General features: G+C 43.2%; 1 long non-coding RNA gene across 2 annotated transcripts; it reads right to left on the reverse strand.

The window, feature by feature from the left end:
* Positions 1–10965: 10965 nt before the first annotated feature.
* On the reverse strand, positions 10966–37917 carry LOC137154063 (uncharacterized). 2 transcript variants are annotated; one of them, XR_010920056.1, is made up of 3 exons: positions 37813–37917; positions 35660–35758; positions 10966–11057 (listed from the first exon to the last, which is right to left on the reverse strand). It is a non-coding gene; the product is annotated as an uncharacterized lncRNA (long non-coding RNA). The 2 variants fall into 2 exon arrangements; XR_010920055.1 differs by lacking the exon at positions 10966–11057 and adding an exon at positions 11979–12072.
* Positions 37918–67650: the final 29733 nt, after the last annotated feature.

Raw genomic sequence — 67650 nt, forward strand, 5'->3', positions numbered from 1 at the left:
CTCTTTAGCTTACTCCATTTCTAAGTGTTGCAACGGATTCTCCATCACTGGCAATTTTTAAATTGAGATTGGATGTTTTCCCCTACTTGAGGTGCTCTAGTGCAAACAGGAATTAATTCAGGGATGACCTATGGCCTGTGTCAGACTATGATCACAATGGTCCCTTCTGGCCTTAGAGTTTCTTAATCTCTCCTGGAATAAGGCTGCCCGCACAGGCAGCTGCTGTGGAATAGCTATTGCAGTCAATTTCCCTGTGTAACAAGTCTTAAAAACCCTTTTCCTTTTAGAAAGGTATCGAGGAAGATTTTACGAAAAAGTCACTGGGAGTTGGGGTGAACACCCCATACTTGCCCCCCGTGGGATTAAAGGAGGGGCAGATGGTTCGGCTAACCTAATAGGCAGCAAGCTGGGAGAATTAAAGATGAGAGGAAAACCCGAAACAAGTGATGCTCCCCTGGGCAGGAACAGGTGGGATTTATAAAGCCAGAAAGTTGGAGAAGAGAGGAGGCTGCAGGGAAGTAGGCTGGAGAAGGGAATTGTGAGGCTGGCAAACCCAGAGAAAGGGGCAGAAACACAAGGTAAGGAAAGGGCTCCGTGAAAAGGAAGCAGAGTACAGGAAGGAAATGATCTTAGCTGCTGACTAGAGGGTCCCTGAGCTGGAACCCGGAGCAGAGGGCAGGCCCAGATTGCCCTGTCAGCCACTGGGGAAGTGGCACCATAGGAACAGCGAATGGGAAAACTGCCTCAGAGTGCTAGCAAGTGAAGACTGACACTCCAGAAGGTGGGGAGGGGGGAGGAAACACCAATAAACCCCCCAAAAAACACACATCGTGACCTGGATGAAGGGCCAACTCCTGAAGAAGGAGCACCCAGAGTTGCAGAGACAGAGAGAAAGAAAGAGCGGCATTAGGGCCTTAATCCCTGGAAAGAGTTAATCCCCAAAGAGGCCAGGAGGAGGTACCATCTGTGGTGAATGGACTCTGCGACACCTCCCCACCATCATCGTATGGTGCAGGTCACACTCCACTGTTGAAAGAGTTTTTGAATAATCCTTCCCCCCCTCCACCTTTACTTCTCATTATTGCAGCAGATCCATGCCAGTCCGAAACATGCGCAGCAAACTGCTGACTGTGTATTCAGTGGAGGTTGCATATAACAAAGAGGCAAAACTTATCTAACTCGTCAAGCTCATGAAACTGCCCTGCCACTCCACCATGCTGGGACACCGTAGGTGGATGATTTCCCATATACCCTCTTCAACATGAGCCCCAATGTGTGAAACCTACTTCCTCAAGCCACATAGAGAGGGCAGGCTTATTCTAACTGCCAACTATCTTTCAAAGGAAGCCTGTCTGTAAAGAGGCTGGATTTCCAGAGGCTTAGACTGCTAGATCCAGTACAAGTGAAGCATACTCTCGTCAGCACAAAGGGTTGGTTCACCATGAACCACACTCTTGCTGTCTGGAGGAATTTTAGGACTGAAAATATTGTTCTGTGCGATGACCAGAACCAAATCAGAACAAGCTATTTCCCATTATGTTTAAAAATATCAGTGCCTTTTGCAGAACGTTGTCTTGTCTGCAGCTCTTTTTAGTACCCACGAAGGAGTCACACTGGGAACCAAATACAAAGGGCAGATAAATAGCACTTTACAAGATTATAACTGTACTCCCTAACAAATAGCTACACTGGAATCTTTCTTCTCTGTAATTAACCAAAAGGACCCAAGAGAAATATAGACATACTATCACTGGGCAAAACCCTGGTTCGTTCCATCAATTATGGTCCTTTAGAACATCAGAAGAAAAAAAAAAAAAGGGATGTCAGACATATTGGAGAATGAACAGAAGAGCTTTCTTTTCTTAGTTATCCTGAATATTTTAATTATGATCATACTTAGATAATTAAGCCTCCTAATTAGGATATTGCAAGACTAATTTGCACAGTGATTTTTAAATGACTTCTTGAATGCATCTCACTGATTAATGCTCTGTGTTCCGTATTTATGTATTCTAAATGCCTCCATTTTTACTCTGAACAAGGGATCTTCCCCCCCCCCTCCCACCCCCTCTTCAAAGCTTCTCTAAGGCATGTGCCAGGGAGACTCACAAGGTTACTGAACAAGACTACACAGTACAGGCACCTTGATTCTAAAAAGCATTGTTGGCACTGGGAAGCAACCACTAATAGCAGGGCTTCTGCGTCAGATCTGAAGGAATATTAGCAAGAAGTGAAACTGACCTTGTAAGTCATCAATAAATATCTCCTGCTCAGTAACTGTCTGTGTGACTGGGGAGCAGGCAATTGTGACTGGGCCCTTCAAGGTCCACAAGCCATTTATTGAAATTACAAATATTAATGGACCACAACCTGAGCCTGATTTCAATGGCGCTCCATTGGTTTACATGAGCGGAGACTCTGGCCCATTATTTCTTGCTCTAAGCCTAGCCCCAAGATCCACGGACCCAGCAGCTAAAGCTCAGAAAAGGCTGACACTGCTTGGAGCACTTCACTGGGAAAGGAACAGAATTAAAAAAGACCCCGTTATTTCCAGGGCAGGTACCCTCCGGGTCAAATGGTTACATCAGTCGATTAGTCAAGAGACCAACAGAAATCTGCACCATGAACCAAGATGATCAACATCTACAGTACATGCTGCTGTTTTAGCTGGTGCTTTAACACGTTGCAAGACGCCCAACGGTGTTCCGGGTGATTATCAGCAGTCCCCACCCGCAAGAGCAGTAAGTTTTTAAACTACTCATGCTGTTCAAAAGGTGCAATAATTTGGAAAAACCCTAAGGCAGACCCTGAACTGCGATGGACATGACAGGGAGAGGCAGGCAAAGAACCGCTCCCTCACCCCTTCATTCCAAACAGCATGGCAATGGAAAAGGGAGACTGGTTATTTTGTAGCCAGCCATGACCTAGGGGCAGCTTTAAAAAAAAGAGAACCATCAGCTGAGGGCTCCATCTACCCCACAGGGAAAATACCCTGACTAATAAGCCACCTAGGTGGGGCAGCAGTGAGCTAAAGAGGAAAGGACTCTGGCTTGGGAGGCAGGGGACCCAGGTTCTGTTCCCAGCTCTGCTGCTAAGCTTGAACAAACAATTTTCCCTCTTTGCCCTCCCCAGCCTTTGTCTTCTCAAGACTTGCCTCTTTGGGGCAGGGATCATGTGTCTTCCCATGTGTTTGCACAGTGCCTAGCACCCTGAAACCTCCAACTGTGACTTTATACTGAATGCTAAGTTGTTTAATTCCTCTGTCTGGAGCACTGAGGGAGTCTCTGCTCTCTCCCCAGAATAGCAGAGAGGTCATCTTACAACTCTTGCAGATATCCAGCAATCCAAAAGCAAGCAACTGCTCACAGGCACTGAGGCCCCAAAGGCCGCTCACTTCCACCCCTGCACACTCCTACTTATCCCTGGGACTGCTCCTCCCAGAAAAGTTGCTGCTCCCATACCTGGAGAAGGATACTGCATATCCACTCCTGGAGCTGGAATGTGGCCTGAAGTGCTGATCACAGCCCGTACACCCTCAGCCAAAATCTGTGGGTACATATGCCCCCTTCTTCTCCCCTACCCCAATTTGGTTACAGAAGGAGTTCAGTTTCTCAAACTAATCATTGACAAGCAGCACCTTGGACCCCTAGTCATGGCCCCCAGTGTGCTAGGTGCTGTACAAACAGAACAAAAAAATAAAAATAAAAAAAAATAAAAATAAAGTCAGTCCCTGCAAGAAGCGTTCTTTAACTACACTTCAGAGCAGCTGCAAAATTTTCAAGCAACATCTATTTTTTATCCTCTAATCCAAGGTAAATCATATGGTGGCCACAGTAACCAGGACAAAATTGTCTTGAACCTGATTTATAGCAATCACCACATTGGGTTAGATCTAGCTAGTTAGTGGTCTGACAGTGGCCAGAACCACATGACTGAGTAGAAAATACAAGCTACCTAGCAGCGGCAGTTCTAGGTTAGCTGCCTTCAAAGAGTCTCAACCTAAATTCTAACTTCCAGGGGTTAGGAAATCACCCAAAGCTTGAGGGTTTAGGCCCAATCCAACACTTGTCCAGATTGACAGTAGCAAGAATTGGTATTTAAAAAAAAAAAAAAAAAAAAAAAAAAAAAAAAAACACACCTATGTGGAAAGGGAGAACATCCAATCTTCCTTGAAAACTGCCCTTTTTCAATCTTGGCTTCAATGTTACCTTGTGGCAAGGAGTTCTGCAAGCTAGTTCTGCATTATGAGAACAGGAACCACTGATCTTTAGTATGACAGGCAGCATATTTAAATGTTGCTGAATGTGCCTTTGTTTCTGTTTTATGAGGAAGGGTGAGTAAGTGCCTGATTTGCATTCCTACAGTTGTTCATTTTGCGTTTATATCAACTTTCTTTGGCACGTGAAAAAAAAAAAAAAAGCCTGCATACACACAACTATATGAAAAATGCCATCATTTCTTGGCCCAAGTCATTGTCTTTGTTAAAAGCTTCTTTTCCCCTCCTGATTTAATTCAAAGAAGTGGGGGAAATGAAGAGATTTTCATTTGTGAGCAAAATGAAATACAGATTGAAAGACTCTTTAAGGGGAGCTACACTCACACTCCCAGATTAAATTCAAGTGCCTCACTTGTTGAAATGAGCATTTCATCCAGCAACTGGGAAGAGCTCCTGACAGAAAGCAGTGCATCAAGCTCATTACTCCTGAGCTGCTGAAGTTGTCCTGTCACTGTACAAAACCCTGATGACCTGTGACACATGGACTAGAGCATGCAGATCTTTGTATGAATGAAGGCCAGGTTTGTACTGGGACATGTGGGGTTACATTCTCAGCAGCTGTTAATCAGTAGCACTGTAATGAGGAAGCAGCTCTTGGAGCTGTGACTACAGAGAAACTCACACCTACAGTCACTGCTGGTCAGAGTTGGTCCTCCCCTTAGACATCTTCTGAGGTCTACAAACAAATATGGAACCTCTAAACATCAATAGCAAAAAGTAGCTCAAGCGAGAAAAATCAGATCTGAATCACAGACCCTGCAAGTTTGGAGACTCCGAGTTTTTGGCTCACCCAATAATAAAGGTGGGTGTGGATTTCCAACCCAGATCAGAATTTTGCAGTGATCCACCAACTTACTCTCAGTCCTGTATTAAAAAACAAACCATCTGACTTGGAATATTCATTGACCAGATTCATGTGTCAATTAATGCCACTTTATCACCCCCCTCCAGCAAATGCTCAGGACAAAACCAGAGCCAATCAAGCCATTTGTTTATCCCATTTGTTGGTCAAGACCGTTTTTAAACCAGAACATATTTAGTTTGTTAAAAAGACTCAGCCAGTTTCAGGAACTGAGTTGTGCATAAAGCGGGTTATTTCAAAAACTAAGTTATTAAATAACCAATCATATGAGTAGCTAAATCACATGATGGTACAGCTTCGCCCTGCCACACTTTATGAAACAACAACCAGCAGACTAATGCTCTGTTTAGAATAATCATTCCTGCAGAACATACTTCTTCCACATGCAACTGAGTAACCTGTGTGTTTAAAAAACCACACACACACACACACACACTCTTGAGCAGTGAATAACGACAAGCACAATGCAAACAAGCAGCTATTTCGAACCGCAATGCTGTTCTGCAGTATTCACCCATCTGTAGGAAGATGGTCTCTCTCTATACATGTAAATATAAATCCTTGCCACCTTATCTAATTGAATGCCTCCCAATATTAATGGCATTGTCAAAGACAATGTTAATGGAGTATCCATCCCAAGCAAAAAGGTGCCTGGCTATCTAGTGCACACCATTGACTTTCAAATAGAGAATATTGAATGCCAAGAGCTGCTGACTGTTCATGCTGAATAGTATGTGACAGTAGCCTTGTTTTCCAAAGCCTGGGGTGAAATGCACTGTGGGATCAATGCTAAGCACGTTCTCTTCCTGAAGCCATAAATGTGAATCATTCCTCCATTATCATAGGCCAAGGGAAGTGAATGTGCTACATAGGATTTATGTCCACAAATCTCTGCACCAGGAAAGCCCCTGAACAGTGAGCTGACAGAACAGAGGCTGGGAAGAAGTGGTATTTGTTTTCAAACCTTCTGAAGGGAATTGGTATATGTTCGGATTTTGTGTGTATCCAGCCTCTTCAAGCTGCGACATCAGGACAAAGATTTGGAAAGGGCAGGGGAGAGCTCTAGGGAAAACCCAGATACCGAAGAAAGGTATATTGGCAATTCAGTAGGATTTCAATTCTATCCCCATGATGGATGCAAGATTATAGTTCTGGTTTCATTATGGATTTATTAGGCATTGCCTCATTCCCACAGGCTGTGAGCTGTTGCCATGGGTGATATGGAGAAGGGGGCTAGGTTAACTCCATTCATGCCTTTAGGATGCAGGCAGCCATTTTAGCTGCTTGAAAAAGGATTCTCTGTCCACGCATGTGTGTTCATTCAGTACTGCCCAGAAGCTCACCTTGGTTAAGATGGTTTTAAACACATTTACTGCATAGGGGATTCCACCCAAATAGCAAGTGCAGCAAAAATGGGGTAATAGTATTACTGGCAAATACCCAAATTTTTAAGTTTCGTCTTCTCCACCTGCTGCCTCCCCACCAAATGCAACAAAATGAGTCTCTAGGGACCCATAAATACACTTTCCTTTCCCCCACTCAATAACTGGAACACATTGGGAAAAAATAATCCCAACTCTACATACAAAATGTAGGGGTCTAAATTAGCAGTTCCCACTCAAGAAAGATCTTGGAGTCATTATGGATAGTTCTCTGAAAACAGCCGCTCAATGTGCAGCAGCAGTCAAAAAAAGCTAACAACGATATGAACCAGTAGGAAAGGGATAGATAATAAGACAGAAAATAGCATAATGCGGTTATATAAATCCATGGTACACCCTCACCTTGAATAGAGCATGCAGTTCTGGTTGCCCCCTCTCAAAAAAGGAATATTAGAATTGGTAAAGGCACAGAGAAGGGCAACAAAAACGATTAGGGATATAGAACAGCTTCCATACAAGGAAACATTAAAAAGAAGACTGGAACTATTAATTTTAGAAAAGAGATGACCAATGGGGGAAATAATAGAAGTCTATAAAAATCATGAATGGTGTGGAGAAAAATGAATAAGGAAGTATCATTTACCCTTTCACATAACATAAGAACCATGGGTCACCCTATGAGATTAGTAGGCAGCAGATTTAAAAAAAAACAAAAACAAAAGGAAGTACTTCTTACAGAGGTTGACTCTGTTTCTGAAGTTGTTGCCAAGGGATGCTGTGAAGGTCAAAAGCATAACCAGTTTAAAAAAATATATAAATGGACCCATCCCACATAACAGTATCTATCAAAGGCTATTAGCCAAGATGGTCAGGGATGCAACCCCATGCTCTGTATCTTCCTAAACCTCCAACTGCCAGAGCCTGGGATTTGACAACAGGGAATGAATCATTCAAAATTGCCCTGTTCTGTTCATTCCCTCTGAAGCACATGTCTCTGGCCACTGTTGGAAGACAGGATACTGGTCTAGATAGACCTTTGGTCTGACCCCATATGGCCATTCTTATATACTTCTCCAGCAGTCAAAGGGTTACAGAGTGGCAGATGTACAGAATTTCAGTTCCCCTTTTGCCACCAGCTTCTCCTCAAATTGGAGGAGTTTTGAAGTATTAGAGTTAGTAAAAAAAGAAAAACAGCCATAGTGATCCATTCTATTGCACCAGTAGCAAACAAAATAGAAAAAGGGGAGGGGGGACTAAATGAAAAAAACGAAGATTTTTCTCTAACAATTTTTACTTTGTTGTATTTCTGAAAATTCCCATACAAAAAAAAATGCCAAGCTATGTTTTCCTGCATAAAGTCACCTTCAAGTAAATGCTCTTTTCAGTGGAAAAAAATTTGAAAAATTCCATCCAGCTCTAATTGCAAGATAATCTTTTTGGTATGTGCTGCCTGTAATATCATGTATGTGGTGCACCCTATAGTGAGAGAAGCAAACCAGTGCTTTTATTATGCAAATGAAGAAACTCTTCAATGCCAAAGAAGGGTTTGAAGAAGATTCTGCCATCTGCCTATTGAGAAAGTTTGCCAGCAACTTGGCACTGGCACTAAAGATAGGGGAATAAAATGGGAATTAAAAACACTTATGCTATCTAGGGGTCTTCTCAAACCCACCAAAGAGGAGCAACTGGTTTAAAAGTCTGGGCAGATTTTTTGACTGGTAACATCCAAATACTAGATTAGAATGCTCCAAAGGCAGGTTTTTCTGGTTTTTTGCCTAGTCCTCAAATTTCACATCTGCTTTGCCACATTTCCAGATACTTCTGCAAGGGAAGTCAATGTCAACTCTTCCCTATACAATTCTATAATAAAACTTTATATTATCCTCAATGTTATTACTGCATGGATTGTTTTGAAGACAATGGTTACATGAAAGAATGGGACTGGGAGAGCCATATAACTGACACAGTTAGAAGACATCTCCAAACTTGTAGTTCTCCACTTGGCAATTTAACTACTCCCCTTTTCTCCCAGAAACACCCCTTGTTCAGCATTCCCCCTCCCCCCAAAAAAAATTGTACTGGAGATGGTTTGCAACACACTAGCTACCAGTGTTCTTTATGCACCTTTAAAAGGCCTGTAGATTGTCAGCCAGCACACACGGGGAGTTATTTTCTCATGAATAAGTTTTGGGTTCAGTACGTGAGTCACTTTTCAAAGCTCTCATCTGTCACTAGCTACTGGGCTGACAGCAATTGATGCTATTTGTTGATTGCAGTGATTATACTAAGGAAATAACCTTAATTTCAGATCATGTCTTCTATTTCAGGAGTAGCTTTTCTTGCAGCACAGGAGACTATAATACAGTTAGGTTTCACATGTCAATTATGAAACCTGATATAAAACCAAGTACTCAGCAGTAAAACTGATGTGTTGAAATTTGCATTTGCAGCACTGTAGAAATCAGTTCAAGAGGGGTCTATATTTATTGGGTGCAAATTTGTGTCTGAAATTTACATCCAGCTGTTGAATTCCCCAGGGCAGTTGACAAGCCTTGTATTAGCTTAGGACTTATGTGCACCATTTGTCAAAGTCAGTAAGGGAGAAAAGTGACTTTTCTACCTTCAGCTGAAGAATGCTTGGGTTTGATTTCCTTTATTTGTCTGCTCTGGCTGAATTAGTTTTGCATGAGTGAAAAATGCATAGCTACCAGCAGAAGAAAGAACACAAATTGAGCGATTACATACCCTTAATATCTACAGAAAGGAACACTGATTGTCAGGTTTTTCAAAGCTTCTGTTCAGTATAGATATTGCTGTTTAGAAATGAGTGAACCACTTCAGAAAATAGCCAGTTAGAACCTTTGGCAGAAGTTCCCTCAGCCACCTTTTTTCAAACCAAAAAAAAGCCAAACAAATATTCACCCTCTTAGTTTTCATTTTCTTGTTCGTCTGCATGTCCAGATTCTGAATGCGACTGAAAGCTGAGATACCAGGAGAAAGGGTGTTGTGATATGAAAGGATGGATGGTATGGAAGTGAGACTCAAAAGAGAAAACTGGGAACAGCCGGAGAACCTGGTCTTCTGCGGTCTGTGGGACTAATAGTTACCTACCTCCCAGAAATGTTGTGAGGATTATTTCAATAATGGGTGAGATTTACCCCTTGGCTGCAGGCCTCCACAACGTCCATGCACTATTGGGCTAAAAAGAGGGACTTATGTGACACATTGTAGGCCTTGTTCAAGGCTTCTGCGCAAGGGTTAAATTTGCCTCTGAAGTCTGTGGACATTGAGAACCTTGGATGAAAAGCGTACAAGAATATGTAGATTTATACTATTTGCAGTTCAACTAGAAGATGTGGGGTTGGAAGGTTTTTCCTGCCCTATTCAGGCAAGATTAGTGGAAAGTCACAATTTCATTTCACATCTCAAGTGTCTCAGCATTCCTCTATTATTTGTCTCTCTAATATCCTGGGACTGACATAGCTACAGCAACACTGCATTCAGCATTCCTTCAGTTCCTGCAAGACCTATTTCCCACAAAGACTGTGTTAACCTCCACAAACCATGGCAACTAGTCATCAACAAACCTCTGGAAGTTGGGCTGACCAACTTACACTAGCATACGCAAGTTTTAAGTGTAGTCGAAGCCTCACAATGGGAGCTGGTGCCTAGTTCATCACGTATAGTCTTTAAATCAAGACTTGAGGTCATTCTAAAAGATGCACTGTTATGAAAACAGAAGTTATGGGTTGACACAGAAGTTACTGAGGGAGGGAGGAACTCTGACCTGTGTCTGGCAAGCAATCAGACTAGATCATAATGATCCCTTCTGGCCCTGAAATCTATTAATTAAATACCCATTGGGGCCTTTGAAAAATCTCCCCTGTGGAATGTCAACAAGAATTGAATGAAAAATCAAACTCTTCTCATGTCTTACTTTAATTCCATCCAAACCAAAACTCATTATGCTCTCATGTTGCAGCTACTAGCAAAAGTCTCATTTTTATCTCGAGAGAGACTACATACTATCTTTACATAAAAAATGATAAAGGAAGTCTATTATTTTAATGACTTGTTGAAAAAACAGTTATACATGCCCTTGACTACCCAACGGATGTATTATGCAAGTTGTCTACCAGTTTGAGCATTACTTTTATCTTATCTCCTCCACTACATATTGTTTTTAATTCCACTTCAGTAATATTGCTGAAGAAGTTTGTGTGAAGAGAAAGCTTAGCAAGGGCTTTCCCAAGACAACACAGTTCTCATTCTATTTTCAGTAATGTTCATTCATTTAAGAAAGAAATGAGGGTGCAGCTAGTCCCTCATGGGATCTGCAGTACTGTTATATTTTATATATGACTAAATCTTTCAGGGTGAAGTCCACCCCTCCACAGAAGGTTCACACAATGGCTTTGCACCATTTAAATCTCATTTAAGTCCTTGCAATTTTGAGGAAACTGAAACACCCCCTCTCCGTGGTCTTCACATCCTCCATGGTCACAAAATTCCTTTTTTGTTGAAGCTGTCCTTTTGGCTGCATAGTGCAAGACAACATGTTACGGGTACAAATATGACAGGAAGAATATATCAAGAGACCTGCATTTCATGATTCATCATAGAAACCCAGTAGCACAGTAACACTGACAGGAAGACAGCATACAAGAGTAAGGTGGTGACCCTTGGGAACTATTTCAAGTGATGTGGTATGGAAACACATGGTCACTAGTGGTGATGTACTGGGATGCAATGAATAGTCACTGGATGGCACTTTTTCAAATGGGTCATGGCAAACCATGATTAAAGGGGTCAGGAATAAGACAATAAGGTCCACTTCACATGTGCTTGCTGTAGGATGTTGGGGAGAGAATTTAAAGCAGTGTTTGTCAAGTTCTCAGATTTTGGAAGCAAAGCTAACAAAATGCATGTATAATTGAAAGTAAAATAGAAGTAACAAATAAGAGTTTCAAGACGGAATTAGGCAGATGTAAATCCTCTTCTTTTTATGTCTGAGAGCCTGAAAGATATGAGCTTTCTTCAAGATTGATGAAATATTTAAAAAACCTGGAGCATTTCCAAATTCAGTCTTCTCTTGGGAAGAGAGAAATATTTTGTGCTTCCATCTCCCCCACACCTCCCATTTCCTTCAGAAAGAAAGCCAGCATCACCAAGAGGACAAAAAGAATGGTATTGTATGTATTCAAAAGAAAAAAAAAGCTAATGTAGCCATATACATGATACTAGGAAATTGCTATTTTCTTCACAGGAAGAAACAAACCTTTTCTTAGGAGACACTTTCAACTGCTGCTCGGTAAAGAGAAAGATAAGGGAAAATTGAGCAAAAACAAACAGTTAGTATTAGGAATAGGTGAACTAGTTAAGATAAAATGAGAACTGTGAAGAACTGTTTTTTTTTTGTTTGTTTTTTTTTTAAAAAAAAAAAAAAAAAAAAAAAAAAAAAAAGAGGTTCAGGTCACTTTGGCCCAAACCTGGAAATGGAAACAGCAAAAATACTACAGAAGAAGCTCACAGCATCTCCACCCCGGTCAAACCTGTCAAATACAAGAACAGTGTAACATTTTCTGATTAGCATCTCTATTAGGATTTCTCAGGAAAGCACTTTAATTGCTCTACCTTCTGAAGTTCACTCAGCACTACTGGTAGTTATGACACCAACCTATTCACGAAGAAGTATGTCTGTCATCTAGGGTTAGGCTAGGACTGCACTGCTGTAGTGTCCGAGCACCTCACAATCTAATGCATCTGCCTGCACCACACCCTTGTGAAGCAGGGAAGTGCCATTATCTCCATCTTGCAGATGGAAATGAGGGATGGAGAGACTTGCCCAAAGTAGACCCCCATTCAATCCCCTGATCTACTACAGGCTTCTTAAGAACCAGTCGAGTCCCCTCATCACTGGAACAACCTTCCCTTCAGGTCTTCTCAGAGTAACTAGTCATTGGGCACTTCTGTGGGCAAAAGAAGAAAGCCACTGAGGAACAGGGGTAGCTCTGCAGTCATTGCCACACTAACAGCTGAAGCAGCAGCTTGGGATCATTCAGCTCCCATCCCCTCTCCAGGTGGGAGGACTCAACCTGCCCAACCATAAACCCCAGTGAAGAAATAGTGAGAGTTGGGTGCAGAGACCTTGGGCATCAGAACCACCAGTAGTCCGGCTTCAAATCAAACCCTCTGCAACCATGAAGGATTTTCCTTCTTGAATATAACTTCCATTGTCATCGATTTCTTTAAGTCTGTCTTATTGAACAACAGCCTTGATTTGAGTACATGCACCCAATATCTCAATCCATTGGCTTAACTATGCACCAGAAATGGAGGTGTTGTTCACCAGCACCAAGGCAGTGATTGATTAGACTTAGCCAGTTGTTATTTGCTGATGATCATGAGCCACACACACACAGTCAAGGCATTCATATGCAGTGTATTTACCAGCAAGTAAATGATTAACTCATCTATAAATCAAGAGTTACGGTTTCCAATACTTGGAATGATTTGTATATATCATGCAAGTCCAATCAAGACTATGCTGGGGGGGAAAAAAAAGTTCTGCTCATCCATTCAGGAAACGAAGTTCCACAAGTCAAGCTGCTAAACTCACATTTGCAAATTCATAGTTTACTGCCCACAAATACTCCTTAGTATTTGCTTAAAGATTTGCCATTTCCACAGACAGACATGGGCTGACAGTAAACTCATTTGCAAGAATGATGATTCTAGGACATGAACCGACCCCAGCTGGATTTATTTTATTTCAGCAATTATTACAGGGGGAGGGTAGAGGGGAACAGGGGTTCCAGGACTCTCTTTCAGCTCTATTAAGTGAGCTAATTCAAAGGGTGGCTAGCTGGACAGTGCTGAATAACTTATGCAGGAGGGAAGGTTCCCTTATGTTTATGGGTATCTGGACAACTAAGGCCATGAACAACATTAGTAGGACAGAGCATCTGTCAAAAGGTGATCTGTCAATGAGTTTGACGTGACAGCTTTCACAGGCTAATTAGCACATCTCTTGGACCATTGAAACCATTTAAATATGTACAGAGCTCTGTCCCTTACTAATTGTAGTGGCTCTCCAGTGGATTCAGTAACTACATATCAAGTGTCTTACACAAATCTCTTCCATTTAAAGCTGTCAGGCAATCTGAGAACACCAGTCTTTTAACAGACTGAAATAGTTTCCATCAGAGGGTAAAAAAGGTGGGGGGAGGGGAACCGATCTTGGTAAAGGGAGTTGAAGCAGGCAAAAAAAATGATAATGGTGAGAGGAGGTAGCAAGCCTTGGCTCTGCTGTCAAGCCCTTCTGCCTCAAAAATTGTAGCTCCTCATCCAAGCCAGTTAAGTGAATCGATGAAAACCTTTACCAAATTGGAAGGAGCAGTACAGTTGCAAGAATACAAGTGTAGCAGACAGGCTTGGTGGGCTAGGTCCCAATAGCCATCCAATAGAAATGAATCTCCCAAGGAGTTTTCCTATCATTCTGTCTGTTCCAGACTGACAAGGTGTGTGTGAACCCGTAATACCCATCCCCTCCTACCCTCATGGAATGCTGCATCCCAGCATGGTGGGTTCCAGAATCATGATGCCTAGGTACCACTTTCATTCTTATAGCTACTGCCTCCGCCAATGTACTACCACCATATGGGCAAGGCGGGCTACCTTATCACTAGAGTCTGTTTTTACATTGCAAGTCAAATTCAACTCCAGTGGGAGTAGGTGAAACTTACACCAGGACTAGAGTTGACCCCATAATTGTTTCTTCACTCCGGCAATGCAGGCCTTCACTGTTTCACTTTATGTAACATATGTTGTAATTCTCCACCAGGGCATTACTGCTCTTTATTCTCTCTGCTGTGGAGTTTTACAGGGCAATTGAATTGAGCTATAGCATTGCAAACCCAACAAGTTTAGCTAGCACAGATCTCAACTGGCAGAGTCCTTTAGGGTAGTTCAACTGATCTTCCAAGTCCTTTGTTTTAACTTTCATATTTAAATTATTTAACCTTCATATTTAATTAAAAGCAATAAACATTACTGCAATGTTAATTTTGCACAGATCAGCACTTGTGGCTCATAAAAACCCATGTCCCTGGGAGATGTAGCTATGCTGAACTAACCCCGGGTGCAAACTGTGCTAAGATGATGGAAGAATTCTTCCGTTGATTTAGCTACCACCTTTCAGGAAGTGGATGACCTACAGTGAATGACAGAAGAATTCCTCTCATTGGTGTAGGTAGTGTCTGTACTGAAATGGTACAATTGCACAGCTGCAACGCTATACCTGTTACCCCAAGTAATTCCTCAGTTCTTTCCCCCATATCCAGACTCAAGATTGCTATTTGAATTACACTAGTCCAAAACCCAAATTAGGCAAGGTTTTGTTTTATACTAACGGTGGCCTTTCTAGAACAGCAAAGTCAAGTATCTCGTGACCCTGCAGGCCTGGAAGTAGCAGTTTTATTCCAATGGAGGAAAAATTGACTCCCAGATTCCTACAGGTATATGCAACATTAGCTCCTAGCCTGGTAACGTCCAGAGACGTCTGTATAAATGACATATATGAGGCACATGGTGTGCTGTAAAGATTTCATCTGCATCTACTTGAGATACCCTGCTTGAATCATTTTAATTGCTCTGGGGGTTGGATTGTTAGAATTCTCCATTGAGCTCCCTGAGCCTGCACAATGTCAGGTGTCAGATGTAGGACTTGATTTTTGCAGACAGCCCATTTCAAAGAGGCCCTTCTGACTCAAATTCAATTACTCTGAACCAGGCGGTGCCCATCACCTGGAGGATGAAATCAGCAAAGGTTTAAACTAAGGGGCATTAGAAATTCCTAAGATTTATCAGGAAGCCCCATTAAGCTCATTATTCTCTGTCAAAGTCTTCAGGCAGCTTGCAACCCATTCTAAATATAGAGCCACTTAATGCTTTTCAAAAATCCAAGGAATTCAGAACAGGAAATGGAAATGAGACAGACCTACAATAGCAACGAAAAACTTCATCAAGGCCATTCTAAAACGTAGCCTCTGCGCCTGAATGCACAGAGTAGCCAAGATTCTATAGGGAAGGGATGTTTAATCAATGGAGAGGAAGGGCTACAGTATTTTATTGCAGGAATGTTCAACATTGCAACAAGATCAGCAATTCTTCTGTTTGGCTCTGGAAGACCCCTGACAAGATGTGTTCTCAGGAGGGTCCTGCATTTGTACTGTATTTATATTAGCTATACTGCAGGTTGCGGTCATCGGGAATGTCAATATGACTTATGGCCCAAATGGAACAGGAGTTTCTAAATTCCCTGTCAAGGTCCCTTGTCTGATTGTCTCAAGGGCTGGGAAGTCAATAAGAGACGCAGCAGTTCTATCTCCCTGGTTATTACAGGTCAAGGTGTGGCCTATTTTATATATACACTTCATTTTTCCTGACAAGTGGCAAGCACAGTGCAATCTCTAGTAGCTGTATACTTGCCTTTCCCTGACTCCCTATAGCCCTGTATTGAAAAGGCCTTCAGCTGTATCTGTTAGAATTAATCAGTTAAAGTAACCATTAGAGGCTTGGTAAGATCAGATATAAGAGATTCATAGAAGCTACCATACTGGATCAGACCAGTTGTTCATCTAGTCTAGAATCCTGTCACCACCAAAGATGTGTACCAGATATATACCAGGAGTTAGAAGCAATGGAATTTTTTGCCCCTCCTAAGCCCCTATAGCTATGTGATTTAAGTCCCACACACGTAGATTTATATCCCTTCCAAAACCCTGATTTTTTAATATTTACCATAATGGGATACTTTAGTTATCCACACAGCTAATCCCTTTCTGAATCCAGCTAAGCTCTTGCTGTCAAAGATCATTTGTAGCAATAAGTTCCCCGTGATAGTTATGTTGTGTGAAAAAAAGGCTCATCAGTATTGAATTTACCATGTTTTCAATTTCATTTCATGTCACCTTAACCTTGCAATATGAGAAAAGGTCATCAGAAACTCCCTATTCACCCTTTCTGTACCATTCATTATTTTGTAGGGTTTATCCACCTCTTCCCCTAGCACATAAGGTAAAAAATCCCACTCTGTAATTGGAAGCATGGAATAAGCTCACAATACAATCAGTGATTAGCTGATTTTTCACTTCACTGGCTGAATCAGAAAAGTTTAGGGGAAGTATTTTCATGTCAACCTGAAATTTTTCTTCTGTTTCTCACTGAAAAAAAATTCATTTCAGGTCAAACAAAGCAATGCATTTGAACTGGAAAAAAAAAATTGGGGGTGGAGGGATGGGGGGGGGCAGGGCATTTCCCCTTTTAAAAAAAAAATTAAATATACCTCAATTTTGAAATGTAACGTCATTTCAAGACAACAATTTGAAACATTTTATTTAGACATTCAAAATCATTTTGCTTTTTTGGCCAAAGCTATTTGTTGAACGCATGAATAGCTTCAATCAACCAGAAGCTGCACAGTTTGGCAAATAAATTATTTGTCCAAAATTTTGGACTGCTCTACTCTCAACTTAGCATTCTCACCACGTCTCTGAACGCTGCTGTATCTTTCTGACATTGGGTGACCAGAGTTTATAGGACTCCAGGCGAGGGTGAGAGAATTGATTTAACAGAAATATAAAGTATCCTCTACATTATTCTCCATCCCACTCTTTAATGCATCATAATAGCTTGTTTACACAGGGCAATTGACCAGAATAGTTGTTGCAAAATGAATTATTCAAGAATAGCTCCCTATGTGGGCATACTATTCTGGTATAAAAAGTGACTATTTCAGAATAATTACTGCATTTTAGAAGTAAATTTAGCTAACCCAAATTAAGGCCACTTTTATTCCAAATGAGTCCCCTCACGAGAGATTAATCTATTTTAACTAAACTAGTTTAAATCCACATTTTTAGTTAATCTGGATTAATTTTCCAGAGTAGACAAGGCCTAATATTCTTGACTCAATATGCAGCAGTGGTCAAGAAACAGAAGCCTTCCTTGAGCTGTTAAACAGTGACACCCAGGTTTTTTTGGCTATCCTCATATAGGCCATTTAGAACTCATTAAGGTACATGAGTAGTTTAAATTATTCCTTCCAATGGGCGTTACATTTGCCCTCATTGAATTTCATCTGCCATCATGTTATCCATTTACATAGCTTACATTGAAACTGAATCCTTCTCAAGTCTTGGATATGGCAAAACTGAGAAAACACACTTTTATTGCATGCAATTTATTTTCCAGTTATTAAAAAAAAAAAACCAACAAGTTCTTATTAAGAGTAACTGCTTTAAAACAGGGGTTTTTGGGGTGGGAGATTGGTAACTAAACAAACACTTCATCTTCAGGTTCAGCACTTACCAGGGTTCTATTTCCACTATAAAGTTTGAAAGGGGCAGTTGATTCCTGAGCTCCTGTTCCTTGGTGAAATTATCTGTGCAATCCTTGCAACAGTAGATTATGATTTACCACAAAATTAGTTCCATTAAAGCTAGAAAATCTATCTGGTTAAGTAAGTGCTCCTTGACTCCTGCCCCGAACAGGAGTAGGAAAATAATTAAGTTCCCAAAAAAAGCAGAAGAGCATTCACTGGCCCAAAGAACAAAACAGTTACCAAAACAGAAGCAAGGCCCATCTAAAAAGACATAGGTGTTGATGTAAAGGGCAAGAAACAGAGGCCATGGTATTAAAATTAGAAGCTTGCAAAAGACAACCCCAGTTCAGTCTCAGGTAACTGCTAGGGAAAAAATTCCTTTTCAACTTTTTCATATGAAAAAGTTTCAAAAAACCTTGCATGGTTTTTCTGTATGCAAATGGCTGTCTACACAAACCAAACAAACAAAAAAAAAACAAAAAAAAAGAGCCCCTCCCACCGAAAACCATTTTGTGAAAGCAAAATATGACCACAGATATAAAAATAAAGCTAGATACCATAGCACTAACAAAAGATAGTCACAGCCCCTCTGGAAGTCAACTGGGTTGCAAGCATGCAGACACCGATAAACCAGAAATACTGCAATTTCTAGAATAGTTACACATTTAAAGAGAAGGCTCAGTCTGCTGTAAGAGCTTCTCCACCCATCAGAACAACTCCTGCTGTCAAGTTATAAGCAATGCCTTTTCATCCTCTCCCCATCAAAGCAGCACATCATACCCTATCTATTTCCAAATTCAGCATAAATCAAGACCCTTTAAACCATCTTTTAAAGTGTGTCTACAGTCCCAAAAGAGAAAGCACAGAAAGCAACCCAATCAAGATTAGCTAGGTTGGGACGTAAAACCTATTTCCTACGGAAGGATAGAGGTTCTTATTAAAACACTGCCTTGTGGTCCCTTTGCATCAGCTAAGCTGGCTCAAGTTGAGTCAAGCCTACACGAAGCCCCCCATAGGGGAAATTCCCCCAGTTCACAGAGCCTCTGTGCCCAGCCCAGAGCTATCATCACCAGTTTTGTTCCCGTTCCAGCCCAGGAGGAGACAGACAGTGTTCAGGGCAACTCTGTACTCCAGCCATGAACTTCTGCAGGGTCGCGTGTCTGACTCCGTCCATCATCGGGGCGGCCAGTACTGCAGGGACCCGCCTCACTGACAGGGTGGTTTGACCTTCTGGCTAAGCCAATGCACTTCTCCCCTTCCAGGGAAGCAGGAGTCTACAGTAACAAGTCCAGCAAACCAGACTGGGTAGTTCACTTGTACTCTGTCTTCCTGGGGTCATGTCGTAAGAGCAACTGAAGCAAATGAAATGCAGAGTAAATGACCCCAAAAAGCTAACAAACTGCATAGACAAGTGATGAGAGAGAGAGAAATCACCCCCTATTTACAGAAAGGGAATTGAGGCACAGAGAGGTTAAGTGACCTGCACAAGGTTACACAAGAAGTCTGTGCCAGAGCTGGGCAGCACCACTTAGGCCACAAGACCATCTTCCCTCCCATCTCATTACCCCCCAACTGTGAGCTTTCATTTGTACATGGCAGATTTTTTCCATGTAGAAAATGCTCCGTGGAACAGATCGTCACAATTCTGCATCTTGGATTGGCCAGTCAAGCGATTCAGAGAAAAAGAGCTATCAAATTGCACGGTGCACAACGGGTAAAGGGGAATACCTTTCAGCATGGAAAAGTTAAGAAAGTGCTGAAAGAAGGATTTCAGGCATTCCTGAGATGTACAAGTTAGTCATGTGAGAGGAACGATTAACAGAAGTGGGCACATGATACAGTAAATTATGCCTGTCCAAATCTACTGGGCTTCTTTCCTCTTTAAATAAAAATTGCAAAGTCTTTGACGGACAAGCTTTTAAAGGAACATTTGAACACCGATATTAGCTGCAACGAAGGAAGCCACACAAGGCATGCTTCAAGCCCAAATGACCTTCCTATACAGCATTGCAATTTCAACATAATCTGTCTTGTATCAGACATGTGTAAGTTAGAGTAAAGACTGCTCTCTCCTGAGAGCTAGAAGAAAGCCTGGACTGCAACCATCTTTCTCTCTCAATTTATTAGTGATATTCCATCTTTATGACCACCATGCAGACCCACTGCACTTACAGTACCGTCCTGAAGGATATTCTAGCACCAGAAGAGTCGCTTTCTTGGCATCTTAGCATCTTTTTATACAAGAAAACTGAAGAGAATGAGATTTATCCTGGAGACTCCCATAGGCTTAGGCTATGTGTTTGAGTGAGAGAGATGTCCCATTGACTGCATGCTCATGGAATAAAGACACGGGACCGGTTTTGCAACTAAGGACCATGTTTGAAGGGAAAGCAAATGCCTGCCAACAGAATCCAGAGAAGAGTCACTTGTTGTCCTCACTACTTCCTGTGCCCTTCTGAGTGGCCCAGGGTCATAAATTGCTTGTAGGGAGTGTCCGAGCCCAGGGCTAATATTGGAAGGCTGCCTCTATGGTTTATGACTACAGCCCACTACCACCAAAGAGATGGTTTTGGGGGCTCTGACCCTGTAAGGGCATCCTCTTCCCCTTGTATGGATATTTGTTCTCTATACCCCTTCTACAATGAACTATTAAATGCCTCCTGGCCCTCAAAAGTTAGAAAAGCTGCCCACATCTGTTTTTCCCCCACAGTACGCTCCACCTAGGACTGCACTCCACCTAGAAAGTAAAGACAATTATCTGCACTGTGCTCTTGCCTACACTACAAACATAGGCCAGTGTAACTGTAGTGCCATGAGTGTAGACAAGTATGGTGTGACACGCTTTGCCTAGGAACCCACAGATCAGCTAAAGTTAGGAACTCCACCCTGAGAATAGAATCTAAGATGGCTAAATGAGTATTGTTAATCACTTAGGGATAAAAGCTCTCCCTCCCTCCCTTCCAAAACCACCCCACAAGGTTACCAAGTAGGTCAACACCCTATTTCCTGTGCAAGTGGCCCAGTGTATCCTGAATGATTGAAGAGATGGGTGGGGAAACTGCAGATTAAACCAACTAAAGATCAAGAGGGTGAAGTTGGTTCCTGGCCTAGGTGCCAACTCCATGAGTGCTCCAAAATAAATTGGGGGTGTTCAGCAGCCACAAGCCACAGCATGGGTAGTGGGTATAAGAGGCTTGGGGAGGCTAAGCCTCCACAACCAAGGCAAGAAATGGCAGATGCGATGCACCTCCCTTTGGAGATGCGGCAGCCTGCCACCTTTGGAATTCTGCCCCTTCCCACCCTCTCTGTGCCCCTTCCCCTGAGGCTCTCCCACCCACCATTCGCTACTCCCCACCCATCTCCACCCCTCTGCACCCCCCATTGCTCACCCTGAAGGCGAGAAGGGCCAGAAAGGAGCGTGCAGGAGGCTGGGAGCATGAGTGAAGAGAAGCACCCACTGGCAAAAACAAAAGTCACCACCATTTCAGGCTAGTTCCTGATTTGGGGTAACCAGCTTCAGCCTCATCTAGAAAGAGCTTGCTGAGAGACTTCAAAAACTGAAGGTCACATGGGACAAAGCTGCCGTTTCTCCCATAAAGTCCAGTTTACATGTTTTCACCCCAAATTATAAACTGTACATTGGTTTGACTGATAAATCCAATAGGACATGGATAATCTTTGTCCCATCAATAGGGATTTCAGCCCAAATTAGAAGTTGCATATTTGTCTGCCCTGTGACTCAGATAAGCAGTCTCTCTATATGTGGATAATGTCTCCTTTTCTGTTGAAAGACCTAAATGAAGCGAGATACTTATACACTATCAAAATATATGAAGCACATCCATTAGATTTGGAAGATAAGGGATTGTAGGGTTTCGTTGTGTTTAGGCGGCACACGCTGGCACAATAGAAGAACATTGTGCCATGTGTGCACCTGACCTGGCCATAAGATTTTGAATTACTAGGAGAAACTTCTTAAAAAGGGAGAAATTCCAAACCATTAGGGATAATACTGAAATACAATCCTTGAAATGAATCAAGACATAAAAAGCCTTTGATAAGAATAAGATTGAAGAAATGGGTTACACTGACTTCCTTTACTGGATACCAATGGAAGCAGCAGAAAAACAGATGAAATATCAGCACTCACTTGAGAAGTGTACAATAGGAGTCAGAGGGAGGCCCCGCTCCAACAATCCCTGAAATCAGAGCATATAAAAACTGAGGTCAACATGTGGGACTGCAGAGTTGACTGAACCCATGAAAAAGCAGCCGATTCCAGATGTGCGAATGACACCCGGACCAACTGTATGGAAGGCTCTCCCACATCCCAAGGTTAACAAGATAGGAAGTGGGGAGATTTTATTTCAAAGACTATTTTCCGGTTTGTTTTTTAATAACAAAAGGTTAGAGGTTACTGACTACACGCCTTTAATGAGGCCTCAAAAAAACAATGCCTTAGAACAAACTAATGCTTTATGCATGCCTTCCTTTATGTCCAAGCAAACTGACTGGAGAGAAACTTAACACAATTTCTTTTGATAAATAATTTGGTATGAAAGGGACAAGTTTAAACTAACAGTAAGGGTCACACACTTAAGAGTGCCTTTAAGAGAAGTGCATCCTTAACAAAGCAAGAGAGGTATAACAAGCATGTTAGCGGTACTAGAGAATTGATAACTGACAAGTGTAATAAACCTTGTAATTATACCATATAAACTATACAAATTACCAGTGTCTCAGCCATAGTCTATGACACTTACGAGACTATGTGTGTGTTCAGTGCTTGCCTAGAACCTTGGTTGTGTCTACACTTGATTGATGAACTGAGGATTGTACATTGATGTGGCTGAATAAATAGTTGACTTAACAGTAACGTGTGAAGGGCCATGCACATAGCTATTGGCAGCAGCTACCAAGGCATTCTGCTGACCAGGCCTGCACTAGCCACGACCAGAGAGCAACACATCCTTAAGGGACCTGTCAAACCATTACCAATGAAAGAGCAAGTGAAGAGCAATCTTTACATAAAGACTGAAAGGGCCAAGCAAACCAGATATCTTGTTCACAGCAAAATCAGAAGAGTGGCTGGGTATCGGGTAGAGCAAGGAAAGCCCTACATTTAATTCTATCCTAACCATCATCTGGAAGACAAGGGCGAGGCTGATCTGGAGCATGAGGGCCAGCATGCTACATGGTTTCTCAAGGAATGCTCCAGTACAAACCTAGGCCCAGTCTTACAGTCAGACCTGTGAAGGGAGGCCATGCATGCCATTGAGCCTGCTGTCGTCAGTGAGACCCTGTGCAGGTGTTAGAGTCCCATTCCCCTCTTCTCCACACATCAGGTTGCAGGATGGTTCTGGTTGGAAGCTGTGTGGCCTAGCAGATAGGGCACTGGACGGGGGCTCATCAGCCAGAACCAGGCAGTAGTAAGAACTGCCCAGGGAGCCTGGGCTGCTGTGGGGAGTCCCAGACAGTCAACATGCCATGTGCAGCAGGCTTCAGGGGGCAGGGACACAGGTCAGGGACTGCTCTCAGACACCCCCGTCCCCATCCAGGGCAAGTGGCAGATATGAGGCTCTCTGGGCAGCTCTTACCTTGGCCCAGCTCTGACTTCTGGGCTGCTCAGGGCTTCAGGGGGAAGGAGGAGGAGCAGCAGAGGCAGGGCTTCTGCACATGTCCTGCTTTTGCCTTTCAAAAAAGGTAGTCACCCTACCTCAGTTCCTGACTCAACCCTGATGTGCTGGGGGATCTTGAGCACAATACAGCCTGTGCTTCAGTTTCCCCACCTGTAAACGGGGAGAGTGATACGGTCCTCCTTTTGTGAAACACTGAGATTAAGGGAACAAAACGCTATATGACAGCTGGCAAGCTCTCACTCATCACAGCCTGATCGTGCACCTATCAAGCTCTGTAGCAAGATACACACTGGTTTCTTGTAGGTCTCAGTACCGCAACCAGAGTTGTCTGACCGAAGTTACACACAAGTACCCATTTTTTGTACTCGCCTTACCTGAGGCTAGAAAAAACAGAATTACTCTAATTTATGGCTGAAGTTCAATTAGTTCTCATGCATTTCATTTTATCAGCCGTTAGCACGAGACAAAAAGGAGATATGAACAGAAAGACTGTCATACAGTCTGATGTAATTTGAGAATGCTAAACTCCTTGCTGATGGCATGTTTATCTTGCACATGTGAAATGGGAAAAACAAATCACCAACTCTGAGACCACACACTTTTAAAAGTCACCTTTCAGTCAAGTTTCTTAACAGACCTCACAATGTGGAAGTAGGTTCAATGGCCATGATTCATCATGTAGTGCAAATCCATTCTAGCATCTATGAGCAAGAACTTCACTTCCTAGACAGGAAGTACTTGATAAAGTGCTAGATGGCAGACAAGGAATTCCCATTGTACTGAACTAAAAAGTTGTTCCTTCTCCTGTCCGTTGCTCACAAAGCACATCATCCCTAATAGGCATGCTACCATCTCACATGGATAACTACTAATACAATACAAATCTTCCCATTAGATCTCTATATGATGAATAATGCCCTAACCTCACTCTTAAGTGACAGGATTCCTCACCACACTTGAAATAACTATACAGTCGCAAGGATATTCATGAAGGGAAAATTGCAGATCAGCCAAGTTACATCTTTTCCCCCCATATTTGTCATGTTGCATATAGTGTATATGTTTTGAAAAATAGAAAGCTTGCATTGATGCCCAAAACATCACTAGCTATTTCTGAATTAAAAAAAAAAAAAAAAAAAAGCCACAATTGATTTTGTTCAACAGTGTTGACTTTGATGTTTTACAGAATCGGCCAAATACAGCCCCGATGTAAGGGTTTAACACTGAAAAATCATGAGATGCCCAATTTTGTAATGTTTTAAAGTATTTATGTATCTTACACACAACAGAATTCATGAAACAGATAAAGGCCATACATCTTCATTCAGATGCCATGGCTTTTGACTTTTATTAATTTTAATTGCTTCCCCTGTGGCTTTAAATCAAGGGCAGATTCTATTAAAAATAATTACTTTCCCCTGCAGCGGGCATGGTGAAGTTGCATGATAAAGGTTAATCTACTAGATGATGGCAGCTACTAAATGGATTTTATTAACAACTGCATGGTGAAGGTGAGCCTACAATTTATGCATAAAATTTAAATGGCACCTATCACGATGGCCCCTGGGTGCCTTACAGCCTATTACACAGCAAAGGAATTTTCTCAACTGATCAGGTGCAGGGATGCATTCAATAGCCACCCACACAAAAGCATCAATATCTGGCTTGTATAGTAGTTCTTTACTCAGTCAACAGCACATGAATCCCTGTGTTCTAATTGCATCATCCATTACTAGCCACTCAGCACAGGAATGTGCAGAATCCCGCTGGTTATATGGTATGTCTAACTGCACTGGCAGCACGCAAGTCTACCCAGTCTGATGAGTTCCTGTACTCAGGCTTTAAGACCTTTGTTCTTTGGTTGCTTTTCCTCATTCTGTCACGGTCAAAGGGAGTGAGATGCTGAGGCAACTGGCTCATGATAGGAGAGAAAAAAGTGTGCCTCAAACTGCAGAAAGGAAAATTTAGGTTTTAAATATTTAGCCTCCCATTCCATTTCCCTCCCTTGTAAGTCAGCATCCTTTGATCCCTGCATTAATTCTTTTTCTTACGACAGCCTTATCAACATAGTGACCATCTCCGCCACCCTCTAATTCAATGTGGAAATACGTGTACAAATAATGCAGGTATTTTGGGGAAAAGAACTTGGATGTCATTTAGGATAGAGGATTTTGAAGCAGATAGAGGAAGAGCCAGGAGGTTTCCACCATTTTTAAGGTTAACTTTCAGTAGTTTGCCAGCCCACTTGGAGTTTTGCCATATCTTTCACTTAAGATCTGCATAATCAGTTACACACAGGATTATACTCCCTTTTAACCCTGCAGTAATGATTTCTCTCCCCCTTCAGCTTCAGTCCATTGGACCCAAGATAATGTTACAATGATCAATTCTAGTGATTAGATCACACATCTCACTTTTTCTTTAAATCCCAGGTTCTGGAGTCAAGTGATTACAGGTTTTGGTTTTTAAATCAGAAAATGAGATTCTTGTGTAAACACTGCAACCCTCCTAGTTGTGGAGAAAAGCTTGAACATGTAATTTTTAAATAATCTCAGGATTTTTAAATGCTTGAGTTAGAAATACATTAGTTACTACCCTGTAAACACCAGGCATCCTCATATCAAACAGCCACACACCTCTAAACAAGGCCTGTTCCTAACTGAAACAAGTTCTACACTGTACCATGTATGGAGAGGGATTCCCCCCTCCCCCCGGTGGGAGGGAAGCAGCTTAATTTACACTAGCAGATCCACATTTTAAGGGCATGTTGGCCCCGCCGTTTGGCAGTGGAAGGATACACATGGGGAGGGTCTGACCAAAAGGCCCATGAAGGGAAGTGCTGGCTGTGGTTTATTCCCCTTCTCTTGACCCTACTTTTGTTCTTCTGAAGGCACCCTGAGCTCAGTCAACTGAGAAGGGGAAGAACGCGGGGAAAAGCTACTGCTTTCCCCTCTCAATCCCCTGCATGGCTCCCCATACAAGACAATACACATGTTGTAATGCTGGTATCAGGGGATGCCAAGAGGATGGAAGGTCTGTGAACAGATCACGTAATTATTTTCTGTGTCAAGAACACAAAACTGTTTTATACAGTGACGAGTAACAATGTATTTGTAGTCTAGTCAACATAAATTCTTGGCCTTCTTGCCCCCACAGAAAATCTTGGGCAGCACTTATGAAAGAAATCTAGGAAGGACTGTCTGTTTTTGGAGAACAGAAGTCCCTACAATGCATGAGCATAAGGGACATCCCATCCCACCCCACCAACAGGCCTTGCTCGGTCCCACAAGTTAATCACCTAATCTGGACAAACTGTTGAGTCTAAAGAGCGATGGTCATTACCCTCTAAGTCAGAGCTGCACTGCAGGGCCTTGAGCTGAAATCATGTAGATCTACAAGTCAAGAGTTCAAGTGTAAGAAAAGCAAAAGCTCCACATTAAAGCCTAAGAGCATGAAGAAGCTTTTGCATAAAACTCAAATGTACTGCTGAATAATTCACAAGCTATTAGTCCTGCATGAGATCTGGGTGTTGCTTTGGGCATCTTTAGGGGCAAAGACATTCAGCAATTCTTATAGGCTCATAAGATGTTAGAGAAGAAAATGGGCACTTATGTAAGATGATCATCATCATCTCTGTTAGTGCCACACGGACATATTGAGATCATATACCTGTGGGGCAAGCATTCTGTCTGCATCATGTTTTGAACAGCACAGAGCACTTCTTTAGGTGCTCAATAAGCAAAACGGATACAGGGGGCAATCCCTCAATTGGGCTAATAATGAAAGCTGTGAGTTTTCGAGAATCACACTGCACTCATGAGGCTCTGGGAAGACAGCATGGTAGAATAAGATGTGGCAGATCTATCCTAATTCTGACCTCATGATGAATTCATGGATACAGCAGAATTAAAGTGTATTGCAGAAAGAACGGAGTAGAGTGACGATCTGAGCTTCTTTCCTGAATGGTGCTATAATCCAGACAGCCCTGTTAAAGCACTGTAGTCTACACCCTGTATTTAGTTCTTTTCACAGCACCCTTTGATTTTTTTTTTTTGGTGGGGGGGAGAGAGTCAAAAAAACCCAGGATTAATACCCTGCTACTCTATATTCATCTGCCTATCTTTTTTAGAACATGGCAAACTAAAGTAGTCAGGCTTAATAAAATTTAAAAAAAAAAATCACTTCAGTGTTGTGTACTAGTGACTCCCATCTTATGGCTACAAATTATTTTTCAAGATAAGCCTTTTCACTTATAAGAAAAAAGTTCTCATACATAGTTGGCAGCCATAAGAAAAGTTTGAGGTTCATCTCTCACACCTCCCAATTCCTAATAATGAGGACAGCCTTGTATCTTAAGCTATTTTAGCTTAACGCCATGTGGAGAGGTTATGGGTGTTTAAGGGATTTAGGATCTCTGCAAACACAAAGATCAGAGCTTATGAACACCAGGAGCCAAAAAGCTATTTATACATCACAATCTGCATAGGCATTTGTATGCTAGGGTCTGCAGAGAAATTATGCATTTGAGCGATTTGCAGAGGAGAATTTAGATGCAACATTGCAGTTCAAATACCTAAATTGATATACAGAGAAGCTCGTGGCTGTGGGGAACTTGAACGATTACTCTGACCCCCATATCCCAAACAGCATCAGTCTATCGGTCAGAAATCCCCATCCTTCTATCCAGTAGCCCCCTTATATACTGGCTCACCAACTCCCAGTCAGTCACCATAAATGAGCCAGACCAGTCCTCTCTTTCTAATCTACTCACCTTTATGAGCTGGAGGTATCAGCATCTTGACCTTCAATCCATATACAGTCCTAAGATTCAGCCCTCCCACTGTGCTACAAACACTCATCTTACCTTTCAAATAGGCTCTCTACAGAAGGGAAATGATGATCTAGTAGTTAGGACACTAGGCCAGGACTCTGGAAACTTAGGTTCAATTCCCTGCTGTACCACAAACTCCTTGTGTGTCCTTGGACAAGTCACCTAGTTTTTGCGTCTCAGTTCTCATTAGTATTAACTAACTATGCTACCGAAACACTTAGCCACTCCAGTCATGGACCAGGACGCCAGTGTGCTAGCTGCTATACAAACACAGAACACATAGTCCCTGCCACAAGGAATTTACAATCCAAGTATAAAACAAGAGATAGCTGGACACAGACGGGGGAGTACAAGGAGACAATATTGGTCAGCGTGACAGGCTGTGGTCACCTCCCTTGCTCACAAAGGCATTAAGAGGAGGTTATGCTCAAGATGGTAAGGTGCTCACAGTATGGTGATGGGAACGATCTCTCCAACCAAAGCAGACTGCTACCCCTGCCACACTTTACATACAGGTTAGGAAGCCTACTGTATTTACCTTGACCTACTCTACAAAATCTGGCTACAAAATCCTACTCTCCGTATATACATAGACTCTAAAGTAGCGCCCACTCCAACTCCTCCCCACTGGCTGTCCTACACTTGTTCCACTACTGTCAGTGGATGTGCACTTGTAGCTCCTTCCCAGTCCAGCCAGCACAAGTGCAGCTGCTAAGCGCGCTAGATAGCCAGACAAGCCTCAGGGTCATCTTGCCCACCTCTTGGTGCTGCTCATTCCCTGCCTGTCACTCATTAACTACTCTTCTCTCACACCCCAAAAAGCCACACGCACTGCTCAAGTAGAGCTCCTCACTATTCTACTCCAGCTACCACTTCTATGCAACTCCCCAACCTTAAGGGATTCACACGGTTTCCAGAAAAGAGCAGGGATGAGAAATATATCACATTTCCAACCTCCTTCTGTATTTGCGAAGGAAGTATTAGTTGTCATTCATTCTGCAAGTGCTTTTAAGTAAGTTTGAAGAAAACACTGCCTCCCTTGGGCCAAATACAATACATAAATAATACTGTTTCTGCACAGCTGCAATTATCTACAGCAGCTTCTACTGTAAGGTCAGTGGAAGATTACATATTCCTAACCCTTGTAAGAAAAAGCACTTGAGTTATTTCTGCAGTTAAATCAAGCGAAAGCTGGAAAGGTGTTCTATCGCTGTCAGCTTATCCACAAGTTCAAAAATAAATTCTCGACCATCTTGCTGGATAGAGTCACTAGGGAAAACAAAATTGAAATGAAAAGCTGGTGAGGTGGAGACATTCATTCAGACCAAGGCTGCCTGTCAGGAAGGCTGTTCCTGTGAAGTGTTATCCAGCTCCCTTTGGACCACTCAGAAAAAAGGACTACCCTTATCTGCAGATAGCAAAAGCACTTAAAGCACAGGCAGACAGCATGTCATGTCTTGGGTTGAATATGAAGGTTTGCAAAGTCAAAACATACAGACAATTGATAGCATTCTTATACCACAGATTAGCTACGAATGATTGTCTATTTGCAGCTGCTTGCATAATGGATCAGTGTACAGAAGTTGTTCTCTAGCAACCTCGGCAACAAAAGAGGTTACATCTGGGGCTTTGAATGAGCAAAAGTACATGCAATTACACTGCAGAAAGACCAGTAATTTCTTCTGAGTCCTCTATGAATTCAGACATTCAAGAGCTGAAGGAATCAGCCATAACAGTTCTGAACTAAATCCACTATCATTCTCACGTTATTGTACCCAGTCTGTATCAGGAACATGTCACCTTAGGTTGGGATAGAGAGGGAGCTTCTAGACGCCATTAAGGACTACTTCTTGGAGCAGCTAATCATGGAACCCAAGGGGAGAAACAACGAGAGTCCTGTAGCACCTTAAAGGCTAACAAATTTCTGCGGGCAGAAGCTTTCGTGGGCTGCAACCCGCTTCATCAGATGCACAAATATGAGGAAGCTAGTTAAAAGAAATTAAAAGAAACAGTCACAAGAGTGAAATCCTGCAAGCAGCATATAAACTTTAAAAAATCCACCACCAGAGGCTCAAATTAAATGTATATCCCAAATTTAAAAAATAGTAAGAGGACCAAAATGTGCCACGATGGCTAAACAAAGTAAGAGGCAGTTAAAGGCAAAAAGGCATCCTTTGAAAATTGGAAGTCACGTCATACTGAAGAAAATAAAAAGGAGCATGACTTTGCACATCAAGTGTAAAAATATAATTAGGCAGGCCAAAAAAAGAATTTGAAGAGCAACCAGAAAAAAACAGCAAAATAAAACTGCATCAGAAGCAGGAAACCTGCCAAATAATCAGTGGGGCCACTGGATGATTGTGGTGCTAAAGAAGCAAAACAGACAAGTTCATTGTGGAGAAGCTAAATGAGCTCTTTGCATCAGTCTTCACTGCAGAGGATGAGAGGAAGATTACCACACCTGAATCATTCTTTTTAGGTGACAAGTCTAATGAACTGTCCCAGATTAAGGTGTCATTAAAGGAGGTTTTGGAACAAATTGATAAATTAAACAGTAATAAGTCATCGTATTCTCCTATTCTCCCAAGAGTTCTACAATTTCATATTGAGTTTCTTCAGAACTACTAACTGTGGTATGTAACCTATCACTTAAATCGGCTTCTGTATCAGGTGATGTGAGGAGAGCTAATGTGATGCTATTTAAAAAAAAACAACCCACCAGAGGTGACTCAGGCAATTTACAGGCTTGCCAGCCTAACTTCAGCACCAAGCAAATTAGTTGGAACTACAGTAAACAAAATTATCAAACACGTACCTGAATAGTTTGTTGGGTAAGAATCAATATGCTTTTGTAGAGGGATATCATGCCTCACTAATCTATTAGAATTCTTTGATGGGGCTCAACAACACGAAGACCAGGGTGATTCAGGGGATAAAATGTACTTGGACTTAAATAAATACTAAGTTTTCACAATGCAGAGAGGTAAGCAATGGTGTCCCCCAGGTATCCATGACAAGATGGAAGAGATTCTAGAGGACTGGAAAAGGGCAAATATAGTGTCCATCTATAAAAATGGAAATAAGGACAACCCAGGGAACTACAGACCAGTCAGCTTAACTTCAGTATCCAGAGCAAATAATTAAGCAATCAATTTACAAACACCTAGAAGATAGTAAGGTGATAAGTAACCATCAGCATGGATTTGTCAAGAACAAATTATGTCAGACCAACTGGATAGCTTTCTTTGACAGGGTAACCAGCTTTGTTGGTAGGAGGGAAGTGATAGATGTGGTATATATTGCCTTGAGTAAGGCTTTTCATACTGTCTTGCATGACCTTCTCGTAAACAAAACTAGGGAAATACAAGCTAGACGTTGATACTATATGTTGAGTCTGTAGTTTTCCAACCAGTTATTCACAGAGAGCAGTTATCAGTGGTTCACAGTCAAGTTTGAAGGGCATATCAAGTGGGGTCAGCTCTGGCTCTCTTTATGTTCAATATCTTCATCAATGATTTAAATAGAGGCAGAGAGAGTACACTTATCAAGTTGGCAGATGATATCAAGCTGGGAGGAGTTGCAAATGTTTTGGAGAACAGGATTAAAATTTAGAATGATCTGAACAGCCTGGAGAAATTGTCTAAATAAAATTAAATTCAATAAGGACAAATGCAAAGTACTCCACTTAGGAAGGAACACTCAGTTGCACGCATACAAAATGGGAAATGACTGCCTTGGAAGGACTACTGCAGAAAAGGATCTGAGGGTCAAGGTGGATCACAGGCTAAATGAGTCAGTGTAACACTGTTGTGGAAAGAAAAAAAAAAAACCCACACACCACACAAAACATACCATTCTGGGATGCATTAGTAGGAGTGTTGTAAGCAAGACATGTGAAGTAATTCTTCCACTCTTCTCTCTGCCGATTAGGCCTCATCTGGAGTATTGTGTCCCATTCTGGGCACTATATTTCAGAAAAGATATGAACGAACTGGAGAAAATCCAGGGAAAAGCAACAGAAATTATTAAAGTTTTAGAAAACATGACCTGTGAGGGAAGATTGAAAAAGTTGGGTTTGTTTAGTTTGAAGAAGAGAAGACTGAGGGGGAACATGATAACAGTTTAAGGACATACAAGGTGACAAGGAAGAGGGAGAAAAATTGTTCTTTTTAACCTCTGAAGATAGGACATGAAGCAATGGACTTAAAAATTGCTGCAGGGGGGTTTAGGTTGGACATCAGGGAAAAGCTTTCTAACTGTCAGGATAGTTAAGCACTAGATTAAATTGTCTAGGGAGGTTGTGGAATCTCCATCATTGGAGATTTTTAAGAGCAGGTTAGGCAAACATCTGCCAGGGATGATCTAGCTAATGCCATAAATGCAGTGGACTGGACTAGATAACCTCTCAAGGTCCCTTCCCGTCCTATGATTCTATGATCTGTACTGGGACCAGTGCTGTTCAATATATTCATAAATGATCTGGAAAACAGGTGAAGTTGCAAAGATTGCAAATGATACAAAATTACTTGAGAGTTAAGTACAAAACAGACTGCTAAGAGTTACAAAGGAATCTCATAAAATTGGGTGACTGGAACACAAAATGACAGATGAAATTCAATGTTGATAAATGTAAAGTAATGTACATTGGAAAACAATCCCAATTCTACGTCCAAAGTTATCTAAATTAGCTGTTATCACAAAAGAAAGACCTTGGCATCATTGTGGGTAGTTTTCCAAAAACAGTTGTTCAACATACAGCAGTCAAAAAAGGCAACTATATTCGGAACCATTAGGAAAGAGCTAGACAGACAGTAAGTGCCATAACGCCACTATATAAATCCATGATATTTTCACACCTTCAGTATGGCATGAAGTGCTGGCTGCCCCATCTAACAAATGATATATTAGAAGTAGAAGTGGTACAGAGAAAGGCAACAAAAATTAAGGGTATGGAATAGCATACTTATGAGGAAAGACTAAAGATATGGACTGTGCAGCTTGGAAAAGAGACAACTAAGGTGGGGGGGGAGGAGGGAGAGATATGATAGAAGCCTATACAATCAGAAATGGTGTGGAGAAAGACCGTAAGGAAAGGTTATTTACCTCCTCACATAACACAAGAGAGACAGCAGTCACCTAATGAAATTAATAGGCGGTAGGTTTTTAAAAAAAAAAAAAAAAAAAAAAAAAAAAAACCACCAGCAAAACCAAGTACTTCACACAACACATAGCCACCCTGTGGAAGTCACTTTGATCTTCACAACATCCCCTGGCAATTAGAACAAGGTTCAAAAAAGAATTACATACATTCATGGAGGATAGGGCCATCAATGGCTATTACGCAGGATGGTCAGGGATGCAACACCCATGATCTGGGCATCCATAAGCCTTTGACTGACCAGATGCCGCGATTGGACAACAGGGGATGGATCACTCAAGGATTGCCCTATTTTTCTATTCATTCCTTTTGAAGCAGCTGGCATTGGCCACTGTCAGAAGACAAGATACTGGGCTAGAGGAATCTTTGGTCTGACCCTCTGTGGCCATTCTTCTGTTCTTATAGCGTGAGTTTATGGCAAAAAGCAGTCAGACACAGGAAGATGAATAGGTTTCCAGAGGGAGAGAAGACAGGTAAAAAGACACAGAAGAGCTTTATATTGTAGTAGCACCTCAGGATCATACCTTCATTATCCTGGGCTGGGCACTGTATGACTGGCTAAAGCAAACAATCCCTCCTTGAGAGAGCTCAGTCTAGGACTGACAAGGCATAATAGCCAGATAACGCAATTCTAAGAGGGCTCAAGTCACAAGATCTGGATCTAAATTTTTAACCACCAAAAACAGAGATGAATTCTGATCCAAGGCTTCAGTTTGACCAGATTTCTATAATGCCTCTCTTGTTGGGGTGTTCAGATCCATATGTTTTGGTTTGAGCCCATCTGTAATACTAGCATGGCATTTGGGTTTTTTAAATGTATTTTATTGCTTTCTATAGCATTCATCACCATAGCTAGTACATGCTTTGCATTACAAAAGTTGAAAGCCACAAGTCACGCACCACCCATAAGCGATGGGCTAAAAACCAGAACTTGCATAATTGTTACTGGCCAAAAAAGAAACCAACACCCAGCAGTTAAGCAAGATAAAGAGCAACATGGTACAGAACAGGCCTATCTACGTAGCTTCTAGTTCATTGCTACCGTCTGTTGAAGAATAAGTGTATAGCCAAAGAAAGCCAATGAAGCAGAAAAGTTGCTTGTCGCAGGCTTGTAAAGGAGAAACTCTAAATGTTTCAAATGCAGGAACAGGTTTCTTAGAAGCCCACTATCTTTTTGTAAGTTTTACCCTGAGTTTCAAAATTTCACTCTCAAAAGACAGTGAACATGCACCAAACTGAACTGGCTAAGTAAACATGCAAGAATTTAGGGACACTTGTGTTTTTACAGCATATTCTACTTACATTTTAATTGCAATGTTTTTCAAAACCGCATTAAATAAAGCCTATGGAGGCAAGAAGGAGGGAGGACTTTTCCCACACGGCCCTGAAGTTTTCTTGAGTCTTACATCTTACTATATTATAAGTGGCAACTGAAGACTGGAAAAAACACACATCTAGTGAGGCACCAATTCTACAGCATTTAATTAAAAGTTACTCCCACAAGGTAGAAGAAAACAGTTAATTTCTGCTTCAGTTAATACCAAGCATAGCCATTATTTGGAAAAGCCACAGGTAAGTTTACATGCCAGTAACTGGAATGCCCCAAGGTTCAGAATTTCTGATCTGCTGTTTATTGCACATATCAACTGAATTCTGTCAGAAGAGCTCTGAGAACATTCTTCACCCAGCCGTAGAGGGATGAGATGCAAAGTGCAGCATAGGGACAAAGCCATGTTGGAGTTTACTTTCTATAGGTTAGTGGGTAATTGCATTAGAACGCAAGATGCACAGGAGCTGTTTGCAACTGAGAAGAAAAATGTTGATAAACCCAAGAAAAACAGTAAAGTTAATTTATAGAGTAGTCCGGATCAGAAAGTGGAGGTCTGGTAGATTTTTTCATGGAACTGCATTGCACTCTCATTCCCTGATTGAGTGCTTTGCATAACAGAACTACTCTACCTTTGAGTAGGAGTATAGAGGACATAAAGGCTATCATTGTGATATTACTTTAGTGTCTTAAACACTTTCCCACTCATCCTTCAGATATCGTTTGGGGAAGTAAGAGACAACAAACACTCTTTCACTGTTGCTTTAGGAACACAGCAGCCTCAGTGTTCAATCCACTTACCCAGCCTAGAAGACATCAGGACTTCAGCTTGATTCCATCTTGTCCAGGAATTTGGAGCTGTTCTCTTGACTAATTTGCATCTTCCATCGATCTGGAAGCCTACATTTGAAGAGGGAAAAGCCTGCGTCAAGATTTATGGTAAACATTTCCCAGTGTCTCAGGCCTTAAGAGATGTTCCTTTTTAAGGGAAAAAAGTGTAAAAACAAGCTTCCTGCTGCTAAAGCAAAGAGCAGGCTCTAACACGGACTGCTTCAGCTCTTGTATTCATGAGCACTTTAAGTTTTTTGGAAGGACTAGTAGGGAAAAGTAATTGCTAGCGCGTGAGCAGAAAATGATTCCCCTCCCTCCCCCCATTTACTATCATCTCCTACAATTCATCAAGTCTAGCCTCTTGTACATATGGCCTTGATCAAATTCTCAAGTGCATGGGGTGGGGTGGGGTGGGGTGGGGAGCAAACAACATGGTCAATCAAGAGCTTATATGAGATTCTCCTCCTCAGGCAAAGAAAGTTACTTCTGCAGCCGTTGACAGTGGTTGAAGAGTTGAGGAAAGCAAGGGCGTTCAGATATATAGACAAACCCTCCTCAACTCTGCATGGGAGCAGACAGGCTAATACAGAGCCAGTGGGAATCTTAAATAGGGCCTATGACCCAATTCTGCCTTTGAGGCAGGAGAGCAAGAAGCCCAGCTTGGCTCCACCACATGCTCCTATTTCATGTTTTTAAGTTCATCTGTGAACCCCAGCCCCATGTAAGAGAGCCCTAGCATTGCAATAAATGCTACGCACTCATACAAGGCAGAGAGACAGGATCCTCATCCTCATTCCCTGGGCCATTCTGCAGTTCCTGGCCAACTCCATGGTTCTTTTCCATGCTGGCTGGCCATGTGGTCTGCATGGCTTTCTGGGAAGTCACCCAGCAGAGATGGGTATCAGGGGTTTAACACATCCCTTCCCCAGGCAAACAGAGCCTTAGAAAGGAGCAGTTCCCACACAGGGAGAGACAGGCACAGGGCTCCCACAGTTTCTGGGCACAGTGGATATAGCAGAAAAGGCTGAAATATTGTGGCTTCAGCCTATCCCTCCAAAAACAACCCCAAAATTCTTCAGGAGGTAACTTATTCAGCCTTCTAAGCCTCAACCCTCTTCTGCCTCTTTCACAGCCTTGTGTCTTCTCAGCACAACTTGTAGGTAGAAAGAAAGCCAGCTTTATGGAGGCAGTGAGGAAAAAGTGTCATGCAAGTCTACAACAAATTAGTACTACAAGGTAAGGTGTGTGTCCTGACTTTTTCATTGGGACAGCTGAAGCGAGAGAAGAGATGACCACAGCGCTGACACCTGCACACCACAGCTTTATCCTAGACTTTCCATGGACCCGCACCCGAGTAGATTGGGCAGAGGGGAGGGGATCATGGCCCTATATTAAGCAGTTCGGAGCACATACTGTGCTTACCCCCAGGTCCATACAGAGCCACCACAGAGTCCTGATCTGGACTGGGGGCCACTGCCGCAGTTCATGATTAGCTGCCCCTTGGGCCCTTCTCAGGGAGGGATGCCTACACAGCAAAAAAAAAAAAAAGCCACACTCTTAACTTGGGTTGACTAACTCTGGGTTAAAACAGCTGCCTGTGTCTGCTTCAGACTCAAACATCAGCTTCACCATCTCCTCAGGGAAACCTCTGGTATAGGCTGACTTGCTTCCTCCTAATCCTGCCTCCTGACCTTCCCACCCACTTCTTCAGCTTCTCCCCAGAAGCCCCATGTAAAAAAAAAGTCCACTCACCGCTAGGCACCCCAGCACGGCCAGACACAGCATAGCTGCTGTCTCACTGGGCTAGTGCCCCTTGCCAACAGTCACTCCAGCACTTTTTCTTCCAGCAACTGGGGCCTCCAGCCAAGACACTGAGTCCACCCTTGCCAGGATCACATTTGTTCCAAAAAAGGTCTTTAACACAAACAAAAATCCTTCTGTGGGGTTCTTCCTCAGCCTACCTTCAGCTCATCCTGTAATCCCCCAGTTGCACTCAACAGCTCTCGGGGACACCTTGCACACCCCCTTCTTTGGGGCCAGCAGGTCATCCACCCTTTACAGCAGGTTCTAGGCCAGGGCATTCTATTGAACAGCTAGCTAGCTCTGCTCTGTTTTGCTCTTACTTGTGCTGCAGCTTTCTCTGGGCCATTTTCTCCTCAGCTTCTCCTTGGTCTTTCTATATCTTCACTGCTTCTCTGAGCTTGTCAGACAGCCAGCTAACCTGGCAGCTCTCCCCACCTGGGCTTTATCACCACTTATGGCTGGCTCTGATCACTGCAGCCACCACCTTGGTCTTTGTGGAGAACGTGCCTGATTCCTTTCAGGTGAGGCACATTCTGTAATCAGGCTGGTTTATGCCCAGGCTCTCCAGGCCCTGGGGCAAGCCATCCCATTGCACCACACCAGGAGTTTATGTCTCCCTCTCATTTTCCTAACACTTCCTCTGGTAAACCTCTGATGGGTTCTACTCCTTGCCCTCCACTCCACAGGGAACCTTGCTGCCCCATAGACTACTGCTGTATTTCCCCAGGACTCCCACCACAGAGCAGAAAGCACCCTTTTTAATAGTCCTGCCCCTGTCTCCAACAGGCCTTACCATAGAGGAGGACCGGACACGGGTGGAAAGCTGAGGTAAACCAAAGCTCTCCCCAAGGCCCCACACACCCAGCGACACCCCTCCACTGGTCTATGCTCTATATGCACGTGACATTAGTTTAACTTCCTCCAGGCAGAGCTTTAGATAAATTTGGATGGGGACTGACAGTCTCTTATTCCTGTTTGGTGCCCAAAAGGCCATATACACCCATCCCACATATCCTAGAAATATACAAGACATCTGAGCCACATAGCAAGTGCCAATGTTTCTCAAGTGTCCTGAAAGTAATTCCCAACATAGGCTCATTAGCATTTAGAAAATATTTGTGTGGAAACTGGGCTCGTCGTTAGTAGCACAAGCTCATGAATTATGAATTTTAACTACTATTCATTGAAATGTGTTCTAGTGATAATTGGTTCCAAAACTACTTCCTTTGTATGAAGAATACTGCCTCGCAAAAATAAGCCATCGCTTGTTTTTTTCATTATTGCTTTTCCAGTAGGTATTTTTTGTTTGATTCAGAACACTGGTGTGGCTGCAGCAATCCTTGAGGTTGTTTAATCAGCTCATTGGTGTAATCATTGCAGAGAAAGGACTGAAGGGGATAATTTGGTAAAACATGCATACGATGATCTGACACTAGCTTTAGTGTGTTGCACAGTAATTGCAGCATAGATGTGCTGTGTACAGACATGGAGTACCTCTAGCCCCAGATAATCGGCTTTGGAATTTTAATGTAACCCAATTACATTGGAAACCTCCATCATGAACTTCTGTTTGTCTTGGATGCAGGGTTAGTGCAGGATATTAGAGAGGCAAGGTGAGAGAGGTAATATCTTTTATTGGACCAAGTTCTTTTGGTGGGAGAGACAAGCTTTTGAAAGCTTGTCTCTCTCACCAAAGGAAGTTGGCCCAATAAAATATATTATCTCCCCCACCTTGCCTCTATTTGTCTTATCAATTCTTATTTGTTCAGAAACTGTTCCTGCTTTTTCATACAGAGTTATGTCTGGGGTATATAACTATTTGCAGTGGTTTTGTTCCATTATAACCCAGATTTTATTCTGTGCACAGATTTAGCTATAATAGCAGCATTCATAATTACTGATTTTACAGTCAGGCTTAGGGCTGCATTGTAAATGTTGTAGTCTAAGGACATCAATAGTTATGTGCATTAATGTTTTGCATATTTGGGCTCTGAAAGGGGACAGGCATAACGATGATCAATTATACAGAGACCTGCCATCCATCTGGACAAGCAGCTCCCTCCTGTAGCCTCAGACCATCCTCAGAAGGCAGAGAACCCAGGAGTCCGGGCCTCCCCTGGCTCAGCTGCAGAAGGTCCCAGTCATGGGCAGTGGAGGACCTTGGTTCCCATCAATTTCAATGGGGGTTGCTGATGATCAGCCCCTCACAGGGTCTGGCCTCACAGAGACTCCCAGTGTCCTACAGGGGATGGGCTAAGAGCCCATTGCTGGGAGGTTTCCAAACACACTGGAGCTGGAGTTGGAGTACACCCTGCAGGGAATGTGCTGCCCAGCCCCAGAGCGAGAGGCTCCAGGGGACTGTACTTGGAAATCACACAGTCTCTTTGAGGGAGATTCTTCCTCATTTCTGCCTGTCCCCGGACAGAAAGGGGAAGCCATTAAGGACACGCTGACTGGCACTCACTCCCCACCAGCTGCCAGCTCGGCCTCTGTGAACAACACGGTGTGCGACCCTCTAGTGCAGGATACTTCCACTAAACGAACATCTCACTGTAATGTGTCGAAGCCGCGCCTCTTCTTCTCTCCTTTGGTTTATCAGTTTCGGATGACACCTTGCCTTGACAGTGCCCATTGTAACGCTATGAAGGTGCCAGCAGACACTTCCAGGCAGCATCCTGGATCTAGGGGGACGGGTGAACTGTTTGACAGGGACCCTTCTTAGGAAGCGGTCTGAAAAGCCAGGAGGCTGAGGAAGCCTTGTTGCAAGCATCCCCAAAAAAGCTGGTGTTCGTTAGTTATCCTGCCGTCACAGTGAGATCGAATGGGGCAGATGATCCAGACAGCAGAGCACAGAACGTGGTGGCAGTGGCAACTGAATCCTAGACCGCAGGAGAGACCATTCAAAGATTCACCGCAGACAGCGGAGTACTTCTGAGAGCACACTGGTTTGTTTCACCAGACAAGGCAGATAACGCAATGACTTCAGCCAGTCCTCCTGGAACATTAAACCTGCAGGCTAAGACTTCAGCTCAGGCCTGGAATAGCTGGAGATATCTGTATGGCAGATATAGGCTGCTCTGAAGTTAAAACTGTTTTTTACCTGATTGGAGAATGCAGGGGGAGAGAGATAAATGAGGATCTGTGCATGGAAATTCCCCCATCTCAATGCACCTTGGAAGCAATAATGGACAGTTAGGTACTTGCTGTAACTACAGGAAGAATGAAACAGTGGAAAGATAAAATTTCTTTACTGGGGATCAAGCAGCTGGAGAGGGTATAGATGAGTACAGCACCGATTTAAAAGTGCTAGCAACCAGTTGCAATTTTGGTAATTTTTAAGAAATGGGATAGCATGTGCAGTACAGGTATACAAGTATATGTAAGATATTGCAAGTACAAGAGCAGCTACTGAGGGAAGGTGATTTAACTTTGGGGAAAAGCTTAGAGCTATTTCTTAGGAGGAAGGGCAGTCAACAGAAACTCCCCATGCAGTGTACAAGAAAAAGGAAGCAAAACCAGATACAACATCAGCAGATAACAGATACATGCAAATGCTGTGGGTTAAAACATGTAAGACCAAAAGAAAAATGTCCGGCTTATGGGGAAAATGCCGTATCTGTAACAAATGTAATAATATCGCAGCTAAGTGTTTGTCCAGAGAGAAGAAAATCAAATCCAAGGTACAGAGAGTAACTGAAGAAAGCAACAGTGAATATGAGAACAATTACGTGGCTGATGGAACAGTTGGTAAACACCGTGCAAGAAGAACCTAGGAAGCACCAGAAACTGTTGAATGCAGCCATGTTACTATAGAAGAAAATGATAAGATTTCAGTTAGATTGTGACACTAATTGTAACACTACCCAGATCAGTCTGGTGAACCCAGACATACAGCTGGAAGAGACTAATCAGCTGTTAATGTACAATCATACCACATTAAAGCTGGTGGGAAAATGTAAAATTAAAAGAAGACTTGCAAGGAACAAAAAGAAATAAGGACTGGACTTTGTGGTCATCGATTATGAGACACTAGGACCAATTCTGAGCAGCAAGGCCACCCAAGCTATGAACCTGTTAAAAATACAGTTCCAGAATATAATGAAAGTGGATAGCCAAGCAACTGAAGATACCTTAGATGGTATTACCTGGGGCTGGTTGTTGATACAGAAGGAGTAGAGATTTGTCTCAGGGAGATGGATTGCTAGAGTGTTTCTAAAATAGAGATTGAAACCAGTGCAAAGTCAATAAAATTTCCAGAAAGAAATCAGTACAGCCACTGACAGATAAACTGCAGAACCCAGAGAATCATGACATTATATAACCTGTAGAAAAGCACTCAGACTGGATAAATAGTCTTGTGGTGGTAAGAAAGCTATCTGGAAAAGTGAGACTATGCATAGACACAAAGCCTTTGAACAAGCTTTGAAATTGAATCATTTCAGTCTAGCTACAGTTGAGGACATATTACCAGATCTGTCTAAAGTGAGACTCTTTACAGTATGCAGTGTATAAAAATGGATTATGGAACACCAAACTGGATGAAGAATAAATACTTTGCGATCTTGGCAATCCCATTTGGGAGATACCTTTGCTTAAGTACGCCAATGGGAATCAGCCTGGTACCAAACACATTCCAGAGGGCCTGACTGGAATCTGGACAATAGCGGACAAAATGTGCTGATAGCAGGAGGAGACGATCCAGAACAAGCACAACAAGATCATGACTACAGATTATTATGATTTTTTCAGAGATGCAGATCAAAAGCTTAAATTGAACTCCAAGAAACTCAGGTTGAGAGTAACCAAAGTGCCGCACATTGGACATTTGTTGACCTCCAAAGGCCTGAAAGTAGACCCAAAGAAAATGAGGGCAAATTAGAGAAATGCCAAGACTCAGCAATGATAAAGGAGTCCAAACATTCCTGGGAATGGTCAGTGAGTTAACTAAGTTTTGCAACCATCTGTCTGAGAGCTGCAAGATCCTGAGACAGCTGACACATCAAGACACCAAATGGGAATGGACGGAACACTACAAGCAAGCATTCTGGAAAGTAAAAGATGATTCGGAAGGCTCCCATTGTGAAATATTACAACCCAAAGGAACCCTGAAGCTGCAGAGTGATACATCTGAGACAGGTCTGGAGGCTACCATGCTGCAAGGGGGAAAGCCAGTTGCATTTGCAAGCACAGCATTGTCAATGAAGGAGAAGGGATATGCTCAAATTGACAAAAGAGTTGTTAGCAATACTCTTGGAATAAAAAAAATTCACCAGTGCAATTAGGGTTGCAGTGTGGACATACAATCTGACTATAAACCGCTCAAAAAGCATTTGGAGAAAGCCATTACGCAGGGCACGAAAGCGATTACAGCAGACCATGATTGCATCTGCACAGGTACCATGTACAGATCAAGTATTGCCTAGGTAAAAACTTGATGTTGCCATACTCATTGAGCCATGCACACCACTCAGCTCCCAGCAGGAGGGATCCATAGAGGACAAGGTGGAGACAACGAACATGGTAAGCGTTTCATCTACCTCAGAAGAAGGGCTAAAGGAGATGCAGAGAGCTACAGAGCAGGGCAGAGTGCAGCAGGCATTCCAACACAAGGATGGCCAGGGACCAAAAAAGCAAGTACTTAAAGAGAACACCGTTTTGTCAGATGAGACAAGTTGTGTGTACAGAATGGCATTATATTTCAGACAGAAAGAATAACTGCTCTAACAGCTCTGATGAATGACATTGCAGTCTTTTTCTGCACCTTCCCCAATTTTTCAAACACCCTTTAAAAAATGTGGACCACACAACTATGTGCAGTATTCTAGTGTACTCTCAAAAATTCCATACACACAGGTAAGATCATCCTACTCCCTGCTTCCTTCGACCCAAAATCTTTCAGGGCAGAGTGGGATTTCTGAGCAAGAAAAACTGAAAAACTGTAGTCTCAGCTGAGTCTAAAATGACAGGTTTGTAGGTTTTTCTGTTTGTCTCCTGTTCAGTATTTAAAAAGAAACAGGAGGAAGAGTTGGCATCATATAAGGATGCAGAACTCCTTTCCAGTCCATTAGAAACTAAGAGGAGTGCCAAATATGATATAATAGGGATAAATATTTTAAACCAGCAGGCCTGGATAACTTGTATACAAGAGTCCTAAAAGAGTTGTCTCAGGAGATTTCTAACCCCCCCCCCCCCCTTTCCCACCATGCACACACCCTCATGTTAGTTGTTAATATATCGTGGAATAATGGTGAAATTCCAGAAGATCAGAAGAGTGCGAATGGGGCAAGACTCAAAAAAGGGCAAGCGGGATGACCCAGGTGACTATTGGCCAGTTAACCTGACATCAATCCCAAGCAAAATAATGGAAAAGCTGATATGGGATTTAGTTGATAAGGAATGAAAGGTGGGACTAGACCGAATGCCAGTGAACAAGGTTTTGTGGAAAACAAGTCTTGTCAAACAAACCTTCTCTTCCCATTCTTTGCCCCCTGGGAGTTTGAATGGCACCCTCCCCTGCACTGTTAGTTTAATGCTCTCCAGGCCCTGGAAGCTCCAGCTAGACCTCCCACCCAGAAACTGAGCCCTCCCCTATTTCCAAGACACAGGCCATCCCTCTCCCACTGGAATGGATCTCTACAGCACTAGGCTGCCATAGCAACCAGGGAGCCAGTCAGTTCCCCTCCACTCCTCTACCCTCCCCTCCGTGATCTGGGGTGGAGGAAGCCAATCCTTGGGAAGTCTCCAGATCAAGGCCTGTGTGGGGTGAGATGGGTCACCACATACACAATTGTTACCAGATTTGCCCATCACCTTGAGGTATACTCATTTAATGGGGTTACCTTCCTGGAAGGGAGGTGTGATTCTATTAATGTACGCTTGTGTTACTTGTGTATTCATATGGCTACCAGTCCCCTCCCAATGGACCTATCCTGCAGGACTTAAGGTTTTTAGGGCTGGATTCCTCCAGCCCCAGATTCAAATAAACCCCCCCCCAAGATACACACGTTCCAGATTAACCAAGTGCGTCTGAGCGGACCATCAGCACTCAGCTGATCCCTTATATGTCCCTGAACTCAGCAGGCTGGGTGACACAGCACTTTCAGTGGCCACCCTTATATGCCCCTTTGCAACGCACCAGAATAGAGCACACTTCTTGAGCAGGCAGGGTCCAAATAGCACTTTTCAACTGCACCCTTATATGCCCCTGGACTCCATAGGCTAGGCAGAGCAGCACTTCCCAGCTGCCTCCCCCCTCACTCTACAATTATTCTAGCAGTAACCCCCTTGATGAGCAAACCTCATAGGATTTTTGGGCACCCCAGGGATCTTTGGTTTAGGTAAAAGAAGCATGGCTGCAGAGCAATATAGGGAAGCCAAGGACACAAAGCAGTAAAATAAAGTTTGGAAAGATAGAGAGAGAGTGGCAACCAGCTTGATTATAACAGTTATTTTATTGCTAGGTATATAAAACTTATGCTACTAATGGTAATACCACACAAGGAGAGAAAAACAATCAAATGCTTATAATACTACACAATTACAGTTGGGGTATTGGAGAAAGCTACGCCAGGTTTGATTACAAAAGTAGAAAGTTATACCTGGACTAAGAGAGAAAGTGTTGGGGGAAGGGGAAATAGGGGGGTGTCTCACCACTCTCTGCAGCTCAGAGGTTCCCAGGAGACAGGCTGATCAGCTTAGGGTCTGGAGCACTTGAGACAGGCAGAGCCCCCAACACGATCAGTCAAGAAGAGGGGAAGTTCCAGTGGAACTGATGCAGAATTTGGATCCAGGCATCAGAACAGGGGTTTGAACTTTGGTAGGGGTTTTTGTAGACATCAGGTTTGTTTATGGGTACACAATGTCTCAAGGAAGTATCCCAGAGTGGTTTTCTTTATGTTGGACAAAAGGAGCTGATCATTCCTGGTTCAGGACAATGTTCCTTGAGAGACCTCACAATGCAACCAGGATTCAGTGTTTTGCATATCAATAACTAGAATGGTCTGATAACTGCGGAGCTGGATGTGTACTAGTGAGAGTTCATTTTCATCAAGAGCAGAGATCTCCCATCATGCAGTGCATTCCTGCTTTGCCAATCCCAGAGTTCAGTGCGTGTTCCATCTTCGATGTAGATGAGGCTTCTGTAATTGAGATGCCTTCATTTTACATCTTTGATGTAGATGAGGCTAGGGGCATTGTCTTAATCTTCTTCCACTGCCTTTTCATATTGAGATGCCTTTGGTTTCTGGTTCAAGCAGGCTTTGGTTTCTGGTTCAAGCAGAGGCTGCGGGTTGTGGGGGGGATTCACGTGAGCCAGAGAGACAGTAGGGGTTTTGCGCCCTGGTTCCCCAAGAACACAGAGCTGCCAGGTAACACAATCCACCCTGAAAGGAATTGTACAAGAGTAACACTGTTGAATGATATTTGTTCATGAGCCCAAGACACTGCTAGTATCAGGGTTCCCTCCCTGCAGAAGTAGAGCATCTTGCAACATGTGCAGAGCATCACAACACTGCACTGCGCAGAGAGGTGCTACTGTATGTAACCCCTCGGCCAAGCCTGCTGCTTCGGGTGGCTTCTCTCCTCAGGGGTCTGGGTCCTTTTTCTTGGTGTCTGGTGTCTCCACCCAAAAAAGATCCTTCTCTAGTACCTGGGACACATGAAGTGCCGTCCCTTGGGGAAATGTTTACTACCAAACAGTAAACTAGGACCCAAGGGACAAAATAACTATCAGCATGTGCAGGGGCTACCAAGCAGGGCCACAACTCTGATGCCTAGAGGCTCTTTTGCAGGAGGAATTGGAAGCCTCCCCCCGAGAACTGCCTTGCGACAGCAAAGAGCCTCACAGACCCCTCCTTGGCTCCACCACCAGCAGCAGCATGGAGCTCTGCCTGGCTGCTAACCAGCCCAATCAGCATGGTTTTATGGAGCCCACAACTTGTCAAGTACAGTTCTGGTGTCCACACTTTAAAAAGGATGTTGAAAAAAAACTGGAGAAGGTGCAGAAAAAGTCACAGAAATTGTTGGAGGGCTGGAGAAAAATGCCTTACAATGAGTGACTTAGAGAGCTCGATCTGTTTAGTTTATCAAAAACATGATCAAGGAGTGATTTGATTACAGTTGTCAAAGTATCTTCCTAATGGGAAATTCCCGGGTACTAAAGGCCTCTCTAATCTAGAGGAGAGAGGGAGAACAATTTATGACCAGTGACTGGAAGCTGAAGCCAGACACATTCAAATGAGAAATAACCACACCCTCAGTGTTAAAAACGTGTGCCTTAACGATGGGAACCAACGACTAAGGGAAAGTGGTGGACTCTCTGCCTCTGGATTTCCTCCAATCAAGTCCAGCTGCCTTTTACCTTAGCCATATACAAGCTCCTGGGCTCAATATGGGGACAACGGAGTGAAATTCTATGATCCATAGTATACGACCGGGGGGGTGGGAGGGGTTGTGTCAGACTAGATGATCTAATAGCAATCCTGGCCTTTACCTATCAACTCCCTTCAGACTGCGCTCCTTCTCCTCTCCCAAGCCTGTCCGGAAGCAGCATGGAGCTAGCACCTCCTAAGCACAGTTCCATAGTATGCTAGGTGGTACAACCTCGGTGCTGGCTCCTAGTATCTTGCCCTCCTCCATCCGGCAGAATTATATTTGTTCACGTCAGGGCTGAGCCTCCACAGCTGCAAGGGACAGGTTTTTAAGGAACAGGGATTTCCAGATATTAGATTCACTTTCTTGGCCTTATAACTGGTCCCATCCCAGAGGGGACAGACTTTATAAATCGGTGAAATGAAATAGTTTGCAAAGGCTGCTGAGCTACAAGCAACAGCAAGTCCATACTAAAAGGAAAGAGCGACAATAATGGCCAACCATCTGGGTTGAGCTTCATGTGTGCAGTCTGCCAGGGAGTATGATTAACATCGCCCTGACAGCTTGTCTCCTGTCATCAGTCTTTTATATGTTCCAGAGTTTGCCTTTGGCACTAGGAACAGATGTCTCTAGCCTGTGCAAAAGCTTGCAGGAGACTTCAAGATGATATTTTAACTTTCATATCCTCAATGCAACAAAGGAAGGGCTCTTTGTAAAGCCATTTTATAAATTCCCTTCCATGTGTTTTAATAATAATAAAAATTCCCCACTTTGCAACTCCTTATACTAAATCAGACCTAGGTTGTTACTAGCAGGCAAGAAGCAAATTGCAGAAAGATACAGAGCTACCAACTTTACATTAAAATCGAAGTTGCCTCATCCTCCTGATTCTTTGAACTAATTTAGAGATGTCTTCAGCAGGACTGGTTCCGCAGAAGTGGCAATGGGTCCAACTTAGCTTCTTGGGCCTGGACCCTTGTTATATTTTTTTCCTGTAAAGTACTGTGGCAAGGTGGGCCTGTTTTGCCCCGTGGGTCTGCGCTCCTTACGGCTGTGCCGGTGGTGTGGCTGGGTGGGAGCAGGGGGAGGGCGCCCGGTCCTGCCCTCTACCCCGGGCCCCGACCAGGGACCCTGCGAGGAGTAGCCTCAAACAGCTTAGTCCTACCTTCCCTGGGTCGCTCTTCTGTAGCCCCCCCGGCTTGTGGCTCTCCTTCAGGCTCTTTGGGGCCGGCGTCCTCTGGTCTTGGTTGCACAGGCTCCTTCTTACCTCCCATGGCTGGGTGCTCTCGCCACACCCACACTAGCTCTTCCACCGGCTCCACACCTTGCAGTAGCTCCACCCCTCTACTGACTCCACACCTTGTAGCAGCTCTACTCAACTCCCTCTCAGCTGCCCCCATCTGCCTGACTGGGAGACTTTTAACTGCTGGGGCAAGTTCCTTGATTGGCCCCAGCTGGCCTGATTGGCCTAATTGTCCTGGAGTGGCTGCAGCTGGATCACCCAGGGAACAAAGATTTGCTAAGCCTGGGGCTGATATATATGCCTTCCAGCACCCTCCTATAGCCATCAGGGCTGGCCCCGTCACAGTACCATGCATAACTGTGTCAATCTGTCCCACCCCCACTGTTCCATACATTATCAGCCATCTCAGGGACACTGACATGTGCATGGAGTTGCCATTCCAGAAGCTCAGCGGATGGAAAGCAATACTTTTCTTGGTCATTATTCTTTAGAAATTCTATTTGGGAGGGACAGCTACTCCAGGAATAACATTGAGAGGGACAGATAAATAGCAAAATGCCTTCCTAACAAGAGTGTCTACTGATAGCCCTGTTTTCGGAGGCCTGAGTTTTTCTGCAACTGACTCAACAATGTTGCAAGGATAAAACAGAGCGCACAGTTCAGTGTTGAGCCCCAGTAACCCAACACTTGTCTCCTGTGTCCAACTAGCCGTTCAAATAGTGAGGTGTTGTTCGGTTCCATCATGTTGTATCCCTTATAAATCACTACTGCAAGCATTTAGCAGATGAGTTTTGCTTGCATAAAGACTGATTAGGGTGACCAGATGTCCCAATTTTATAGGGACTGTCCTGATATTCGGGACTTTTTCTTATATAGGTGCCTGTTACCCTCTCACTCCATCCTGATTTTTCACACTTGTTGTCTGGTCACCCTAAAGACTATTCTTTTCACAAGTACTTTATTTATACATAACCAGAAATTTTTGTTCATGGACATGGTTACTGGGTCATTATTTCCTATTTGCCACTCCTTTTTCTCCCCTTCATTTCAGTCATCCAATAAGAGAAGCAGGAACAATATCATGTAGCATTCACAGATGCTAAGCATAATTATTACTGCTTAGCCACATTTGTGAAGAGACTAGTATAATATTTCCCCACAACCATGGGGAAACTAAGGCACAAATGAAATGACTTGCCCAAGTTCATAGAGCAAACTAGTGGCAGAGCCAGGATTAGAATCTAGCTATCCTCTACTAATTTATTTCTAAATTTACTATTAGAAATTGCAGGCCAAAGAACAGTTAGTTAAGTGAGCTTTATCTTACGAGTATTTGCTGCAGAGTTTCTGCATATATGTGACAACAAATCATGAATAAACCCTGATGAAAAGTAAAGGCTAACTCCACTAGACAGTATTTTTTTTTGCTAGTCATATTCACACATCAGCTATGCATGCCCACGCAGAGATGTCTCCATACCCCTTAATTCTGAAGGAAGAAACCTAATAAAACTGAATATAAATGTGAGGTAAAAGTTTAATGTCTGAAGTTTTAGCGTTAGTCTAAGTGTATGTTGTTACCAAGCAAAACAATCACCTCAAGTGTGTAATTGCTTAGTGCTGCCAGTGGTTAATTAGTACCAAATTAGTGATGTGTGTTTAATGTTATGTATAGATCTAATTTCAAGAAGCACATCAAAGGACTGCACTAAACACAGTCGTTTGCTGTAAGTGGAAAAAATTATATTCCTAGTATGCACTTCAAAGGTTTCTATTGACTGGCATTTGTTTGTTCTCATACACATATAAAAGACTCTGGAAGCGGTTTTGGCGCCAAACTGCTCCCCCTATATCTGAGACCTGGAACTCCAAGTACCAGTCTGCTGCAGCTGGTGACATATCGAACACCTTCTCTCAGCAATTCTACAGTGATGGTTGTTAGACCACATACCTCCAGGTCCTAAACAGAGTCCTCCCTTCCCTTCGTCCTCTGCACCTCTCTCCTCCTCCCCGGTATGCCAGATTCAGACTGTGACTGTGGGGAATAGTTGTCTTCTGGGCCACACAGGGTTGCCCTCACACAGGAGGGGGGTTGACCACACTTGTGGGTCCTTGCTAATCAAAGAAGGTTCCTCAGAATAGCTGGAGAAATTGGCTGAGCAGGACTTAACTATGACCGGATCACAGGCAAGAGCAGACCAGCATCCATCACTCTCCAAGCTGCACAGGATATAGGTACGGCTTTCGGACACATAGCTGGACCATGGCTGAAAGGGGGTCCCTCCAGCTGCCACGAGAGACTGGCAGGCTATCAACTCCCTCCTGCCTGCCCACTGTTCTGGCCAACCCAATTCTGGTCACACTACACCTTACAGCAATAGCTGCTGACTCATCTTGGTCTGCCCCTTCATGGGGGTTTGGTCCAGTCAGACACTTGTTCCTGAACAGCGTTGTGTTTGTGCAGTCGCATTACAGACTGGACTGCTTAAGGCCATTAGAGAGGATTGTGCTTAGGGAGTCACTTTCCTCAGCCCCTCTGCCACTCCAGAGGGCCCTGACAAGAAGCCCTGTGTTGTGGACATGAGCAGCGCCTCAGATTCTTCACGCCTCACTGGGTGGAGGGTGGGGGGAGGGGAAGGGAGGCTTCCAAGAAATCCTTCTCTGATGCGGTCTCCTCTTCTGCTGAGTGATTACATTCACTGCAACCATATATCTTCTCATACCAGAAGCAGCCTCTAGTCAAGTTTAGCTCCATGCAGTGTATATCGTCCTGTTAGCTATTCTGTAGTTTTCTAGTATTTTCAAGCTTTGGAAGTTTGACTGCGACTGTGATGCAATTCTGTGGCTTATATACAGAAGGAAGAGCTAAGCTCCAAAATGCTTCTGTAGCCGGCATGGCCAATCAGTCAATCTCCCGACAAAGGGTTCTTCTGTTATGACAACACATTAGCAGTAGGTTTGAATGGTCAGGTTCAAAACCGAGTAGGAACTGTAATTTACTATAGGCAGATAAATGCACTATTACTGACATGGGTTATCTGTGCAGGGTAACAAGAAAGCTCACCAGGAATTCAACATCAGAACTGGTTGCCCAAGCCTTTTGCCCTCCCCCCCGACCCTTCTCACACACCCTCCACCACCAAAAAGGGAGTCTGGGATAAGAGAGGAATGCTCATAGCATGTTGTATGGCTAACCAACCCAGGTTGAGAGATCAGAGGGCAGGCATGGGGGTGGGGCAAAGAGTTTTTCTTGACTCCAGGATCTCTACTGATCACAATTGAAATTGCAGGTGCAAAGAAGCCATGCTAACATTTACTGCTGCCTGAGTATCTGGGACAGTTGGGGTCCAGCAAGACCCCCAAATTGCAGGCTTCAGAAAGAGAGAGGACTGGCCCCTCTCCAATTAAGAGTGTCAATATCTCCATTTCTTCTAGTTGTATCCCATCAGCCTACACACATCACCTATCTTCTCTGGCACGAGCTTCAGAGAAGAAACCCATGTCCAAAACCCAATCTTTGGGTACATCACTAAGATGGCCAAATCCTCAGAAGTTTTTAAGGCACTAACTATCAAACTCCTCAACAAGCCATAGTGGGGATATCAATATTCTAAAAACAGAGTTCCGTATCCTCACTAACCCTCCTTGCAGCCTCAGATACCAAGCAGGAATGGTGACAAAACAGAACCATCTGGTACAGCACATGAGAACCTTCATTACAGATCAGCCAGCAACTCAGCATAATCCTCTGGGACCTTCCAGAAAGAAAGTGAGAGAGACAGTCCAAAGCAACTCCATCATTGCTTGTTAGGGACTGCAGATATATCACTAAAGGCTTTTCTTGAGACACAAACAATTGTCTTTAAAGACGGAGAGCAGTCAGACCCTTTAGCCATTCAGTTTTGTTTGATATGCTTTGGGATCGATAACTTAAGTATGTAACTCCCACTGACATATATTAATATGAGGGACACAAGATGGGTGAGGTAATCTCTTTTATTGGACCAACTTCTGTTAGTGAAAGAGAAGCTTTCAAGCCACACAGAACTCTTCCTCAGGTTTCCTCAGCTCTTCCTCATAGCATAAGTAGTTAGCACATATTGTAAGGGATCATTCAAGGTAGACTGGCCCATTAATACCTCTGCAGTCATAGGACAACTGAAGGTGGTTCATTAAAAGAGATTACCTCACCCAATTTGCCTCCAATATCCTGGGACCTACACGACTACAACTATGCAGCATACATGTATTAATGTGTCTATCCAAGACAGGGAGAACAAACGCCTACTGCTTGATGATTTCTTCAACACAGATTACATTCTGCATTGCTTTACATAGTTATTTGCAGACCAGCAACCTTGTAAAGGAAGTCATAATTCAAGATTTTAGTCAAAAAATATAAATGACAATGTTTAAATAGTGGCTATAGCTGAAATAAAATGGACTCCAACTTTCCTTTCTATCCCACAGAAGAAACTCTATAGATTCATCTGGGATCATTTCAAGTGGTGTCAAAAACCCAGCCTACGAGGAGGTAACCTCCCTTTCATTCAGGATCTTCAGGATCAGGTCTTTCATTTAAAAATAAGTTTCTAATCTCCATGTTGGTAAAGAAAGATTTTCAAATTCAATCCAAATGTATTACGTTGACTTCCCAAATTTGCTTGGCTGAAGAGAATAGGGGCACAATCTGACCCTTTTGTTGTTTTCAATACTAGTAAACTTGCTTTAAAAATGTAATATAAATAAGCTCTACTATTATGACTTGCTAAAATGTCAGTCAGTAAGTATTTAACTCTAAGCATAGTTTAGCTGTGACACATACAATAATCATAGTTAATTTAGCCTGGTTTGTTTTAGGAATGATGAATTGTAAATGGGTTTGTAACTGGAGAGTTGACAGATTTCCCCAGAACACTATTTTCCACTTGAGGTATTATGATCTGTGAGATAAAGCCTGACCTGACTCACATTTCTCACATTAAGAATAGATACAACAAAGAACTTCCACATATGAAGGTATCTGCCTCTTCATAGGAACCGGTAGGTCTGTTTCACCACACAATACACAATTGGTTCATGTACAGAAATCTGAGCATTTGTTAACAGTTTAAAACTGCTATATCTGAGTGTATTTTAGTACTTAAAGGAAATAACAGACTTTCACTAACTTATTTAAATAGAGGCCACTCTATTAGGCGTCTGCTCCTGTATTCTTTGTGTGACCCACTGGGAATTATGGGTGCACAAGTTTTTATTTAAATTTATTTAAATACAGCTGGTCAGAATGATTAATATTGAGGAACTGAAAAATCCCTTTTCTTGTTTCTAGCCAGCAACAACTACGCTCCTCTACCTCCACAAATGAAAAACGTTGCCAGACACTTTTGTGAAATGATTAAACCAATTAATAGGCATGTTGGTGTGCGTTAAAGTTTCATGTCCCAACCTGGGGGCCTCCAGTATCAATCTATATGCAGGGAGACAAGTTGATATCTGCAGATGTAGTTATACTTTGATGCCAATGGGTGGGGGAAAACAGGAAATTAATATATATGAGCTTCAGGCAGCGTGTGAATAAGATGGTTATCCATGTCATTCCATGGATTTTAAGTTCATGATGCTTTTCCAAACGTATGGTTGTTTGCACTGGCTAAGCCAAGCCAAGAAGCCAAGTTTGAAAAAGAATGAAAGGTCAGATAATGCAATAACCACTTTCCTAGCTACACAAAACCTCTTCCCCAACAAGATTCCAGTATAATAAGATGTCAGTTCATGCAATCTGAAGAATTTAAAGCTGAAGGGGGAAAAACAGAGCAGCAACGTACATATCCAAGACAGGGTAAAGTCCAAGCAATCAATCTTTAACAATGATTTTCTCAGCTCTCTCCTTGAAGTTGGATAGCATCCCTGGACGACCAGGGGAAAGGGGATGAGGGGTCACTGTTTCTAAAGCTCGCAACTAGTTTTTAGCAACTCTTCACCTGCTCCTAGTTTCTACATCTGCTTGGCAAGTTGCTCTGAATCAATGGTGCTTTCCATTCCCATAAAGATTTATTGATGTCCATGTATCATTAGTTCAGCCATTTTCTAATTTATTCACATGCCAGTTATATGGGATGTAGCTCTATGTATGACAGTAAGTAAACAGGGAAAGAAGTGCTATTCTTCATTGGTTTTCATTCTTAGCATTTGTTCTTCCTTGTGAGGGAGTCAACATATCCTTATTTGTCTGGCCCAGACCTCATTGTGAGGTTCCACATGACTGTCTCTTGGATGCTTCACCACAACACTCAGCATCTGCTACTGTCTTCTTGACACATTGGCATGAGACCTGGAAAATAGTTTTCCTGTCTTGTGAGACTTTTCATGATTTTGAAAAAATTTCCCGTTCCAAATTGGGACAAAACTTGAAAAAAAAAATTGTGAGCCAAAAATCAGATTGAGTCAAACTGAAACATTTTGTTTCAATTCTGACCTTTTATTTTTTTTTATACTATAAATTAATTTTTCATTTGGAGCCAAAGACATTGAGTGTTCATTTCTAAATGGGTCCAAAACAGAACTCTACCCTGTCTCAATGTCTTTCAAAAATTTCTTTGAAATGGGAAATTCAAACAAGATATTTCACTGAAAAATTCCTGACCAGCTCTAACTAGCTTAACAAAAACCCTCTCCAAAGGAGAAATAATTAGGCCTGTGTGCATATGTCTACACTGCACACTAAGTGTAAGCTCTGATGCAGGTTTGAGCCCAAGCCTCCCTTCCACCCACCCACCATTGAGTCTCGCTCAGGTCAGCAAGCACTCAGAACCCAGGTCCTAGGACACTATTGGGGGATGGTCAGAATCTGAGGTTTGCTGGAACTTAGGTCCAAGCCTTGCCATTTTGCAGTGTGGACCCAGGTCAAGCCACAGACCAAAGAGTCAAAAGATGTGGGTAGTGCAGTATGGACGCATTAGCACATCTGAGACACCCAGGTCCGCAACTGTAAACCCAGGTTCACAACGCAGCATGGACGCTCAAGCACAGGCTTGGACACACCAAGTTCACAAGACTGTATCCCGCAGATCTGGGCTTAGTGCGAAGCGCAGACATATCCTGTACATCTTGGTGATGCAGCAGAGGCTTAAGATTCTCTCAAAGGAATACACTTTCCATAAAGCCTATTTTTATACAACTAAAGAATTTGTCTTTCAGCTCAGTTTTTTTGTTTTGTTTTTAAACTTATTCCAATGGAGTTAATAGCTAAGTGTCACTGTCTGGATGGGAGGGACAAGAAGTCAAGCTTCTAGTGGGCAGTTTCCATTTTTAATGGGTTAAAGAAGGACATCAGCAGCTGAGGTGATCCTTGGGAAAAGGCTTTAGGAGAAGATGGTGGGGGGGGAAGTGACAAAATTATGGGAGGAACAGACCCCTGCATTAGGAAGTACAAATGGAGGGGAGGTTACAGACTGATTCTTGCTTGAATTCAGCTACCTGAATGAATGGATAGTTAGTGATGGCCAAACTCAAAATGTTGGAGACTTGGGATAAGCATTCATTGTTCAACTGATATTATCCAAGCTTCAGTCTGGAAATCAAGTGAAGTATCTGATTGTGTCAAGACCTTCCCCATAAATCTGCAAGATTTGAACTCCTGACTTCTTGTGCCAAAACTTTTGCCACTTGAATTGAAGGAGTGACTCCGTTAACCAGCAGCAGCAGGTAGCTGTTATCTGAAGTACCAGCCACTAGAAAGGGAAGGCCAGGCTTTAGAAGTATTAAATTAATAGTTTTCCTTGGTAAAGTCCCTGGGATTCAGGTAGGCTGAAAATCAAATAGAAACTCCAGGTCTCAGGATTCCTTGTCTTATGGCAGAGAACAAACAAGTACATGCGTACACACATGCATGAGTGTAATTCAAACTTCTTCAAATTCAAGTCTTAAGAATTTGTCTCCATTTATCTTCTGGACGGTTGCTACATTTATTGACCCATTCCTAATGCATACCAAAGACCTACCCTTGTACTGTGCACCAGCCTGCCTCAAAGATGGGCGCTATTGAGTAGAAGGGAGGAAGGGGTAGCTGCGATCAGCTGGAAATTCTGTAGCCGCTTCAGATTAAGTGTCAAAATCCTCAATGCAAATACTAGTACAATACCCTCTGCCACTTTATTAATTTCAGTTGCATGTTGTTACCTGCATGCTCTAGGGCACCCTACCTTTGCCCAATCCAGAAGACAAGGCAAAACCCGGTTAATAGTCACCCCCACCCTTTCCCAGTCCGTAGGGCTCCAGGGGAAAGGCACTTAACCTTAACCCAATTCCTAGGGCTCAGCGTTATCCATTCCCAGCGCATAGGGCTCCAAATACCCATTCTTTCCCATTTCATAGGGCTCTGGGCATATTTTTCTGTGAGCTTGCAGGGCCTTTTACCAGAGAAAGAGTCTTAGACAATAATATTCTTATTCTCTGTCTATTAACAATTACCAAAATAGAATACATATGCTAAGCATACAATGCTCACCATTCCCAATGAGGCAGACAAACTGCTCCTGGTGGTCAATGGGAAATCCAGCCTCTGCACTAGATTGTTGGCAGGGTGTTGAGGTCTGGTAGCTCTGATTTTGAACTGTGTCCTGGAGTTAGATTCCAAAGAACTTCCTTTGGGACCCCAATTTATATAGTTAAACTTGGGTCCCATTTAGTTCTTCCTCATTTTAAATTAAAGTACTACAAAACACCAATCCTAGCCCGTTACAAAACAGTTCTTTAACCAATCAGACCCGCCATCTTAGTTGATTTAAATATTGCACACTTAGTTATACCCCAGACAGAAACAATTAATGAACCAGACAGAAATCTTTCATATAAACAATAGAGAAGTGGGAACCATAAGACAAAACAATAAAGAAGGGTAGATTTTACAACCACAACTGATAAGTGATTCCTTGCCAGACAATGCTATCTAACACACTTTTCTTTCAACATCTTAAGATTGGTTTCTGTATCTGGTGGTGGTAGGTACTATAAGGGACAAGAACACCTTCTTAACAGTGCATTGTTTGATGTAATGTAGATGGACTGTGAGGATGTGGCCACCTGCTTCTTAGTTTATGGTTGTTGCTGTTCTAATATGGCCTCTGCTGCTTAGCCAAAGTATAGACCTTACAATGTTGCTCTTAGTTTTCAGCTCTCTACTGGAGATTCCATTAATATTAATTGCATTACAAGAACTGATATGGGAAATCAGGCCTTTAAGCATCTGGGGAGAGAACAGTGGCTGTTTTTGGACACCCAAGACAGGCATGGAAGGAAGAATTTGTGATTGTACAGTAAGCACATTGCCTGGGCATTTCTGCTGAAAGTGATCAGCAGTGAAATAGTTAACGTTGACACCGCAAATGTCGCCATTCATCTTTCGCGTGAACAATCCATAGATATGAGTGGGACAGTTCACATCAGAGCTAATATTTCAGACTTTGGACAACAATGCATCGATTTACATTCAGAAGGTCTCTTCATAACCTTAAGAGCTAGACATGGAATGGTTTTTAAAAGAAGAGATTAGATTCTGGAACAAGGTGTAAATTCTGCAGATGATTCCAAACTAGCATGACATAGGGTATTCTGCATACACTTACAGAGCACCATTTGCTTAAAGATCTCCAAGAAACAGAATTAAGTAGCTCACAACTACTCTGTAAAAGGTAGCAAAGTATTATCCCTCAGCAACACCTGAATAACCTGCGGTACAGAACAGTTTAGTGACTCGCTCTAGGTCACACAGCATGGCAGTGGTAGAATGGAAAAGAATCTATACCTTTTTGTTCTCCTGCTGCCTTATTCAGCCACTAGGGAACAGTGACTTCTAATGCTGCTCTGTGCTTCAGCATGTAACATTTTATTTTGACATCTCTGGCTTCTTCCCCTTTAGAGTTACAAATGCACTTGAACATCAGAAATGCTTTGGCCTGAGCCACATCTCCCATCGTGGGGAGAATATTCAGAGACTAATCCAGATATTGCTGCAGGATTCCCACAGGACTGAAACATAAGAGCCAAGACTGGCAGAATGCAAGGAGGGCAGGGGAGAGACAAAGGCATGGAAGAGGCAAGGGCAGCTCCCCTGCCTGCTCCCCCATTCCACTCCACTGGGGATCTGCAAGGACAGACCTTTGCCAAAGTTTGTGGGTGGAGACAAAGGAGAGACAATGGAGAGCTAACATTGATCCAAGCAGCAGGAATTTCCACCCCGGCATTTACTGCAGTCACGTAAGAAGGCAAAAGTGGACCACCATGGGAAAAAGACAAGGCAGCTATGCTGTGGCACAAAGCTTCTCTAGGTGACATGTTCTAAGGGGGATCCCTTAAACCCAAGGCAATCGGCATCTTGTGATCACTGTCTATCATACTGTTCATGATCATCTCACTTATCTTGTATAATCCTCTCTCTATCAGTACCTTAATGGTGGCTGGGCATGCCTAATCTCAAATTAGCTTGCTACCCTTTTATAATCAATTACAACAGTGCCCTTTAATTAACATTAAATCCACCTCTTTACCATAATTAAATATTTTCTACTTTCTTAGGGGCTATTTAATATCCAGCTCATCTTTAATTAGCATCTGTATAAGTCTATGGTCTCTGGAGGGTTGTTTACATCACAAACAAAGAACCATGGAACTAAGGTGATAGAATGGGTTTAATTTGTATTGCCAGCACACCTATGGGCCCCAGCGGAGATTACGGCCCCATTGCGCTGGATGCTTTACAAACAGTGAGAAGCAGCAGCTGCCTTGAAGGGCTTACCGTATGGATGAAGGAGGCGAAGAGGCACAGTGCTGAGGGAAGTTATCTGCTTGAGGTCACACAGCACGTCAATGGTAGAGGCAGGAGCAGAGCCAGATCTCTGGTTTCCCAGTTCACTGTCTTAACCACAAGGCCATCCTTCATGAGGAAGAGAGTCCTCAACACATTCTGTTCTCATTCATTTAGGGCCTGTGTCATACATTGCGTCCTACTACATCTGGACCTTGTGATGGGGTGTGCTCCTGACAGGGTTATTGTAGGCTAGATGGGCCAATTAACCTATTAGGCTGCAAACTGAGGGATAGTTACATTGAGAGAAGAGCCCTAATTAAAAGAAGCTCACCTATGGAGGAACAGAAGAGACTTCCATGAAACCAGGGAGCGGGTAGCAGAAAAAGGCTGCAGGATGGAGCGCAGTCACTCTCTTTAGGGTAAGGGAGAGAAAAGAGCTTTGGACCCAAGAGGAAGAGTTTATCCAGAAGACCTGGGAGACCGGGTTTTAGCTAGGGTGGAGAACTGCGAGTCTGGGATAGGCAAGGTAGGAAGTAGTCTAGAGGAGAGGCAGGATGGTTTGGGGTAGTGCAGACCTTGGCTGCTGAGATAGGGCCCCTGGACTAGGACCCAGAGTGGAGGGCAGGCCTGGGTTCACCTACCCTGCATGAAGGGCACAATCTGGGCAGTGATCTTGATGACTGTCCAGAACCATTCATCCGGGTCACTGAGGCAGTGACTTAGCCAGGGCAGTGGACTTAAGGACTGCCTGGGACACTGTGCGGGTCAAGACCTCAGAAGGGAAGGACTACAATGAGTTGGCCGGAGGGCTAAGCCATAAAGATGACTTATGTCTTATGCAGATGACATAGATGACTTATGCAGGAGCGGGGCTGCAGAGTGACATGATGGGATGAGAAATCGCAAGAAGAGGGCATCACGCTGAAAGAGCTAATCCCCAGAGCAGCCAGGAGGAGGCACCCCTAGCAGTTCTCAAGCACCAGCCATTCACATCCACACACAGTTCATTTTAGTTTGTCTTTGGGATCTGAGAGACCTTGACAGGCTGAGAGCAATGTCCAGGTTACCTTTCAGAAAAGAGGGAGTGAAGGAGAAGTCTTCCTCCCTGTCAAAGAAAACAACATGCACGTAGCTAGCAATCCACACACCTCAAGAGCTGGCATCAAATAGTCTGAACATTGGGGGAAATGGCATCCTTTTTGGGTGTAGTAATTTAAGAAGCCTCTCACTGTAGGTACCCTGTAGCATGAAACATGTCCACTCTGTTCAACATGCAATGCACTGAAGAGTCGGTGAATGTGTTTGCACTTCTGGGAAATGAACCATTTTTAGACCCTAAACAGACAGGTTTTCTCCAGATTACCTCCTGTTGAATTCTGCTTGGTTCTGTTACAAGAATCTATGATTTGGGTCCAAGCAGGGCCGATAGAGAGAAAATACTTTAGGGGATAGTCATCTCATGCTTAACTCTAGGGCTATAAGTCAAAAAGATGCTATAAGTACAAGTTATCTCAAGCCACCCTCAAAACACTGACAATTTACACCTCTTCCAGGCAGTTAGAAGGAATCACTTCATCTACCAAATGCAGCCACCAAAGTCCACTGTTTTGGCCATTCACAGCAACACTCTACCTATAGTGGAGGATGGAAAGTGAAGAGATGTCTAGCTGAAAGTAAGAATGGCATTGAGCCTTCGACTTACTAATACTGCTTCCTGAAGCCCCTACAAATATCTTAGAGGTCTCCCATTTAGTTACTGATGCACCAAAACCCTATTTAGCTTAAAGATGGGATGGCAGTGCAGGGTCACACTGTTAGTAGCCAGCACCAAGGTGCAATTAGAAAAGCAATAGACAGCCCAGAAAAGTAGGATGATCAGGGAGAACCAAGAGTTGTGTTGCTTTGAGTATAAGCCAGAGACCAGCCATCAAGCAACAGCTTTGTCACTGTTTTTTTGCCTCTTCTCTTTGGAAAGGCTCAGTGAGATGCAATATTTCCTGGGACCACATAGCTTTGCAGTCTCTTGTTACGTGGAAAATGTTGTTCTGCCCAAGTTCTTGTCTCAAGCACCAGGCATTCACACCCACACACAGTTTGTTTTAGCTTGTCTTTGGGATCTGAGCAGTAATGCACTCATGCGATAGACTAATTGCTCCATTTCATTAATTATTTATTTCACCAATCATTCCATGCCATTCCCTGGGGGCCACCCCGCCTCCCCTACAGCTTGTTTCATCTCTAACCTAGTTTCAGAGCTGCCTTGTCTCTCTGTCTTTCATGTTTGCATCTTGCATTTTATTCACACAAATTCAGACTGCTGGGCCTGCTAGAATAAGGGGCCGATCCAGACTTATTATTGTTTTTACTAAGCCTAGTGTCTTGGAATAAGATGTTTCAGTTGCTTAATTCATGGCTGTATCCACCAACTGGGCACAACTCCATGCTAACCAGTATCTACCAGTCACGAATAACTAGCAGGCATTTGATCACTATATGAAACAAAACTTCTTCAAGAAGCAGCATGCCCTGGTGTTACACAGACTCCATTGCGCAGGAACTGGCAACGAGCACCAACGCATGTTAGGCTCGGTCATTCACAACAAGGTCCACAAATTTAATCCTGGGTGGCAGCAAGACGCTTCCATGGGAGTGGGGAAAATCCCAATGTACAGTTGTAAGGGTGTGGCCTTTACAGTATTATTGCCTATTCCATCTGCATTGGCAGGGGAGGGGTGCATTGTGCAATAAAGCATGGGAACCTTGAGAGGGGATAGCTAGTAAATGGGAGTCAGCGAATGAAAAGGTTTTGGAGGCGTTCGTTTACGCTTGTGGTGGTCCTGCCCATGCTGAGGGCTTTGGCCAGTGGCATAGAAAATCCTTTAATGATTAGATCTCCCACACCTGGAGAATTCCCCCAACTAGTAAGTTAAATCCTCCATAGTCAGTCCCCATGGTAGCAACTAAAGTGATGCATGAAGAGGCTAGCTGCCTTCTCCAGTGCAGATGGCAATCTCCGTCCAGTGATTCCCTACTCCAGAAACAGAGCAGAGATACCATCAAAAGAAAAAGCCACCGCTTTAGTCAAACAGCTCCCAGCGGTTCTTGCAGCTCCCAGTCTCCTTCCCAAACATGACCCACACAGATAGTTTAAAAGGAATAAAGACAAGGGTCGAGGGGGTGACCTCAGAAAGTGTCACTTGGGGGCACTGGGGTTTTAATCCAACACTAACCTCTATTTTTAGGTTTTGCAAAGCTCCTTTCTTCATCCATGGATGAACTGAAACCAAGCACCCCTGAATTTAGGGATATTTAAATCTGAATTAGATTTGAATTTTGCAGGTTGGGCCCATTTCTATGTCCTGTGTAAAAAGAGATGCAAAATACCACCAAGTTAGCCTACAGTGAAGACGTGTCATGTACACGTCCACACACTCAGGTGTCTCCTGAGCATCCTTGAAAGATTTGGCCATAACTCCTGCTGTATGCACCAAGCGTGAGAGCCAGGGGGGACGGCAAACTGCCTCTGTCTCATGAGAGACTCAACCCTTGGTAGGATAAGCCCTATTAACATGCTTCTGTGGAGGGCAAGTCTATGTCACTGAGCTATTCATCCAAGCAGGGCCCAGTGGGAAGCCAGCCGGTAGCTTACACAAGACTTTTATATAGTGAAAGTCCCACACTCCTCTTAGCAGTAGCATTGCCTCATTAAGAACAACCTGCAGCACCATCACTATAATTCTTCCTCAAATCAGTCTCTTAATATCTCAAACTATCGATATGGAGCCATAAATATCTGATTGGGCGCACTACTCACTTTGTAGGATAGGATGCAAAAAAAAAATCTCTCTCCATTCTACTTTGCCCTACAGATTAGCTCTGGAAATGCTGCAGTTACTCTCTTCCTTTATGCTTAAACTTGTTAACATGTTATCTCTGCCTCTCCCCGAAGTGATGGATAGAAAACAGTCAAGGACAGCTGCTTCTTTTCTGCCCTTTGGCTCTGCTTGACAGATGAGGGTGTGTGTATAGCTAGGCTCAAAGGGTTCCCTGACACACCCTGTGTTTCACATACCTACACTCACTCAGTACAAATATTTAAATCCAGCAATTTATGCTTGGCTTGAGAAGAGCCTTCATATATTGTTTTGTGGAGAGGAACACAAGAGTTCAAATCTGCTACTCCAGACCCTTTCAGAACACAGAAGTTCACACTACTGTTACTACTCTCATAATGTTCTTGAGAGCACCCAATCCACTTTGATCTTTTTCTTTTCTCTGGGAAGGATGGTGTGAAGGTTGGGTTATTTTTGGACTATCTGTGTCGGATTAAACATTAAAGAAGCAGCGCTTCACCCTCTGGGCATCCATCACTTAAAAACGCTCAGTTGGAAGTCTAAATATCTTAAAAAACCAATCCAAAAATAAATGCTGTAGTCAGATGCCTTCTGAGATTAAAGCCCAACTATACAGGATGAAAACAGCTTGCTGATTTACAATCAGCAACACCAATCAGACCACCATGTCACATATCCTGCCCCTGGCAGTGCCCTATACCAGTGCTTTACCCCCTCCAACATACCTCCTAACAAAGGCTGCTCCATTGTGCTGTATGTTGCATGGAAGGAAACATTCCTTACTGATCCATATGTCAATCAGCTAAGCGTGCCGGTTGATCTAGGCCAATGGTGACTAAGGAGGAGTTGCTCTGCAAACCTTGTAATCATTGCTGAGCAAGAATTAACACCCAAGTTAAAACTCGGAAAGACAGTAGCAAACAAGCAGACTAAGTGAGCCTTATACTCAGAATGCTTTCATTACCCACAACCACTAGCACACGACAGGTGAGGCCAGCAAGAAGTATCCCAGCTGCATCGAAGCATGGCACAGAGGGACTTAGCAGGTGGAATGCTCTGTGAGCCGAGGATAAGGGAAGGACTTCCAGGAGTGGCAGTAGTGAGGTCAAAGTAAGTGTGTGTGTGTGTGTGTGTGTGTGTGTGTGTGTGTGTGTGAGAGAGAGAGACCATAGGAATTGCCATGCTGGATCAGTCCTGTGATCTATGGCTTGTACCAGATACCCCAGAGGAAGATGTGGGAATGCTCTTCCCCCCCTTCTCCCCCCCATATAGGTCTCCTCCTAGTGTCTAATAGTTAGAGACTGACTCAAACACTGAAGCAGGAGGTTTAATATCCCTTCCACAAAATTAATCATGACAAGTCTGGCTATCTATGTAAGTGGCCCAGTCCCTTTTGAATCCTGTTAAATTCTTGGCCTAAAAGACTTCCTATGGTAATGAGTTCCACCATCTAATTACACATTATAGGAAAAAGGATGGACTTTTGTCAGATTTGAATAGCCCACCTTATAATTTCACTGAATGTAACCTTGTCCTGTGTTATGAGTCGGGGGAGGTCCCCTCAATACCAATCATTATTTTACAGACTTTTATCAAGTCCTCTCTTCTTTGTCTCCTTCCTAAGTGAAGAAATCCCAATTTTTGTCATCTCTGTTCATGGGAAGGTTTTTCCAGACCATAATCATTCTCAGCACCTTTGTCTTGAACCTCTTCTATATCCTGTTTGAGATGGTGTGACCGGCGCAGCACACAGTAGTCCAGCTGAGGCTGCACCATTGATTTATAAATGGGTATAATATCGAATTTCATCTGCCCATTTACCTAGCATGTTTAGGAGTCTCCGAAGTTCCTCAGAGGCCTTTCTGTACCCAACTAACCTAAATAACTCTATGCCATCTGCAAATTTTGCTACCTCACTACTCACCCCATTTTGCAAATTAAAATATTAAACCTGGGACCTGATACAGAGCCTTCAGTCCTCGTCTTTTGCCTTGATGAAAATTGACCATTTAATCCTACTCTTTGTTCTCTGTCCTAGCCAGTTTTTGATCCATGACAATATTTTGCCTCAGTCCAGGACTAGCTTTTTAGTAGTCTCATGCCAGACCTTGTCAAAGGCTTTTGGGGAGATTAAGTTATGTTGACTAGTTCTCCCTTATCCATTACTTTATTGACACTTTCAAAGAATTTTAAGACATTAACAGGACAATTTCCCTTTGCAGAAACAGTGTTGGTTAGACCTTACTGTATCATGATCATCTGTGGGTTTTATTATCCTGTTTTTAATCATCATTTGAACCAATTTGCAAGGTACATATGTAAGGCTAACTGATCTAATTTCTAGGATCAAAATTTTCTACCCCCTCAATCCAATCCACTAGAACAGTGGCTGTTTTTAGTGAGATGGTATAGAATCATAGAGTATTAGAGTTGGAAGGGACCTCAGGAGGTCATCTAGTCCAACCCCCTGCTCTAACCTCAGCTATATCATCCCAACCAGGGCTTTGTCAAGCCTCAGCTTAAAACCTCTAAGGATGGAGATTCCACCACCTCCCTAGGTAACCCATTCCAGTGCTTCACCACCCTCCTAGTAAAAAACTTTTTCCTAATGTCCAACTTAGACCTCCCGCCCTGCAACTTGAGACCGTTGCTCCTTGTTCTGTCATCTGCCACCACCGAGAACAGCCTAGCCCATCCTCCCTGGAACCCCCTTTCAGGTAGTTAAAGGCCGCTATCAAATCCCCCTCATTCTTCTCTTTTGCAGACTAAACAAGCCCAGTTCCCTCAGCCTCTCCTCATAAGTCCTGTGCTCCAGCCCCCTAATCATTTTGGTTGCCCTCCGCTGCACTCTCTCCAACTTGTCCACATCCTTTTTGTAGTGGGGGGCCCAAAACTGGACACAATATTCTAAATGCGGCCTCACCAATGCCGAATAGAGGGGAATAATCACTTCCCGTGACCTGCTGGCAATGCCCCTCCTAATGCAGCCCAATATGCCATTAGCCTTCTTGACAACCAGGGCACACTGCTGACTCATATCCAGCTTTTTATCCACCGTTACCCCCAGGTCCCTTTCTGCAGAGCTGCTGCCCAGTTCGTCGGTCCCCAGTCTATAGCTGTGCATGGGATTCTTCCTTCCTAAGTGGATATTTCATGCTTGAGTTCCTTCAAAAGTCTTGGATGTAGACTATTTGTGTCTGGTGACTTATTGGTTTTTAAATCATCAGGTTGCTCCAGAATCTCTGAGACCTCAGTCTCTGATAGCACCACATCTTTATTATGAGACAAAAGCAGCCCCAACAGACTTGGCGGTGAAGCCTGACACAAAGAGTTCATTAAGCTTCTCAAGTGACCTCGTTTCCCTTAATCCCTCCCTGTGACAGGGTGTACCGAGCCATCGCTGGCCCCTGACAAAGACATCTGCCCTGGTACATCCACTTGAAGGAAAAGTGTCACTAGGAAAAGAGGGGCAGTGAGATGAGACCTCTGAGCACTGCCTAGAGAGGGCCACTCACACTGGTACCAGCAGAACCAACAAGACTTGATCCCTTCATAGGGTTACCACCTTTGAAATGGAAAAAACCCCAGCCAAACCCCTCCCCCCCCCCACTGCGACCCCAACCACAAGACAACTCTACAGCCCCCTCACCTCCTTCAACAGCCACTTATGGTATCTAGAGAGAGAACACATATAGATAAGATTGATAGCATCACACATCTCCTCCCTCTCACATGATTCAAACCCTCTCACACACACGCACACGGGGCGCTTGCGTCTTGGTGGGCAGACAGCTGCTGTATTTATGAAAGTTTTGATCTGTTTATCACTTAAGCTGCAGAAATGGGAACAGAGAGGCATCTTTAGCTGGACCCATAAACTTTTAACGGCAGCTGTTTTGTGGTAATAATGCAAATCTTTAGACCCAGGTAAAAAAAAAACCAGATCCAGCAGATTAAGTTAATTTTCTGGCCACTGGCAAATCCATTAAAAAAGAAACCGGCCAGGCAGGTCAGGTACCAGTCACATGGTAACCCTATCCCCCTAGCAACTAGAAGGGCTGGGAGGAGGCAGTAGCCAATCAGATCTTCTTATCTGTTTATAACCAAACAGGTGAGAAGTCTTGCCTGCTCCATCTAAGGAAGTGCTAGTGGAGGGTGGGACAGGGGAGGCGCTCACAGCCCTACCCCAAGAGCACCAAGCCTGGGTCAGGACCTCACAGTCTGACTGTGCCTTCAGTTAAAGCATGCAACAAGCATCATTTTAGAATTAAAGGCCCAAGAGGACACTTTGGTGCTGAAGTACAATGAACAGTGACTGGACTAGCAAGACGTTCATGGCATGAGACACTCCCTTGAATCTTGGGGATCCAGAAGACCTACCAGTTCTTTCACAGACACCCTGCTTTTCATATATTTCACAGAATCTCAGTGGTTTATTTACACCTTTAACTATTTGCTCTTTGAATTCCATTTTGGTCCTTATAATTTCCCTCTTACATACTGCCAGCTGTGATTTATGCTCCTGTATTGGCTTCTCTTGGGCCACATTTCCAAGTCTAGAAGATTTCTATTTGTCACAAATACCCTCATGAACTGCTATTTTGCCAAATGGTTTACTCCATGCTTCAGTAGTTCCCTTTTCATTCAGCAGCACACATCTTCTGAGATGATTACTATTTCTTAAGTAGCATCTGTAGCACCTACAAGGATTTTGCTTCCTTTACTTTTAAAGTTAGGGCCTTTCTGTCTATGCTTTTCATTTTAGTGGAGACTCCCTCTCCACAATTTGTTTGCTGTGGACTGCTGCTATCCAGAAATCCACAGGAGTAGCAGAGATAGAACCTAAATCCTCCTAGTCTGAAAGCCCAGACCCCTGCCACCCAAG

The sequence above is a fragment of the Emydura macquarii genome, unplaced genomic scaffold (assembly GCF_026122565.2).
Source record: "Emydura macquarii macquarii isolate MOO-44397 ecotype Brisbane River unplaced genomic scaffold, CSIRO-AGI_Emac_v2 contig_1253, whole genome shotgun sequence".
Classification (NCBI taxonomy): Eukaryota; Metazoa; Chordata; order Testudines; family Chelidae; genus Emydura; species Emydura macquarii.